The 72,089-nt window shown below is 46.3% G+C and overlaps 1 long non-coding RNA gene across 2 annotated transcripts; it reads right to left on the bottom strand.

Annotated features, from left to right (window-relative positions):
* Positions 1 to 39,763: 39,763 nt before the first annotated feature.
* On the bottom strand, positions 39,764 to 70,438 carry LOC146074197 (uncharacterized). 2 transcript variants are annotated; one of them, XR_014473379.1, is made up of 9 exons: positions 70,120 to 70,438; positions 68,559 to 68,722; positions 66,861 to 67,024; positions 60,830 to 60,993; positions 59,169 to 59,281; positions 54,076 to 54,338; positions 50,491 to 50,556; positions 48,179 to 48,566; positions 39,764 to 39,896 (listed from the first exon to the last, which is right to left on the bottom strand). It is a non-coding gene; the product is annotated as an uncharacterized LOC146074197 (long non-coding RNA). The 2 variants fall into 2 exon arrangements; XR_014473380.1 differs by lacking the exon at positions 54,076 to 54,338.
* Positions 70,439 to 72,089: the final 1,651 nt, after the last annotated feature.

Raw genomic sequence — 72,089 nt, 5'->3', positions numbered from 1 at the left:
GCCGGCTCCAGTATTCAATGAGTTAGGGGCTCGCTGCCCCTGACTGGCGAATTTTAACTCCTGCGGCGATGCCGCAGGGAGCCCGAGGACGGCGGCAGGCAGGGAGATGGAAGTCTCCCTGCCTGCCCCAGAATGTTTGTGGGGGGGGAGGTGGGCTCCCCGGGTGCCAGGCAGCACAGGCTGCCCCCCAGGGGTGCCAGCAGGGGACTGGGTATATTCACTACACCCGATCATGCATATGTAATGATCGGGTGCAGTGAATATATGAATATCTAATGAGCGGCTCGGCTCCGGCCCCCTGCTGGCTGCTCTTGTAAAAAAAATATATATTTTTTAAATTAAATATATATTCATGTGCTTACAGCACATGAATAAAAATAGCATGCTCCTCCTCAGAATAAAATTCCTGATTTTTTTTACACCAAATGTATAAAACAAAACACTTTATTTTAAAAGTTCACATTCCACTTCACCATAAAAAGATAGCCATTGCTACTCAGTGAAGCATGGCGAAAAAACCTTGAAATGTATTCGCCATCTGGTCATTGAATAGGGTGATTCACCGTTTTAGTCAAAAATTCGCCTTACAGCACAAAATCGCCATAAAAACATGGTGAATCAGCCTCATTGAATACTGCCCATATTGTTTTCCTCCCTCAGCAGATGTCTCAGGGAGGAATGCTCTGCAGAAGTCTGCAGTGCTCTGCAGCCTGCCAGTAAGTGCTTCTTCCCAATGACAAAGGAGAGGATGACACTCACAGTGAAAGGAGTCAGACTCAGGACAAGAGCGTAGGACACTCACCAGTACTCTCGAAGGCAGGCAGCCCAGGACAGATCCACGTTATGACTGCTCTTCTCTGTGCCCTGCCATACAGCTTCTCCTGCCCGATGTGGTTGCGCTAAGAGCCGGCACTGCTACCCGCACAGTGGAGTACGGTACAGCAAGGAGAGGAGGCGCCGCCGGACAGGAGAGGCTCCATTCTCCGCTTCGTCCCCTGCATGTTAGCAGCATGAGGCCTGGTACTGTCTATACACACAGCGGGCGGCGTACTTCAGACGTTATGACGTTGCTGCATCGTTGCCGGCCTCTCAGCTCCCCCCAAACAGGCTGCTAAGGAAGGAGGCGGATCAGATGTGCAGCCGTCGTGTCATTAGGTCAATATGCAAATGACAATGCTGCCCGGCGCAGAGCAGCATTTGCCAGAAGTGCCAGATGGCCAGTCCGGCCCTGTTGGCATAGTGTGTATTTTGGCTCAATCCATGTACCAAATTTTGCCTTAATCTGTGTGGCATAATGTGACTTTTGACTCAATCCGTGTACTATAGTGTGAATTTGGCTCAGTCCGGGTGAATTTTGGCTCATTCTATGTGGCATAATGTGTAAGAGCAATAACAACAAGCGTTTGCATTTGACAATTACAGTAGATCTAAAGGAAAGGGTTTAAGGTTAAAGCGAGGAGGAATAGATTAGGAATAAAGACAAATAAGAAAGGTAAAGAATAAAAATAATAATAAAGATAAAAAATAATAAAATAAAAATAATAACAAAAAATTATGTCTTTTATTCACCTTTACTTTTATCTTGATTTGGTATTATTATTTTTATCTTTATATATATATTTTTTTTTATATATATATATTTTATTTTTTATCTTTATTATTATTTTTATTCTCTACCTTTCTCATTTGTCTTTTAATCCTTATCTATTCCTCTTCGCTTTAACCTTAAAACCTCTCCTTCCTATCTACTGTAATTGTCAAATACAAGCGCTTGGTGTTATTGCTTCTAGCAAAACCTTCCAAATTACTAACACTTTCACAGAGCAGCTCACACATAAGCGCAAATTCTTTTTTTGGGAAAATTTCCCATCAATCCCTCCATAATGTGTAAGAGGCAAGTACAGTATAATGGGGGTTACTATTGTGTGGCATGAATTGTATAAGGGGTATATGGTGTGGCAAACTTAGGTGACCACATAAAAGGTGCTAAAATGTTGTCTACCAAGTTTTGGCTTTCAGTATTTTTTTTATGACTGGAATGCCGCCTCACCCCACAAGTATATTAGGACATCGGTGTCCTGTGGTTGCACCATTGGAGGGCACCCACCAATATATCTCCCTGCATTTTTCCTATGCCAGCCCCCTGCCTTTTCCAGGCATATACAATAGGTTGAAAGTATTTACACAAATAGAGACACACCCATGAGAAGACCACCCAACCAGAACACTGGCCACACCCCCACATTATTAGGTGCTGGCCACAACCCCTATTCTTGCGCATAATAGGCCCTTGATCATTTTCAGCTCCAGGCCCATTTAGACCTTAATCTGGCACTGATTATGTGTAGTTTAATGCTGAAAATCATCCACAAAAAAACACAGAGTCCTGAATATTGGATTTAAATGGTGGCAAATCTAACTTAGTCTACTCCTGAATTGTAATGTACTGTATCACGCAAGCTACCTGTACAGTTTGTGCAGCCAAGTAAAGATTCTACCAACAAGGAAACCAATTAAATTGAGTATGTATATATACATATATATATATATATATATATATATATATATATATATATATATATATATATAGCTCGGAAAAAAAGGGGGTTGTGACCTTAACCTGCGCATTTAGGGCAGCAGCACTACTATAGGGCCTCGCTTTTAATTGAGGTCCGATAGGAAGAGATGAAGAAAAAAGGTATAGAGGTGCGCTTAGATGTGTTTCACCAACATCAGACTTTTCTTAAAAGCAGAATATGTTTATTCCAGACAATAAAATTCCATATAAAATACATAAAGTAAAATACAAAATACAACTTTTTTTCAATAAGTATTTTCACATCGGTGTATGGCTTCCTGATTCGACCTCAGATGTCTAATGGTCTGAGAAACCCTACGCGTTTTGTCCCCTAGGGACTTCTTCAGGGGTAATACACCAGGATCTATAAGGTGAAATAATGTTGTGAATGGATAATGTTTTGATATTTAATGAAGAAATAGGATGGGAGGAAGGAACATGCGAAAGACGGAAGAGGGAGGGGAGTAGAACTAGTGATCTTTCCCGTAGAGGATGGACTTAGACGGAAAGAAAAAGCCTTTAGGACCAGTGGTCTGATGCACCCAAGTGTGACTATCATATGTTAGTGGATCATATACCATTTGGTTTAATCGGTTCTCACTCCTAGATATACTGTGAGAGGAACCTTAGTGATGTACATGCTAAGGTGTGTCCAAAGCCGGTGTTCGTGAGTCACGAAACTGACTCTGTATAACGAATAATAGCGTACTCTGAAATAAGTTAACAAGGTGGCAATAAGTATACTCCTCAAATGGACCCTTATTCACGTCATAGTGGGTATACAATATTTACAATGATTATCTCGGTACAATATAATGATATTGAATTTGTTTCAATAAAACTTCCAGTAGTGGTTCAATTTACAAAGAGACATGTTATAACTGGACTAGCATTACCATTCCTAAGATTTAGCTGTAGGGAAGATAACAACATGATAGAACATATAGGGAATTATTCACAATGTGCTACTTTCAATTCATAGTGGTATAGTATGTAACATCAGATGTTTCAGTCATTACGGTACAGAATATAACGTCTAATATTAACCAATTAATATATTTTTGCCTAATCGGATTATTCACAGACTTATGGTGTCGTATCATAATTGGCTACAAATGCACGCTATATTAGAAGCAAAGAAGATTGTACATACCAGAAATGAACAATAACAAAAAAACCTCTCCTGCTGTGTTTTTTCACAATTCTGTAAATTCTAGAAAAATGATGGTAATAAATACTGGTCTATTAGGGTGTACTGTCACTCATTTAACTTATAGTGGGTCACAGTTAATTTTAGCATATAATGTTTAATAAAAATAAATTTCTCAATCAAACTGTTACATAGAGCCCAATATACTACTGAGAGTATAACACTCAGCAGGTGTGGCTCTTTTCCTTGAGGGCACAAAGCTGCTGAGAGTATCTAGTTTCATGGTTACATTGTAATCCATCACCTGAACTTTTCATTTAGTCACATAACGATATTCAGCTATATGGAGACATTTCTCAGGGTTATGGTACATATTAAGGGTAATTACAAAGTGGTATAAAAATGGAATACCTTCCAATATATAAGATCAACCCAGTGCAACCTACCAGTATCTATGTCGAATGTGGTGTCAGCAGTCAAGATGGAGAAATAATCCCCGTCTGATCTGCTGGGTTTAAATACCCTAGAGGGGCTGACATCACTTCCTGTGTAAGGGTAATGTGGATGTGTGGATATCTACCTGTTCCCCTGTGTTAGTGCTTCTATCGTTATCCTGATTAACCGGCTCTGTATAAATTGACTGACCTCATTAATTACCAAGTGTATTATAGTGCAGAGGGGCTAGTAATAACCGTAAACTCGCCGGCGGGGGTGGTTTCCGGGAACGCTATGCGTTCCAAATTGCGTTCCAAGTTTGGAGGCCGGTCATATGATCGGTTTCCTCCAATAGACTCTGCATGTATCATGCACGTATTCGTTTCCCTGAAAAGGGGCAGGGACGTATTACTGAACGTGCCATGCGTGTCAGTCAGGGGTTTCTCCCCTAAGTCTTGTGGCGATCATGTGACTACAGTATCAGAGCGGTCATGTGAAAACGGTGTATATATTTACACGGGTTGTCATAGCAATGTGGTGACGTGGTAAGGACCTCATCCTGCATGTCAGTTAGATCTACAAGTGGTGGAGCGCACATCATCTGTGGGGGGTTGTGATAAAGTGCCTATATTACGATAATGATAATTCTTCTATTAGGTGATCCTGTATAGTGATCCTATATGATGAGATAAACAATATTTACCTTTATAATGCGATAATGCAAAGGGCGTGATATTACTTCTATTAAGTGATCCTATACGGTGATCCTATATGATGAAATATATGCCTATAGGGCTATATACAATTAATGGTGCTAGTCCCAATCAGTTTTAATAATTTTAATAATATTTAGGGGAGGGTTATATGCTCCTCCCATATTATGAGAAAAATGAATATACTATATAGGATATTACTTAATTTTATAGGGGGGTGAGTGTATACTAGTGTTGTGAGGGTGGTGAGGGGTCGAAGTCTAATGTGTAGATAGGACCTATTAATGAGTGGAATTTTGACCCTATATCTAGTGTGTAGATAGAACATGTTTGTGAATATGGTTCTTGGTCTACAATGTGGATGGGGCATAAATCCATATGGGGATACTAATATCCCTACCTGGAGGTTTTTATACACTTAAGGTGAGGATGGGTGCGTGCTAACGTAATGTTCATTAGTGATAGGGCATGTATGTGAAAAAAGTCATTCTCCTACAACCCCGGTATAGAAGGGTACCTCCCATTTGCAGCCTATATAGTAGGGCATGTTTACTCCATTTGGGGGATTTAAGGTATACATAATGCAGGGTGGGTCGGATTTAAAGTGATGACGACATCAATAGGCCTCCTTGTGGGTGAGGTAGATGCTGTTTCCAATTTATGTAGTTTCCAATTTATGCCTTTATACAGGCGAGACCATCAAAATGATATAGCCTTAACTCATCCGGTTTATAGCTGGGTTGATCTTATATGCACATGTTGTTTTATTTCATGATACACATCTATACATTCCTTTGAGTTTTTTAATACAATGATCTTATACACCAATTCTAACCCGTCTCAGAGTGTATGGAGCAGAGACAAAGAGATTATAGTACAAGAGAAGAATTTCAAGAGCAAAGGAGGAGAGCAGCATATATGGGCTTATAAAAAGGAGACTATGTCGACATTCTTGTTGAGTCCATTTGGGGATAGTGAACCCAGCGTGTATATCCAAAAGGACTCGTGTTTGGATAGTAATAGCTCTCTATTACCCCCCCTTGGGTTCAAAAGAATATGTTCAAGGGCCGTAAATTAAAAGTTGTTTTTATCTGGATTTGAACAGTGTTTTTCCTGGAAATGGCGTGGTAAATTGTGAGAGGTAAGTTTATTCTTGATTTTCCTCAAATGTTCTTGTATTCGGATCTTAAGCATTCTTTTTGTCTTTCCTATATAGAATAGTTTCTCCATATATTTGCAACAAATGCACTTGGTGCATGGGGTGCACCTGATAATGTCATTTAAAAAATGTTTGCCCAATTTAGATTTTTCTTTCCCAGGTCGAAATTGGCTTGGAGCAATTAAGCTCTTCAGGTTAGGTGCTCTTCAGAATACTACATTGGGACGGTGAGGTAATGTTGGTCCCAAGATAGGGTCTTTCAATAGCAGATGCCAATGTTTATCAAGGACTTTTTTAATAAGATGATTTTCCTTATTGTATTGAGTTATAAAGGGACGATAGTGTGTTTGGGGTGTTTTCTTTTCCTTAGGGCGGAGCATTTCATTCCTATCTGAATGTTCAGCTTTGGATCTTGCTTCTTCAATTTTTTTCTGGTCATACCCCCGTTCGATATATATAATGCCTTTGTTTAACATTAAACATCTGTGTATTTTCAGCACCCAGAGCTTAAGCTGATTTTGGCTAAATTCATTTTCCACCTGATTGTGATGCTGTTGGCGTCGCTGTCACTTCCTTGGAAGCAGCACTGATATCGCTGTAAGGTAATATAGCAGGATTCATAAATTAATTACAGAAGGCTCCTGCTGCAGTGGGGTTATTCCACAAAAAAATCAACTCAGGTTTTAGACTGACCTTTTAAGATTGTTAAGAAATTTGGTATAATAAATGCTGCCATGGGTGTAAAGAAAGACCCCAAATCCTTAGAAAATATGTCCAATGATTTTGAAGTTACAGTATATGCCTTAAAAGCTTTATATGCCTTTGAATGATCAGTATTATGGTTTCCTTAAATATGTGAAAGGCATAAAATGATCCCAAAAATGTTAAATATATTAGTCTTAACTAGCGATGAGCAGGTTCGGTTCCTAGACAACTGAACCCCCCTGAACTCATCTGATTAAATTCAGGCTCGTGGACGGCTCACTCCTTCGCGCCGTATTCCGGATCCAGAACGACGCCTAACGTCATCATGCTGCTCTCAGATTCTTGTGAGACCCGTACCCTATATAAGTCCCGGCGATCGGCACAGGTTTCATTCTAGCTGAGATTTCTGACAGCATGAATTTGTCCGTGCTGTCTGATGCAGGGGGAGGTTGTAGTGAAGGCTGTGAAGATCAGCGGGGGGCAACTATGGGTGATCTACTATGTGGGACTACTAATGGGGATCACTATGGGGGACTACTGAAGGGGATAATTATGGGGGATAATTATGGGGGACAACAACAGCGGATTACTATGGGAATGATTACCAATGGGGACGTGGATTACTATTGAGGACTACTAAGGGTGCTGCTGTGGGGGATTACTAAGTGGCCTCTTTATAAAAAAAGGGTGTCATCATGTGTGCCATGTATAACTCCGAGGGTGCTGCCTTGTGTGCTTTATAATTCTAGGGGTGCTGCCATGTGTGCTGTTGACTTCCAGGGGTGCTGCCATGTGCCGCATAATTCCAGGGCTGCTGCCATGTATCATGTATAATTCCACGAGTGCTGCCATGTGTACTTAATTGTTCTAGGGGTACCATAACATGTGCTGTATTATTCCAGGGGTGCTGCCATGTGTCATGTATAATTCTAGGGCTTCGCAATATGTGTTGTATAGTTATAGGGATCCTGCCATGTGTGCTGTATAATTCCAGGTGTGCCGCTATTTGTGTTGTAACAGTCCAGGGTTAAGCCATGTGTACCATATAAATCCAGTGGTGTTGCCATGTGTGCTGTATAATTCCAGGGGTGCCGTGATGTGTGCTGTATGATCCCTGGAGTACTGCCATGAGTCGTGTATAATTCCAGGCATGCCGCCATTAATGCATATAATTCTAGGGTTCTGTCATGCATGCCGTATAATTCCAGGGGTACTCCCATGTGTGCCAGATAATCCCAACATGCTTCCATGTGTGCCAGATCAGTCCAGGGGTGCTTTCTGCTGTTCTTCCATCTGCTGAAGCATATAGAGGGTGGAGTTCCACCTTTTCACCACCTCTTGCTTCTGTAGATGGAAGGGCAGATTAAAGTCCTCTTGCAGCTACCACAATCGGCTGCACACTGTTGTGGAATGCTGAAAATGCCTCAAATTTTTTTGGGCAAACACACAGCATCTCTTGCTGTAAGGCTTTCAAGATATTACTGGCGTTATCAGAAATAACAAATCCTGAGGAGAGTCCAAGTGGGGTCACTATGACATCTCTCAATTTTTCCAAGAGGTTCTCAGTGGTATGCCTCTTAGTAAAGCCAGTGATACATAGCGTAGCCTGACTATGAATGAGCTGGTGATGCTTGCTAGATCCAACTGCTGCTGCTGAAGGTGATTCAACCAAGAAGTTGGCTGTCACAGTCATATAATCCTAAATCTGTCCACTGCCGCCTTTCCACATATCCATGGTTAAGTGGACACTGGCTACAATCCCACTTTTCAGGCCATGGATTACTTTTGACTTAATGTACTGGTACAGCTCAGGAATGGCTTTTCAGGAATGGAACCGAGATGGAATCTGGACCTGGGGACACGCAGCCTAGATTAACTGTTTAAAACCTGTACACTACACTGACTGACAGCCTCTGCCATCTGCGCACTACTACTGCACTACTGAGTTACACAGCCCCCCAGGAAACATACACACACTCTAAGTTGCAAATATAATAATAATTGCAGTGCACCAGCAACTGTTATGCCTAGGCCCTTAAAATGAAATGGTGCTAGCATAAGACAAGTGCAGAGTTGTTCGCTGTTCGGAAACGTGGCGAGAAATGAATTTAAAGACTGGGTCTTGTGAGATCCTGACGCAGGTAGATAACATTTGGCCACGCTCGGGTTTCTGAACAGAGTCAAAAACTCGCAGTGTTTGGAGCAGTTTGGATTTCTTGGAATCCAAACAGTTCATCTCTAATTAATATAGTATTTTTAAATGTATCACTGTCTTGAAATTTGCTTAATACAACAATAAACACTATTAAATTACTGTCTTGGCAATGTATAATGCAGCTGGCATACTGTAGGTATTCAGTTCCCTTGTTTAAGATTCACTTTTTAATTATTGTACAGATTTTCTATATGCAAATAGGATAATTGCCAGAAGACAATGAACACACATCCTGGAATATAATCAGAGCAGAATATTATTTTCCCTTTTCATTTATTTATTTAAAAGGTTTGTCACACTTCTATTTCAATGTCTGCTTGTCACTAATATGTAATATATTACATGCATAAATGTCACACGCTCCATTCACTGTGAATAACGGAGAGTATTTCAGTGTAAAATAAAGTTCAATATCCAATTTTCAGCGAAATTAGAGAATTTAACCGTAACTCAAGGGATTGGGCAGTAGTCTAGGAAATTATTAGAGGAATTAAGTAGCCGTTTCAGACCCGTTTGCTTGGGTTAAAATTTGGCCCCGCGCCCAATGTTCAGAGTTTGCGGATGCACGATTATGTGCATGCACAGACCCCAGGAGCGAACAGCTTCGGTGAGTCTCATAAATGCTGAGCTATTTTCTTCGAGAAGCAGAGAAGGGGGCGGGCATGCGGCAGCAGTAGGGGAACACCCACCGTTTTATGGGTGTCCCCAAAAAACGTTGGGCTCTCCTTTGAGAATGCAGTTATGGCAATGTCTGCTCGGGGAGGCAGCAGACGTGACATGAAATCAGCATCCTCCCTGAATTCGGCGGATTATAGCCAGAATGAAAGTCAGTCTAGGCTTTTATTACCAAAGGGGAGAAAAAAAAATCGAAGGTCGGCGATTGGTTAATTCCAAATAGCTGAATGGTCTTGTGCATGTGCATATCTACCATAGGTACATGCAGCTTCTAGGGGGCCTGGAGCTGATAGGGGCTCACCTTACCTGTCAAAGCAACATGTGCTATATACAGTACATGGATGCATGAACAATTTTAGGTTGGGGGAAGCAAGATAAAGGGGCTATTTTGAAAATTGTGCAGGGTTTTTTGTGTCCAAATATTGGCAAATCACATTATTTCTGCAAATGGCATATGTAATAGAGTGGGATTTCTGGAAAAAAAAAATGTCCATTTTGCTGTGACCAAAAAAACTCACTTAAAAATTGCATCACATTGAAAACATACCAAATCGCAAATGTAATAGGGTCCAAATCGCACACTAAACATGACTAAAAGAAAGAACAATAATAGATCTGCTTTTGGCAAGTAAATTTGACAGAAGCCTGCAGTGATCTGTGAAATCTACATGATAATATAATTCAGAGATAATTTAGAGATTCAGAGCCCTGGACAACAAACTTGTGGGTGTTCCTAACAAAAAAAATGTTTAAAACAATAAATAAATAAAACAATTCAGCAATTGTCTGCTCCTGGTGGGCTGGACTAACCCCTGTCTGTGGGTGGAGCTGAGAATGTAAAAACAACATTCTAACTTTGGACAAGGGGTATGAGCAACCAAAGAAACACACCTTTCATCGCCAAAGACGGTGGGTGAGTATAATTTCCATCCACAGGTACCATTTTTGGATTCTATGCAGCTTTTTTATTTTTACTTTAACACATTTTTTTTTTAATAAATTTTTATTGAAATATTTTAATATAGTGATAACACAATTATGCACATAGCGTAAGTTGTACACAATGGGTTACAAGAATAAATGAAAATAATGCAATAAATGACAGGGAAACAAATGAATTCCCAAACAAAGATCTTTGTATGTCTATCCATATTCGGGATCATAGTAGAGTAAGATTTTCTTGGTTTATACTCCTCTGTGTGCAAAGTAATACTATGTTCCCTATTATGTAATAAAAACTCTTCCCACTTACTATTAATTTTCCTGTTTTTACTGAACTTTGTTATAACCCATAATGTGTTAGTAAGACTAACGGACACAGACAAACATAAAGACATAGACTGCATGTAGACTAGGGATGGGGGGGGGGGGGTATAGAGGAGGAATTAGTGGGAGAAAGGTGAAGGGAAGAAGTAGGGGGAAGGGGAATTTAGAAAAGAGAGACATTTCAGTACTTCTTATGCTTATTCTGTTACAAAGAAATCTTGTGACATACATACATGGATCATACCACAAAAATTCATATAGATATACCACTGGTGTTTAGAAGTATGGCTATTCTTCTATTAATAAGGAGATATGGGCCAATGCTTTACAGTATATCAATTATGATCACCTTCTGGGTGACTGGATTTACCATTTTCAAAAGCCTGGACAATATGATCTTTCGTAGGTTTATCTAATGTTCCCATAAATAACATTTATTATTTATTTATTAACAGTTTCATATAGTGCATACAAATTCCGCAGCACTTTACAGAGAATATTTGAACATTCACATCAGTCCCTGCCCCAGTGGAGCTTACAATCTATATTCCCTACCACATTTACATGCACACACAGACATTCTAGGGTTAATTTTTCTTGGAAGCCAATTAACCTACCTGTATATTTTTGGATTGTGGGAGGAAACCGGAGTACCCGGAGTAAACCCACGCAAGCACTGGGAGAATATACAAACTCCGCACAGTTAGGGCCACGGTGGGGATTGAACCCATGACCTCAGTGCTGCGAGGCAGTAATGCTAACCATTACACCATCCGTGCTGCCCATTTCTTATAAAACTTTTCAGCGCCTTTTTCTATATCTAGCCTTGCGTATTTTCTCTCAAAGTATAAAATTTGAAGCATTTTTTGTTGTAGTAATTTTAGTTGTGGAGCCGATCTTTTCGTCTAGTGTATAAGAATACATTTCCGAGCAATCGCTAGTATTGTAACCAGTAAAGTAAATTTGAATTTATTAAATCCATCTAGATTCCAGGTCGAAAAGTTCAGTCCCATTATTGCCGCTGGAGAGGTAGAGAGCTGGGTATCAAAAATGTTGCTAATATACGATATCACCTTGTTCCAAAAGTGCCTCAGTTTATAACAGTCCCACATACAGTGTGAGAAGGTGGCCTCCGTCACACCACACTTAATGCAATGACCTGATTCGTCTGGAACCATAAATTTTCTCCTGTGTGGGGTAATATACGCTTGGTGCAAAGTTCTTATGTATACCTCCTGCAGGTAAGTTGATTTTAGAGATTTGAGCGTTTTATTATGTAGAGCAAGCATACTTTCAGTGTATGTGAGCGAGGGTATATCTCTTTTCCATTTCTCTAGTAACACTTCCATTGTAAAGTTGTGACTGAGGTAACCGACATTAAAAGTGCATATAGGGGGGGGCGTGGTCTAGCTGCGGACAGGACCAGTCGCACAGCCGGGGAGCTCCGCTAAAATAGCCACTAAAAAGGAGCCTTGGCCCTGAATAAAGTGCCCCATCTGCAGGCTCACCCTCCTCCTCCCTTGCCTGACACCTCCGGAGCCGACTGCAGAGACCGGAGACGCGGGGGAGCCGTCCGGCGCTCACCGCCGATCCGCGGCCTAACAGCTGGGTGAAGCCGGGGACTAAATTAGCTGCCTGCACCCGGCCGGGGATCCGGGACTGCCGCGGACGCGCCATTACACCCTCGGCAGACGCTGAAGGCACTCACCCCTTGCCTGGAGTGTCCCCTGTACCCTCCTGAGACCGGGACCTGTGGGGGCTGCCTTGGAGCCGACTCAGGAGCCCACCTGAGATGGCTGGCTGGAAGCTGCGCCCATCTTGGGACTCGCTCCAGCCCTCTGTGGCTGTCACTGTGAAACAGAGTGCCTGGCTGGTCCGGCACCCTGCAGCCCTACTCAGCACCACAGGTACCATACCAACCCTCCTTTCCACCTGCATATCTCCCCCCCCTCTCTGCGGTGAAGTGCTGCATAGCCCCCTGGAAGTGGGAAGGGACTGCAGGGAACAACATAAAAAAATAATAATAATAATATATAAAAAAAAAAATATATAATAATAATTATACACAAGTTTCCTATCCCTGCCGCCCCACAGCCCACGACACAGAGGAGAGACATTTTTGGGTCTTTACCACAATCCAGCAGGCCTCCTAGCCCTAAGGGTTCAACTAAAGATTTAAAGTACACACAGTACTGAGAGCAAGAGACACTTCCTAGGTTGGAGCTCCCTCTAGTGGCTCTACTGAACATATTGAGACACAGGAACAATTCCAGCAATACACTTAACTTCTATTCCCTGGCAGTTTAAATGAGAAGCTGCCAGACATCTGTTATATGCTGGGGGAGTGGTGGTGCCCCGCACAAGGTCAACCGAGACGACGACCTAACATCACTATGAGCTTCTCACTCCTCTACCTGGGCGCTACATGATGGCCTGCTGAAGCTATTCCACTAGGGGCCACTGCACCGGTGCTACCGTATGACTAACATCGCAGTTTCTGGCTATTAAACTACTTGCTCCATGACCTGACCGACTTACTTGTCCTACCCTCAGTATGGTCAAATCTGGAAGGAAAAAAGGAAACACGACACGACCTACCGAGAGCATACCCCAGAAAGGAATGAGATCATTTCTAACTCCTTCCCCCGCTAACACCACCGAAGACCTCTCCCCCTCAAGCCCCTCTTCTAACCAGACCGCATCACCTACCACCTCTGTACTTATGGATCAACCACTACCACTCTCCCAGGGTGACAAAACCCTCCAGGACATTCTTGCTTACATGAAAACTCTACCCACCAACCAGGACATCCAGAACACTATTCGCAAAGAGCTGGCATCTGTTAGACAAGACGTCTCTCAGCTCACTGATCGGGTAAATTCACTGGAAGATCACCGCAACTCCACCGATGTCTTCTCAAGATCCCTATGCGAGGTCATAACAGCCCAGTCACTAGAGATCCGATCACTACGTGCACGTGTACTGGATTTGGACAACAGAGGAAGACGAAATAATATCAGAGTGAGAGGTATCCCTGAAGACGTCCCTCCCACCAGCTTAGTAGACGCTCTGACAAAAATCTTCAATGAGGTTTTGGGAAAAGACCCAGCGAACATCATAACATTCGATAGAGCACATCGAGCCCTCAAACCAAAAGGGCTCTCCGCAGACCGCCCCCGGGATGTCATCTGCCGATTACACTATTATTCCCAAAAGGAAGAGATCATGAGCAAGGCACGCCGACTGGATGGACTAAATTTTAATGGTGAGACGATCTTCATATTCCAGTACCTCTCCTGGCACACCCTCCAACAGAGGAAAGCCCTCAAACCCATCACAGATGAACTCCGCCAACGACAACTGAAATATAGATGGGGTTTCCCCTTCAATCTCCAGGTCTCTTTGTCTGGGAAAATCCACTCCCTACACTCCCCTTCTGATCTCCCCACGTTCTGCTCCGGCCTAGGTCTCCCACCCATTAAGATTCCTGATTGGGACTTCAATCCTCCTGACCTACAACCTCCACGGCCATGTAGCAACGGAACCCCATGGCAGGTAGTGCATACTCCCAGAAGGCAAGACCTTGCCAACTCTGCCACCAACCATGACTCTCCTACCACCTGATCTCACTTCTTCTGGTCGATCTGAAAATGGACTCCCTCCTTTGTGTTTGCTGAGGTATGGACTCCCCAGATATTGAAAATGGGGTTAAAAAGGTACTTTTGCTCAGTAGCTCCGCTACCACTCTGTCCGAAGTACCCCCTCAGGTCTGATATATATGTCTATGCCTTTATATAATACTTTTAGTATTGAAAATTGTTTAGTTACTGTTATTTCTAATGTTATGCAAGTTTACAATTGCCAAAGTGCCGTTTGTAGTGGCCCCTTCACCCCATTCCCGCACACGGCCATAGTGCCCTATGGGACCCCTGGTACATAACACCACAGGTTACCCCATGGCGGGTTTATTTTCATTATTATTGTTAGTATTCTGTGTAATTCACTCTATTCTATTCCCCCCAGTTCTATTCTCGTCCTTCCCCACCCCTCCTGACCAAGCCGAAGAAACAATCGTGTGGTACAGTTATTTGATATGATGTCTGTCCAGGGTAGACTTAAAATTGTTTCATTGAATGCCAAAGGACTTAACATTCCTGAGAAGAGATCCCAATTGCTCAGGTCACTGTGGTCAGACAGGGTAGATATAGCTTTAGTACAAGAAACACACTTCAAAATATCTGCCCGCCCTCCCACTGTTACCAATCACAGATTCCCCTTAGCCTTCTACTCCAACAATCCTGAAGGAAAATCCAAGGGGGTCGCCATACTCTTTTCTAGACTCCTCCAGGTAAACGATATTCAGGTGCATAAACTGGTTCCTGGTAGAATTTTGGTACTGACATGCACAATACTGTCTCAACCGTACACTTTCATAGCTCTCTATGCCCCCAACCAAGCCCAACCATCATTCTTCAACTCTCATTTCCCAAAATTAGACTCCCTTTGTACGGGCATTGTAGTAATGGGAGGCGACTTAAATTGGACCATAGATCCAACCATGGACACTGCCCCTATCACTCCTTACTTTTCCGAACGCAAACATAGACAAGTTAAAAGGGCACTCCATGAACTTCAACTCGCAGATTCCTGGAGAGTTCTGCACCCCCACGGTCGAGATTTTACATTCTATTCCCACCCACACCAGGTCTACTCTCGCTTAGACTACCTGTTTCTCAGCCACAGACATCTCCCACTCTTAGTAGAAGCCTCCATTGGCAGCATCACCTGGACAGATCATGCCCCAGTCTTCATGTCCCTCGCGATCCCTTCATCTTCCCCTAGGCAATGGACATGGCGTTTCAATGAATCCCTTCTCCACGATAAATACTGTAAAAGCGAACTTGATAAGACACTGTGTGACTATTTTGCCATTAATGATACTGATGAGATCTCGAACATAACCCTATGGGAAGCACATAAGTGTGTCATTCGGGGCAAACTGATTCAACTTGGCTCTTTTATGAAAAAAAAATAGACTGGCCTCAATCACCACTCTTTTGAACAAAATCCATAGTTTAGAGACACTCCACAAGTCTTCCTTGTCATCAACTGATCTAACTGAACTTAAAGAAGCCCGAGTACAATTGAAGACATATCTTCACAACAAAACCCAATTATCCCTGCGTAAGTGCAAAAATAAATATTATCAATGGGGCAACAAACCAGGCCGTTTACTGGCGCAAGCCCTTAGATCCCAGAGAGCGGCCTCTTTCATTCCCACTATGAAAAACAATACTAACTCCCTTTGCTTCAAATCCCAAGAAATAGCAGCATGTTTTAGGAAATATTATTCTGCATTATATAATCTTGGAGACCCTTCCTCTACACATGACCCATTCTCTACTCTGTTGAAGTCCAAGTTATACCTAGAAAAAGTGGCATATCCTAAATTGACACCCTCTGCCAGAGACTCTCTAGAAAAACCTTTTTACCTTACTAGAACTTGAACAGGTTATATCCTCCTCACCGGCAGGTAAAAGCCCCGGTCCAGATGGCTTCCCAGCGATCTATTATAAAGTATTTAAAGAAACACTTGCTCTTAGAATGTTAAACGCCTTTAACTCCATATCCGCTAATTCTCACTTCTCCAATCAATCCTTGGAAGCCCAAATTACAGTAATCCCCAAACAGGGGAAAGATCCCTCGGTGTGCTCCAGTTACAGACCCATATCCCTACTCAATGTAGACCTTAAATTTTTTGCAAAATTACTAGCTCTTAGACTAAATGAATTCCTTCCATCACTTATCCATAACGATCAAGTGGGATTTGTCCCAGGCCGCGAGGCGAAGGACAATACCACAAAAATACTTAACCTCATACACTTAGCATCTCAAAATCAAATCCATACCATCTTACTGTCAACCTATGCTGAAAAAGCCTTTGACAGGGTTAACTGGGACTTCATGAGGGCTGTGCTGGTGCACATTGGGCTAGGACCACAAACACTTCATAGAATACTATCTCTCTACACCCGACCCTCTGCAAGAGTGCGAGTCAACGGGATCCTTTCGGATCAATTTCTCATAAGCAACGGTACGAGACAAGGATGCCCCCTATCTCCTCTGATATTCGTACTCTGCATTGAGGCCTTAGCCAGGGCCATTAGGACAAATGACCAGATAACAGGTCTGCAGGTAGGGGATGTCAACTATAAATTAGCCCTATTCGCAGATGATTTGTTAACAATCCTTACACGGCCGGCCAATTCACTCCCCCATTTCATGAGCGAACTGAATCTTTTTAGCTCACTCTCTAACTTCAAGGTTAATACCACTAAATCCTACGCCCTCAATATCTCCACTCCTCCAACGGTAGTAGATAACTTAAAAACCTCTTTCCCGTTCATTTGGAAAAGTTCCCACATAACATACCTTGGGGTGCAGCTTCCCAGCGACCTTTCCCGCCTATTTTCATTAAACTTTTCTCCACTGCTCAAATCAGTTAAAAATGACTACTGTAGATGGCAATATAATAAGATTTCCTGGTTGGGTAGAATTAATGTTGTAAAAATGAACACCCTTCCTAGATTACTTTATCTCCTTCAGACATTACCGATTCATATCCCGGGCTCCTGGTTCCAGTCAATACAGACTCTGATCCAACAATTCATTTGGTCCTGGAAATGACCCAGGATCAGCAGACTTATCCTGTCGCGCTCACCGCAGCAGGGCGGCTTTAATCTCCCAGATATAAAAAATTATTACCATGCCATCCTGCTGAGTAGGGTGTTGGATTGGACGCGGAGTCGGGAGATTAAGCAATGGGTGGCGTTGGAAAGCCTATATGTCCAACAGTACCCTGAGATTTTCCCATGGCTCCCAACTCTGCCCAGACTCCCGCACCCTCACCCAACTATATCCCCAACGCTAGCTTGCTGGAAACTGCTACGCAAGAGACCTGAAGTGTCTTCGGAACTGGGTCCCCTCACCTCATTTCTAGGCAACACTGCATTCCCTCCTGGCCACACTCTCTCCCACTACAAGAATTGGGCCTTAGAGGGCCTCTTCCGGGTGGGCCAGATGACGCAGACATCTGGAGTAAAACAATTCTCAGAAATACAGACAAAATGAGACATACCAAGAACCGATTTCTGGAAGTACCTACAAGTACGACACTTCCTACTCACGGGTAGTATTTTTAGACAGGCCTCCAGAGAAATGTCCACATTTGAAAGACTCTGTGTCTCACCCACACACCCTAGCCATGCAATATCCTCCCTATACAAGATATTACAAGGGACCAACCCCCAAACACACACTCTGTTTGTTCAGAAATGGGAAAGAGATTTGAAAATCTCATTATCGGAGAGAGAGTGGGAGTCTGTTTTTCTCAAGGCACATAAAAGCTCCATCTGTGTACAAGTAAAAGAAACGCAATTTAAAGTGCTGATGAGATGGTATAGATACCCCTCTCTCCTGCACACTATCTACCCATCTATATCCCCCACATGTTGGAGATGCCATAAGGATCTGGGAACCATGTTACATATATGGTGGACCTGCCCCCTCATTACAACTCTTTGGGAAGACGTAATATCAGTCTCGACAGACATTCTTCGTGCTCCTGTCCCCACAGACCCGGCCTTTTGGCTGCTGAATCACTCCTCCATGTCTATATCCGCTTATAAGAAATCACTACTACAGTACGTCACCTAAGTAATGCTGCACGTGCAGTGATTCCCACTTTTTGGAAATCCAGTACCCCCCCACCCGTTATTCATGGTTCTCCAGAATAGATTATTATATGAACATGGAAGACTTGCTCTTGAGTTCAAAAGACAGAATATCTGAGTTTACAATTATGTGGCTCCCGTGGATAGAGTATAAATCCTCCAAAGTATATAAAGATTATATCTCCTTATTAGTACACTGTGATTGAGGACTTACTGACGACACGTATATGCTATTACTCTGGTCTATATATACTCTCGGTTTTTGGTCACCCCCTCTATATCCTTCATTTCCGTTCTTCTCTTCTTCCCCCCTTTTCTACTCATCTATCTTGTTATATACTGATACGGAGCTAAGTGATTTTGGACTCGTTATTTTGATAACGTATGTATGGATATATACTATGATATCTCAGTTTGACTATTATGTTGAATGATGTCCTGCAAATTATCTGTGTTTAAATTTGTATATGTATATTCTTTCAATAAAAACAGAATAAAAAAAAAAAAAAAAGTGCATATAGATGCTTCAACGTATATGGCTTATCAATCAGATAGCTCAAAAGACTATCTATATTCGAAACATTCAATACCGTAGTTACTTTATCTATACTGTGTTGGGGTGTTTCTAATGACTGTAAGTAGTGTCTTACTTGTAAGTACATATATAGGTGTGAATTTTGCAGGTCATACTTCTGCACCAATTCTGCGAATGACATTAAAATCCCACCTGGATCAAAGACTCTAGAAGAGGAGTCCAGTCCCTTCTCTCTCCACATGAGGAAAGCAGGATTGGTTAGGGAGGGGGGGAATGCTGGGTTGCCCCATAAAGGGAGAAACCTTAATACATACAGGTTTCTGTGCATAGTTTTATTAATTCTCACCCAATTGCCGTAAGTATCCTTAAAGAGGATATGTTTCCTAATGTGAAGTGGCATATTGGATTGTTTAGTTTGATTTAATGCCCCTGGTGCATATGGGTGTAGAGCCGCTCTTTCCAAAGAATTATCAGTATATATTGATTTATTTAAGATCCAATCACTGACATATCTAAAAAAGATTGCCTGAGTATAGGTTTTCAGATCCGGGTATCCCAGTCCTCCATCTTTTTTTAACGTTTTTAATTTATTTCTGGCTATTCTGGGCCTTTTGCCCTGCCACAAAAATTTTGAGAAGATAGAATCCAATTTAGACATATCTTTAGTGTTAAGAGCAATAGGGAGCATCTGCATGGTATAATATATTTTGGGGAATACTATATGTTGGATTACTGCTATTCTCCCCATCATTGATAGGGGAAGGTTTTTCCATGCCTCTAGCTTTGTCGATATTTGTGTTATTATGGGAGAAAAATTTAAAGCATAAAGGCGTGAGGTATCAGCTGTAACCTGTACCCCCAGATATTTAAAATGCGATGGAGCAATTGTGAAAGGTACCTGTAATCCCTGAGCTTTTATAGGAGCATTTTTCCCCAACAACAAAACTTCAGATTTTGTGAGGTTAACTTTGTAGCCAGCGGTATCCCCGAACGAGCCAATCAGCTGTAAAAGAACTGTGAAAGACTGACCAGGGTTAGATAAGAAAATGAATGTGTCGTCTGCAAACAGAGCGATTTTTAATTCCTTTCCACCAATTGCAATCCCCCGTATCAGGGTAGAAGATCTAACTGCCACCGCAATCGGTTCTATTGCAATCGCAAAAAGGAGAGGTGACAATGGACACCCCTGTCTTGTTCCTCTCCCCAATTGAAAGGGTGCAGATAATAGGCCATTACATGCAATTAACGACTTAGGGGAGGTATAGAGTGTATTTATGAACTTAATGAATTGAATGGGAAATCCATTTTTTTTTTTATGTTCTAAATAGGTGGGGCCACAGCACCATATCAAATGCCTTCTCCGCATCCAACGTCAACACTAGGTTAAGGTCAGACTCTGAAGCGGAGAAGGCATTTGACTGCTCAATCGCTGCCAGAACCCTACGTACGTTCACCACCAAAAGTCTTCCGGTGATGATCCCCGTCTGGTCCCTGTGAATAATATGCGGTCGTAATGGCTTCAATCTTTCCATCATGATTTTAGTGAGCAATTTATAATCTGAATTAAGCAGGGATATGGGCCTATATGACCCTGGCAATTGTAAATTTCTCCCTGGTTTTGGTAGCACCTTAATAACAGCATCTGAAGGGGGGCGGGGCCACGACGGAGCGGGAGTGAGACACCAGGTGCGTGAGCTCCCCAGCAGGGAAAATATGCGGCATCTACACAGGCTCTGAGAACGGACCCTTTTCCCCGGCAGCAGAACCATAGAGGCTAGATCAGAGTGCCAGAGCGGCGACACGTGATAGCGGCGTCCGGAAGTACCACGCCGGGACCCGCGACTTCACTGCTGGTATCCGGAGATACCGCTCTCTAGACCCGGTGCCGGTGTCCAGCTGCTGCCCGCTTTGCGAATTGGGAGGTTGTGCGGTGGAGGGGAGTGAGGCGCCGCAGCTACAAGCTACAAGGAACACGCAGGAGCTGGGCTTGCGCTCATCCGAGTGCTACACGTACGGCGCCATAAACCCGGGCAGCAGTTCCATTAGAACAAGCAGGCACCACGCTTGCTGCAGGCTCCGGCACACAGGGTCCTGGAACGCACCCCATATAGGTACCGCTGGTTCCTGTGAGAGAGGAACAGGGTACCAGGGTCAAATAAAACAGTGATAATACGGTACCTCAATACCATATAGGGCCAGGTGAGAGCTGTCATTAACAGAACCCCGGATACCGCACATTAACCCTTGGTGGTTAAATTCCAGTAGCAGGACCAACAAGCAGGCCTACTAAAGAGAAATAACCATGGGCAAGATTCGGCTTGAGAAATTTGCCAGATCGCAAGCGGGCAATTCTATCCAGACCCCGTCCTCAACCCCTCACGCCACCCCGACGAAGGCTAAAAGTATAACTCCCCATGCCTCCCCGACGAAAGCCACAGCTCCCGAAGTAACAAATGCTCCAACGATTCAGCAGGTCTTAGATGCCATTACTGATTCTGAACAGAGACTTTCTGGGCAAATTAAAGATCTCCAATCGGAAATTTTGTCCTTAAAATCAGATATAAATATAATCACAGTCCATATGGACGAAGCAGAAAAACAAATATCGAATCTGGAGGACATTAATAATCAATGGCTAAATAAGATGAACTATTGTACTCAACAGACCTCTGAATTAAAATCCAAAATGGTGGAGATGGAGGGTAGGCTTCGGCGCAACAACTTACGGTTTGTGGGCCTACTAGAGCATGCGGAGGGGCCGGACCCTCAAAAATTTGTAGAATAGTGGCTGATGGACACTGTAGGAAAAACTGCATTTACAGCACAATTTGCGGCAGAACGAGCACACAGAGTCCCGCCGAGGCCTCCTCCTCCAGGAGGCCCACCACGCACATTTATTGTGAAATTCTTAAGTTACGTGGACAGAGACATTGTGATGCGTTCAATTAGGACCAACGGCCCCCTGATGTATAACGGTAACAAGATTGCCGTGTACCCGGACTTTGCATTGGAAGTACAAAAGGAGAGAGCCAAGTTTGGAGAGATAAAGAGAAAACTCTGTGACCTTGATATCAGCTACTCCATGATCTTCCCCTCCAAATTAAGGGTGGTCGACAATAACACGACACACTTCTTTGCTACTCCTAGTGAGGCAGCCCAGTGGCTGGAAAAAAAACCTCCGGGACTTAGGCGCCAGGCGCCTGTGTAGAGTTACGTAACAAGATAGAAATAAGACAGATGCACCCTGCTGGGGGGGGGCTCCCCCACCCGTTCAGGGGTGGCCCTTTCTTTTTTCTTTTTCATCAGCCCCCACAGCATGACAACATTTTTTTCTTGGTGGTCTCCATTAAGTAATTTATGTATTTCAAAAATGTTTTTTTTATGTGTTGGTTTACCACCATTCTTTTTTTTGGGGGGGGGGGGGGGGGGTACAGGTATGCCTACTGGGAGCGGGTATACAGGGTGGGGGGTGGGCAGGATCCACTTGGTAATTAATAGAAGAAGAAAGGGCCTTTTCTCTGTGAGGGGTAGATATTCCTGTCCCGGCCTGGGATTGTTCTTTTTCCCTCTTTCTTGGCTACACAGAAAGGAATTTGTCAGATATAAACATGTGGGTGGTGTTAGATCAATATTGGGTACCCATACTTAAAAAAATATATAATAACAAATGATTAAGTTGTTAGCATGGAATGTTAGGGGATTAAATAATAAGATCAAATGCTCCCTGGTGCTGAACCAGCTGCGTTCGTATGGGGTTGACATTGCCTGTGTTTCAGAAACCCATCTGGTGGGTGGTAAGCAGCTCACCCTGAAACAACGCTGGGTAGGCTGGTTATACCAGGCCCCGTTCACGACCTCATCTAGAGGGGTTGCGCTACTTATAAGGAAATCACTGGCCTTTGTGAGTAACCGGGTGGAAATAGATCCAGGAGGCAGGTTTATCTTCTTGGACTGTATTATCAATGCACTTCCCTTGGTATTATTGGCAATATATATCCCCCCTCCTTTCTCGTATGAAATACTGGTGAAGGCGGTGGCCTTTGCGGCACGTAACCCCTTAGCAGAGATGGTATGTGCCAGGGACTTCAATAACATCTTTGAACCTGCACTGGACAGGTGGAGAGGAGGTTCCCCCACTGGTTCAGCGTCGCGTACCCCCTTCGCAGGGTTCATACGGGATATAGGATGGCGGGACATCTGGCGAGAACGTAATCCTACACGTCCTCAATTCTCGTGTTTTTCCTTGACTTATCAGACCTTCTCTAGAATTGATCTAATACTAACATCACAGTCCTTCATTTCCCGTGTTAAAAACATAGAATATAAGCCACGGGGTATATCCGATCACTCCCCCGTAATAATGGAATTTTCGGATAAACTCGCAAGGGGCCAGGGGTTTTGGAAACTCAACCCAGCATGGTTGCACTATTTGGGGCAGGAGGATGAGATGGTCAAGTTATGGAGCGAATTTTGGGAGATGAATCAGGGCTCTGCAGCGGCGGCTACTGAGTGGAATGCGTTCAAAGCGTATATGCGAGGGGTTTATAGGAAGCAAATAACAGAAAGTACGAGGGCTAAGAAACAACACTTGCAGAAATTGGAGGATGTTTGTTTGGAGTTAGAAGCGGAATATTTGCTGAACAAAGATGAAGCAGTAAAACTTAGTTGGCAACAGGCACAAAAATCCTGGCTGGCGGCCATACAGGACGAGAATGTAAAATTGCTGCTGCACCAGTCCTGTCGGGCTTACCAATCAGCGGATAAAACCTGTTGGTACTTGGCCTATTTGGCCAAGGCGGAGGGACTACCTCGCTGTATAGGACCAATAGTAGATACCCAGGGCCAGCAGATATACGATACCCCGCAAATAGTAATAGTAGTAGTACGTTTATTTATAATAAACGTAAGGGGGGATGTTCTGTAAATACTTCAAGGCTTTATACACCTCCGAGCTTAAGAGCACCCCTGAGGAGATTTTGATTCAGTTAGAAAACTGTAAACTACCTAGCCTCTCCCCATTGGAAAGGCAGGAGCTGGAAGAGCCACTATTGCTGAGTGAGGTCTGCCAGGCCATTAAAGAATTACCTTGCAATAAAGCCCCCGGGTTGGATGGGATTCCAGTGGAGGTCTTTAAAAGACACTCGGATATTATTGCCCCCCAATTCCACCAGACATTAATGCGTTGCTTTGAAGAAGGTGAGATCCCAGCGTCCATGGTAGAAGCTAAGATAACAGTTATTTTAAAGCAGGGGAAGGACCCATCACATTTAGACTCATACCGCCCCATTTCCTTATTATCAAACGAGGCAAAAATATTAGCAAAAATCTTGGCAAATATATTAAAAAGACATATTTTTAAAATAATCCATTCTAATCAGTCCGGCTTTATTCCAGGCAAGTCAACTTCAACTAATCTGCGAAGGCTATTTACCCACTTGCAGTTGCCCCTGGAACCAGATAGCCAACCAGTGGTAGTATCCTTGGATGGTACCAAATCATTCGATATGGTGGAATGGCCATATCTATGGTCCACCCTTAAGGCTTTTGGACTAGGGGCAAACTTCATTAAGTGGATACAACTCCTTTACAACCGCCCCACAGCTAGGGTATCCTTAAATGGATGGACCTCACCATCATTTGGGCTCTCAAGAGGTACCAGGCAGGGGTGCCCCCTTTCCCCTTTGTTGTTCGCACTCGCAATCAAACCCCTGGCCTGTAGGTTGAGATCCCAAAATGACATCCGTGGCTTGCGAACCGCCAACGGTACAGATGTGGTATCACTATATGCAGACGATGTCCTGATTTACTTGTATGATTACAGGTTGTCGCTCCCTAGGGTCATAGAGCTGATTGCTGACTTTGGTAAGCTCTCTAGCTTAAAAATAAACTGGAACAAATCCCATATTCTGTACCTTGGTGGCGCGCCGCTTCAGATGCTTCCTATACCGTCCCCATTAGTATGAACATCTAAGTTCAAATACCTTGGGATACAAATAACTCGTAACTCAGAGGACTTCGTCCAGCAGAACATCCTTCCAATGATGAGTAAAATAGAAACCAAATTTAAGTCATAGGGTAAGCTCCCGCTATCAGTGACGGGCAGGATAAACCTAATTAAAATGGTGGTCCTTCCTCAGCTGTTGTACCTGTTGCAACAATCGCCAATTCCTCTTCCAAAAAAGCTCTTTCGCAAACTTAACAGTAAGCTCTCCTCCTTTATATGGCATAACACGTGACCAAAGGTCCAATTGAATAAACTCATGCTGGATAGGAAGGCAGGTGGACTGGGTCTTCCAGACTTTTTTGCGTATTTTCTAGCCGCCCAACTAGCTCTTTTATGGCCCTGGTTTGAGGAGATGGAGGACAGTGACATAGCCCATGCTTTAGTGGAAGTAACCTCTCCAAGAAGCTGCCCCATAAATAGAATTTTACAAACTAACATCATACCCCGGGATCCACCCCTGGTTAAGCAAGCCATAAAAATCTGGCAGGAAGTTAACAGAAGGTGTAAAATTCAGTCCCTCGACCCAATGCACCCAAAAGACGATCCAACGATCACTATAGAGTCAAGTGCGACCCAGGTCAGAGTAGTTTGGACTAGATATTCCGTAACAACTCTGGGCCAAATATACCTTCCCGGCCGAATTAAAACGTTTGCCGAATTAAAGGCTGAATTCTCACTACCCAAAGAATATTTCTATCGTTTTTTATAGTTAAAAACGGCACTGGCGGCCCGCTTTTGAGACGGCCCCTGTGCCTAGTAGAAAACCTGATTAAGAGAATAATAAGAACAGGTGGGGCGAAAAAATTGGTCAGTAGACTTTATAAATATATTAACAAGGATAAGGGTCTAGGCAGTATGGAGCTATTGAGGCTCAAATGGACCCAGGATATTTGGCCAATAGAGGAGGAAGACTGGTGCTTTGCAGTTTCAAATATTGCTAGAGCTACTAACGCTCTGAGGGTGCAGCAGGTGCAATACTTTATCCTGCAAAGAGCCTACATGTCAACAACACGTATGGTAAAATTTAATGGATGTAGAACTCCGCTCTGCCCGAAATGTAAGCAGGAAGAGGGCACCTTTTTCCACCTTCTTTGGCAGTGTCAGGAGCTAACTATGTTCTGGACAGAGGTAATCCAAGTGATGGTGGATACAGGTGTCCTACGGGCAGTGCTTTCGGCCAGAGGTTGTTTGTTGAATATTCTTGATCTTAACCAGCTGGAACCAGGGGATCAACAGTATGTTACAAATCTTTCTGCTCTAGCAAAAGTAATTATTGCTAGAAATTGGATGGCGAAGGATGGCCCTAAGATAGCCTGCTGGAAAGCATTAGTGAACTACACCGCTAAACATGAAAAATCTCTTGCTATAAGTCGTAACTCGATGCATAAATATTTAAAAAATTGTCACCGCTGGGTCAACTGTTTCCCTATAACGTGTAAATACGCAACTAAATCACTATACACAGTGGAGAGAACAATAATAACATTAAGTATATATATATATATATATATATATATATATATATATATATATATATATATATATATATATATTATAAATTAAATAAATAATTGACAACAATGAAGGTAACACAGTAGAGCACTGGGAATGGGTAAAGTTTAATTTTAAAAAATATAAATAATATTTATATAAGTATAATAAATTTATAAATAAATTTAAGTAACACATAGTGGGTAAAAGATACCTCGTAACAATAACACTAAAATGTAACTATTTACCAAAGAAAGCACTAGGTTAAGCACTCTTAAAATTAAACTGCTTAAAAATTGGAATATTGCACAGAAGTTAAGCACGCACTATCAACGAAACTGGGACACACCGTTGCATAAGATAAACTTTGCATCAATTAGCAAAGTAGTGGTGTAGATCATAAGGAGAAAGATCGACCGGGACTAGGTCAATGTAACTAGGCAGATAGCTTAAAGGAGATAGAGATAAATCCATGGTACTCTTTACGGAACTCCTAATATTAGTTCACTGAGTGGGGGAAGGGGGGGGGGACAGGGGGGGGGGGGGCGGGGGGCTGGTAGGTTTTTTTTTGTATATGTTAAGAACACTATCTTGTTTTGGAAATATTATTGTGTATATTAATGTGATATGTGCGCCCTTTTTTGGGCATATTCTATGTTTTAATATGCAAAAAGGCAAATAAAGAAAACAATAAATAATAATAATAATAAAAAAAAAATAACAGCATCTGAAAATAGTCTGGTATTTTTCCTTCCTGAAGTATTATGTTAAAACATGCTGTCAAGGGTTCTATGAGTTGACTGGCCATGAATTTGTAAAATGCTTTCGTGAAGCCGTTTGGGCCTGGCGCCTTAGCTAGTTTAAGCTGTCCAATAGCCCACCTAACCTCTAAGTTCGTAATTAGACTTGCCAAAGCCTTGGAAAGTTCCACTGGGACCTGTGGTAAAGGTATTGTTTCCCAGAATTCTTTAGTAACGATATAGATGTGGCCACTGGGGACACTCAAAAGCGCTGGTTACTACAGTAGATAAATGTAAATAGAATATTATATTTTTTAGTCCTTTAACCAAGCTGCAGCCGCCTATTCAGAGGAATTGTGTACCTCTCAAAGAACAAAATATATAATTAATGGGCAACCAGCGAACTGGTATCCCTAGGTGGCGCTGCTTAGTCAAAGAACACAATTATTCATTCAAATCCAATTGGAATAAGCATAAATTTATTAAAAATACAATTCATCATAAGAAAACATTTACCTAAACACACATGACATACTACACATAACATACAGTGTCCTTAGGCGAAGCTGATGATTAGCTTTCTGAGGCTTTAATTTTTCAAATTGAGTCATAACATAGAGGCAATTTCGAATATTGAGGCTTATATAGTTACCAGTCCCAAGGGCCGTTGGTAGTGAACAGATTTTTCCCAGGTTTATACTGCAATGTCCTATTGGACTTCCTCCCTTTATCTGAGCCAGATGTTAAATTGTAATCCTTTGGATGGTCAACCTTTAATGAAAAAGGGACCGGCTCCAGGTGGTGTCCGTCCAATGGAACTTTAAGCTGTTTACACAGTTAATACCGTGTGTACACTCACTGCGGCGCTGGGCTGGATTGCTTCCGGGCTGCTATATGCGAGGCTCCCAAGTACGCGTTTCTCCGCCTGTTTGTTCGGTCAGCGGCTTCATCAGCTGGGTGCCTCCATAGCGTCTGCCTCTGTCCTTTTATGCGGTGTCCGTTCGCGCGGTTTCCCAGCGCGAACTTCCGCATATGCGTGTCACACCTCGTTTTCGTGACTCTTATTTATCAAGTCCGGCGGCCATCTTTATTTTTACATCCAAGCCTCATTCTGGATGTCCAATACCTTTCAAGTTGGCGGCCATCTTTTTAAATATAGGAAATCATATCTCTCACGTATATATTTGCGTTTCAAGCCTCAGTATATTTTCCAAGCTTCGTATTACAACCCGGATTTTTTATTTATTTATTTTATAGCCTCATTGCCTCATATTCATTTTCGATCTTTATTCATTTCAATAAGCCTCATTCATCATTTATATATATCTCAGCTCGCCAATTTTAACAATTATATTTATTCATGATTTTATACATGATTTTCTACAAACATACATAATACTAAACTATATATAGAAAATATAATATAATATAATTAAAACATATATAATTGCTATATTCATATACATAATACACAATCATTATATTAAATTATGCCAATTCCCATTATTGGGTTAGGTATATTTTGATGAATTTATATATGCTAAAAAATCTTTAAAAAATCTTTAAAAAATATATATGATAATTCATGCACTGCTTCTGGTGTTGTATTTCCTTATATCTCTACAATGGGATATCCCACCCTCCCCCTCCCTCTTAAAGACACCCTCCCCCATCCCCCCTCCCTTCCCCCCCCCCCTTTCTGGTGGTACCCTAGAGCTCATAATCAGTTACAGACAGTATTTTTCTAGATATTATTCATTTCAATAGTATCATTTAAACCCTGGGGTACCAGACTTCTTAGTCTGAATATCCAAAAAGCTTCGCGTCTACATAACTGTACATATCTATCTCCTCCTCTATCTGACCGAAGTACATGTTCAATGCCAATCATGGTCATTCCCCTTATATCTCCTTTTTGACATTTTGCAAAATGTTTATATAAACTATTACCAAGCGTCATTTTGGAGATATTTCTTCTATGCTCCATATATCTTACATGCAGATTGCGAATTGTTCGACCTACATATTGTAGGCCACATTTGCACGTTAATAGGTATATAATATATTCAGTTTTGCAGTTAATAAATTCTTTAATGGGGAATTTTTCCCCAGAGGGATAGGATAGAAACTCAGTGGTTTTCCTTACATTATATTTACAGGGTGTACATTTGTCCCCTCCACATGTGTAATACCCCTTAGGTTTTTCTGGTAACCACGTGGGTTTTTGGACTTGTTTGTCTTTATTCTTAAAGAAACTGGGAGCCAGTCTATTTTTCAGGTTGTTGGATCTTCTAAACACTACAGTATTTTTTATCTTTGTCTCGGTTTTCATAATCTCGTCTAATTCTAAAAGGTGAAGATTTTTCTTAACTATCCTTTTAATTCCCATGGCTTCTGTATTATATTGGGTCACAAACACTACTCCCTTCTCCTTCCTTTGTTCCTCGTCATCTTTTTTGTTCTTAATTTTTGACCTCAGTAGATCCCCTCTATCCATTCTCCTAACTACTTCAAGGGAGTCATCCAAGATTTTCTCAGGGTAACCTTGATCTAGAAAAGACTGGTAGATGTTGCCACTCTGTTTTTCAAAAGCTTCCTGTGTAGAGCAATTCCTTTTGATTCTCATGAACTGACTCTTAGGAATATTGTTTTTCCACTTAACATGATGATTGCTCGTATATTCGAGATATCTATTTTGATCCACAGACTTCACATAAGTCTTGGTCGTTATTTTTCCATTCTCTATCACGAGAGCAATATCCAAGAAATTCACACTTTCCTGGTGAAATGTGCTAGTAAATTTTAAACCATATAAATTATTATTTAACTCTTCAATAAAATTTAATACCGACTCTTGATCCCCCTCCCAAACAAAAATAAGGTCGTCTATGTACCTACCATAGAGGACCAGGTTCCCCCCATATCCGCCGCCCCACACATGGTGTTCCTCGAAACATCCCATGAGCAGGTTGGCGAAGCTAGGGGCGAACCTGGTCCCCATGGCGGTACCCTTAGACTGTAAATAAAAACTTGAATCAAAAACAAAATAATTATGTGTAAGTATAAATTGAATTGACTGTAAAATAAATTGACAAAGTTCTTGTGATATCTCTGGATCTTTAACCAGGTAATTTTCTACTGCTTTGACCCCTAAATTGTGCTCTATATTGGAATATAGTGATTCCACATCACTAGTGATGAAATAATAACTGTCCTTCCATTGAATTCCATTAATTTTTTGTAAAAAGTGTGTCGTGTCCTTTATATATGAATCTAACTGTAAAACATATTTTTGAAGATAATTGTCAACAAAAAAAGATAAATTATTAGTCATTGATCCAATACCGGCTATGATAGGCCTGCCCGGAGGGCAGGAAAGTGTCTTATGTATTTTTGGTAAAAAATAATAAGTGGGTGTAATTGGTTGTGGGGTGAAAAGAAAAGTGCGAACCTCTTTGGATATTGCTCCCGTGTATAGGCCTTCTTCCAATAGATCTTTAAATTCATTCTGAAATTTCAGAGTGGGATCACTCACCAGTTTAACATAATATTCTGTATTGTCCACAGAATGATTGTGTATTATGTATATAAATATAGCAATTATATATGTTTTAATTATATTATATTATATTTTCTATATATAGTTTAGTATTATGTATGTTTGTAGAAAATCATGTATAAAATCATGAATAAATATAATTGTTAAAATTGGCGAGCTGAGATATATATAAATGATGAATGAGGCTTATTGAAATGAATAAAGATCGAAAATGAATATGAGGCAATGAGGCTATAAAATAAATAAATAAAAAATCCGGGTTGTAATACGAGGCTTGGAAAATATACTGAGGCTTGAAACGCAAATATATACGTGAGAGATATGATTTCCTATATTTAAAAAGATGGCCGCCAACTTGAAAGGTATTGGACATCCAGAATGAGGCTTGGATGTAAAAATAAAGATGGCCGCTGGACTTGATAAATAAGAGTCACGAAAACGAGGTGTGACACGCATATGCGGAAGTTCGCGCTGGGAAACCGCGCGAACGGACACCGCATAAAAGGACAGAGGCAGACGCTATGGAGGCACCCAGCTGATGAAGCCGCTGACCGAACAAACAGGCGGAGAAACGCGTACTTGGGAGCCTCGCATATAGCAGCCCGGAAGCAATCCAGCCCAGCGCCGCAGTGAGTGTACACACGGTATTAACTGTGTAAACAGCTTAAAGTTCCATTGGACGGACACCACCTGGAGCCGGTCCCTTTTTCATTAAAGGTTGACCATCCAAAGGATTACAATTTAACATCTGGCTCAGATAAAGGGAGGAAGTCCAATAGGACATTGCAGTATAAACCTGGGAAAAATCTGTTCACTACCAACGGCCCTTGGGACTGGTAACTATATAAGCCTCAATATTCGAAATTGCCTCTATGTTATGACTCAATTTGAAAAATTAAAGCCTCAGAAAGCTAATCATCAGCTTCGCCTAAGGACACTGTATGTTATGTGTAGTATGTCATGTGTGTTTAGGTAAATGTTTTCTTATGATGAATTGTATTTTTAATAAATTTATGCTTATTCCAATTGGATTTGAATGAATAATTGTGTTCTTTGACTAAGCAGCGCCACCTAGGGATACCAGTTCGCTGGTTGCCCATTAATTATATATTTTGTTCTTTAGTAACGGATCTATTCGTATGAATAGGGAGTCGGGTATCGCTATTTTGCTCATCCGGGGTCGCACTAGGTGGGGTGTAAAGTTTTTCATAATTATCTTTTAGCACTTTCGCTATCTGTGCATCTGATGTGGTTAATGTATTGTCTTGTTGTATCAAGGGTGGATTACTATTTGTTGTCTAGAACCTTGCATTAAGTTGGATAATACTTTCCCAACTTTATTTCCAAAGGTGTAAAATTTTTAATTCACATTAAATAAATATTTATCTCCCTGTTTTTGTAAATGTTCATTATATAATGATTTTTCTGCTTGATATATTGCTTTATTTTCTAAAGTTGGGTCCATTTTAAATTTCTGAAAGGATTCTGTTCATTTATGTTGCAGTTCTGGCTGTCTGCCAGAAGAGAAGGGGATTTGAATGTAAAAATTCCTTATTCTCAGAACAGTAATAGTCCCAAGATTTCTGAATGGTTTCTTGCATACCTCAGGTCTAGGACAAATGAGATGGAAATCTCCACTGTGACTTAGTCTTCTTATCATCTTGAAAAATTATGGATGCAGTTATTAACCCATGATCTGATAGTACTGGGGCCAAAATATCAGCTGAAGCAAGTTTTGGAAAGAGCGGCTCTGCAATAAGTATGTAGTCTATTCTAGACCAAGTATTGTGTGCCATTGAGAGGCAAGTATACTCTCTTTCTTCTGGGTTTAAAGCCCTCCATGCAGGGCCGGCGCTACCCACTCAGCAGCTCCTGCAATGCAGGGAGGCGCCATGCTGAAAAGGCGCTGTCTCCCTCCCTGCTCTGCTAAAGCTGCCTCAGCCCTCACTGTCACTGCCTCCTGCACGCTGCCCGCAGCGCCTGTCTGACAGCGGGCGGCAGTATGGAGAGGCTGAGCAGCTCCCTGCACTGCGCACACTGTCCTCCTCCTGCGACCTGCCCCCTCTTCCTCACGGACACTTGCGCTGAGGGATATAGCGCTGTCTGTGAATGCCTGGATGACATGTCATGTCCAGATCCACCCCATACCCATTGCTCCCTGCGCCTGTCAGCTGTCAGTCAAATGACGAACAGGCAGCAGCGCCGCCTCCCCTTCCTTCCCTTTTCTCAGTGTGCTGTGCCAGTGCCATTGCCAGTCCTCAACACTCCTTCCCTCTATCTCCTCCCCTCTTCTTCATCTCCCCCTTCTCTCCCCTCCTTTCCCCCTCAGTCACGAGTGCTGCACATACTTTTTGTACTGCTTTTGGATCGAATCGCACACACATTGCACGCATGCCATGTGATGCGATCTAGCCCATAACGTATGCGATTCTCGCAGTGTGCATGGGCACCTTTAGTGCCTGCAACATTTTGCGGACACAGCACTGAGATTGTCTATGCATACTTGTACATGCGCCCGAGATCCTCCATAGGATCGCATGTTGCATACACTCCCACAATCGGGCTGCAGCTTGTTGCAATGGCAATGTGAAAGGGCGTAAAATGTATGGTTTGCAGGAGGGCGCCGGACACCCTAGCACCGGCCCTGCCTCCATGAATCTATCATATTGTCAAGACTGTCTGACAGACGTTTATTTTCTTTCTGCAAACTTTAGACTGACTTCTGTAGAGATAGAATCTGGTCTGTGTTCTTCCCAATCCTATCCTCTGTCTCTGAGACCCGGGTTGTGAGTGAGTGTAACTGCGTAGCTATATCATTCACAGCTTTCTGCAATAATGGTGCCATAGTAGATTGAATTGCTGCCACCAGATCATTATATGTGAGTGTGGATATACTTGCATTATCCTGGGCAGAATCCGGGTGGCATTCTGGCTCAGTAATTGCCTTTTTTTGACGCGGGAGTCCCCTGGGCGTTGTCCTGTCCCGACGCCATGTTGTGGTCACCTCTCTGCTTCTCCAGTCGTTGAGGCTGCTCACTCCATGACGCCGGAAGCGGAAGTCACTTTGACACATTTTTTAGGGACAAAACCACATTCTAACTTCAGACAAGGGGTATGTGCACCCGGAGAAGCACACCTTTCATCGCCGAAGATGGTGGGTGAGTATAATTTCCATCCACAGGTACCCCTATTGGATTCTATGTAGCTTTCTTATTTTTACTTTAACATATTTTTAGGGACAGAACCATGCACATATCTCACTGATGCATGGTTTAGTCAATTTCGCCAGTCAGAGCCTGGTCTTTTTAAGTTGCAATTTTTAGTAAGGTTTACTAAAGATTGCACACTATTACATTTGCGAATTGTATATTTTTTAATGGCAAAACATATGGATGTGAATTTATGGGTCTTTTGAAATCTCTACACCTCCCACCACTGGCAATCCTATACTGCCACCAAAGCCAACACCCCACAATGCAGACACTGTCAGCACTCCTACACTGATTACACTATTATTTTCTTGGTACTTGTGTAGTACCAGGGCACCAAATTAACATACGTATGCAAGCGTAAGTAAATTGCATCGCACGGCCCATTTTAGTGGCGTGCGATGCAATCTCAGTATTTAATATGGTATGGACGTTTGGTGGTTAGCGTAGCTGTGCTTTCTGAATAAGAGTAGGCTGTGCAAACAGCGTAGTCAGTCAAAACTTGCGTAAGTGTTCCCGGTCCCTGTCAGATTCAGTCTTAGGTGAATAACTGAGAGTGATGGCTGTATTAGGGAGAGCTGAGAATGCGATGGAGGTGACAGTGATTGCTGGTGAACCAATCACCAAGTTGACCTTGCCAAACACAGAGGAGGAGGCTGTTATGTTTTTCCAGCGCCACCAGTTGCTTCCGGTCATGCAAAATTGTGTGAACGGCCACCCGATGCAGCTATCTCTGAAGGAAAGCATGTGGCGCTGCCACATTAAGGCCTGTCCGAAAAAGGTGAGCCTCAGAGCGGCGCACTGGTTCCCGGGGTGACGATTACCCTTCTTCACCCTTGTCCGCTTTATCTACTCATGGGCGGAGGAGATGACAAGTATGGCGTATTGTGACCGGGAGCTGCACATGTCAAATAAAACCGCTGTGCAGTACAATGGCTTGATGCGGGAGGCATGCACTATGGACTTAATTTCCCAGCCCCATAGTCAAATTGGCGGTCCTGGCATGGTGGTCAAAGTGGACAAAAGTCTATTTGTCAATCGCAAAAGTCATGTGGGAAGGATGCTGCCTCAGCAGTGGATTTTTGGAGGGATCTGCAGGGAGACTGGTGCCTGCTTTGTCAGTGCAGTGGAGAAGCGAGATGCCACTATGTTGATGGCCACCATCAACGAATTTGTAGCTCCTGGATCGATGATCTATTCGGATTGTTGGAAGGCCTACAACACGGACCAGCTTCAGCAGGCCGGATATGAGCAAGCGCGTGTGAACCATCGATATAACTTTGTTGACCCGGACTCAGGGGTTCACACGCAGAATATAGAGCGGCTGTGGAGGACATGTAAATGGCGAAACAAGCGTCAAAGAGGCACCTCCTGCAAACATTTGGATTCATACCTGGAGGAATTTATGTGGAGAAAGACTCTGGGTGCTAGTAATCCATTTTTTCGCAATCTACATGCTCTGACGCTGCTGCCGAAGGCAAATGCACTGTCTTCATAGTGACTCTATTTTTCTTAATTAATTGTTGTTTAATTTGATTTCTCTTTATAAATGTTATTAATTAATATGTTATATTTATCATTCATTATTAAGTAAATTTAAAGTTAATCATTAACACATGTTGTCATTACTGTGTTAGATGTATGATATGGCCGGTGTGAATGTGCTCCTAAAACACCCCCACTATCCACTCCACCCTGAAGCGTGGTGAGTGCAGCGAGCCCCACGAGGGACGGCGGTACGCGTCCTCCTGACCTTTTCATACCCCCACTATCCATGTCGGGGTCAAGTTGATTTGATATAGTGTGGCTAGCACAGAGAGCCACTGAGCCCGAAGCGTGGCGAGCGTAGTGAGCCCCATGAGGGGACACTGAATACTGTACATGTAACGTAATCAGCGTCCCCTCGTGGGGCTCGCTGCGCTCACTACGCTTCGGGCTTCACACTATGTAACATCGACTCCACGCCGACGTGGATAGTGGGGGTTTGAAAAGGTCGGGAGGACGCGTTCCGCCGCCGATCGCCACGCTTCTGGGTGGGGAGAATAGTGGGGGATACCTAAAAATCTCATTGCATGTCATTGCAGTGCATTGCGATTTTGCATGAGGTGCGATAAGCCCGTGGTCAGAGAGCAGTGAATAAATTACTTAGGAACATCGCATCGCACAGCACTAAAACGGGACATGCCCTGGTACTACACAAGTACCATTTTCTTAACCATCACCATTGAATTGAGCACACCACAAGCACATCTGTACTGATGTCACAGCCAGAACTCTTGTTTTGCCATCACCCCGTTCTGAGGACAACACCAGCACCCATGCACTGCCAACACCATCCAACCTGCACTGTATCCATCTCACAATATATTATGCACTGACGTCACGAGTGTTCTTAGCCCCTCCTACCGTATGGATCGCTCACACCGTCCGAATGCTGTAAGATGCAGAGCAAATAGACCACGAGTGGATGTTTCATGCAAACACCTCCCCCATCTGTGGGAACCTCCCCCATTCTCCGATGGTCGCCGACCATCGAATAATCGAATGATGGACCAAGCGGCAGCACCGAGTGCTCCAGACCATTCGGACATTTTTCCATATGAAAGCAGGGATATGGCCGGATTACCATACGTACGCATATGGTAATGAGCCCCAACATCCCTTCATGCCCCTCTCCACCCCCTGCTTTGATGGTTCTGACCTATCATTTTCTGCACAGAACACACGCCATGTTCAGACGTGCGAGGCGTTCGCACATGTACAGAAACGCCTATGCACAAGCGCAAACATCGGATGTCCGACCGCACAAGCAGCCATCTGACTCAATCAGAATAAGGGCCTATATCCAACCCACTCCGTATCCAGCACTGTTTCTAATCCACACTATTTCCATTTTGTATACAAACTGCACTGTATCCAACACACAGTATGGGGGTCATTCTGGTTCTATAGCTCCCACATGTGAATGATGTTATGTTTCTGCACATGTGCATAATTATTTATGCGAATGTGCAGGCTCTCTTGGCAAATGGACTCAGCAACTTGCATAGTTTCCAGTCTTTCGCAAGGAGCAGTGCAGGTGGGAACGAGTTGCACCCATGGGAACGCACAGAGTTTCATGGGCATCCCCCATGAAAACTCTAGGTGTTGCCATTGGATTGCAGGTGGGAGGAGGTGTGCCATGGATGGGCAGCTGAACATAACATAATGTCTGCTGCCTGCCCTGTCTTTGGCCGAAAGCCCACAAATACAGATGGAGCCTGCTCCATCTTTGCAGGGGCTGGCGATTCTATGCACTGCCAACACTGCCAGCGGCCGGCTCTTACCAGGGGCGCACGCGACAAGATGCTAGCGCGTGCCCCGTGGCTATGGAGCTGGATCCGCTGCCCGCCGCCTCCCCCACCATTGCCCCCTGTGCCCTTCGCCGCCTCGCCATCCCCCTATCCTTGCCCATCTCCCTGAAGATTAGACGTGCAGGATGCTGCCGTGTAGCCATCCTGAAACTGGGACACATGTGCGTATGAGACGCACATGCATCCCAGTCACATGGAGTGCCTCTGCGCTGGCGAACGTGACAGGGCACCTCTTGACTTATACAGCAGATGGACAACCTCACTGGACTTATCCTGCAGACAGGGTAGATCTCCTTGATGTATATGGCAGACTGGGAAGCACTACTGGATTTATACTGCACCAATAGACTTATATGACAGGGCACCCCTGGTATGGTAGAGAGGGCACCCCTTTACGAATATGGAAGACTGTGAAGCACCACTCGACTTATATGGCATACAGGGCAGAACCCCTTGACTTATAAAAAAAACAGGGCACCCCTTGATTTATATAGTAAATAAGGCACCTTTGACTCAGACAGGGCAGCACCACAGTACTTATGTGGCAGAAAGGGCAGCACCACTGGACTAATAAAGCTCACAGGGCACCCCATGACTTATATGGAAGACAGGGCACCCCTTGATTAATACAGCAGGTAGGGAAGCACCACTGGACATATACAGCAGACAGGTTAACCCTTGACTGATACGGTAGACAAGGAAGCACCATTGAACTTATAAAATATGTCAGACAGGGCAGCACACCTTGACTTTTACAGCAGACAGGGCAGCAACTGACTTATACAGCAGACAGGGTAGAACCACTGGATTTATACCTCAGACGGGTTAGCTCTCCTTGACTTATAAGGCAGACAGGGCACCCTTGACTTATATGGCAGGTGGGGCAGCAACACTGGCTTAAACATCATACAGGTGCAGCCAGTGCTCGAAGTGGAATTTTAGAAGTTGGGGTATGGAAATTTAACCCCTCCAGGACCCTCACTCACCAAACACCCCCCCCCCCCCCCGGAGCCTCACTTTCCTATCCCTCCTGGGACATTCACTTCCCTATCACTCCTGGAACCCTCACTTCCCTAACCCTCCTGGGACCCTCACTTCCCTATCCCTCCCAAGGCCAGATAGCATCTCACCTGATCCCTACTTCTCCCAAGCCATACAGTAGCAGCTCACTTGCTGTGAATGCAGTTCCTTGGCAGCTGGGCTTAGGCTATGGAATGTTGTAGTGTGGATCTGTGATGGGTGCAGCTGCTGGAGGATCCAGCAGATTCCTGATCTTCTGTGTGGCCACTGAGTATATATTACAGACTGGGGGCCAGACTGCGCTGCGCTCGCCACCAGCAGCAGTATATGGCAGACTAGGCAGCACTGGACTTTTCACATATCTGGCAACAACATTGAACTTATACCACAGACAAGGCAGCACCAATGGATAGATACAGCAGACAGGGCACCCTTGTCCTATTCGGCACATACAGTAGGCCACCCTTTGAGTTATACAGCAGAAAATGCAGCACCACTTGACTCATATGACAACAGCCATTTCAAATGCTCAGTGCAGATTTCCTCATGCGCGCCGAGGAAAACTGCACTGAGCAGTTGAAACGGCTGTTTGGTCGTGCTTGTGTTTCACTACATGTCCTGATAAAACTATGCTGGACCATTCAATTTAAGTGCCGGTTCTAAATAACTTTTTGCAGGATAACAATAGTAGACGGCCACTATACCACAAAGTTCCCAGAGTACTGGGCAACACAAAACGACATACACTTCCCAATAGTGGTTCAGCACCTTTAACTTATTCCATAGTCCATATGTGTTCATCCAACTTGAAATGAAGCAAAGATTTTTCCAAGTTAAAAGTTGATTTTGATTTTCAATGAATAGTGATTGATGTTACAGCAGTACCAAATCATTTTGTCTAAATCGACTTCATCAGGGGAGTGAATAACATTAAATATTTATTGATTACCAATCAAGATGATTGATAAATATAGTTCCGGTGGATAAATATTAAAACCAGAGTCAGCCTCCGTGCTGAATGATGTAGTGTCTCTCAGATCGCTCAGCACACATCGGTCAGCACACAGCGATGCACCAGTGATATGTGCTGAGAGATCTGTCACTAGGCATCAGTTTGAGAGACTCTTGCCTAGAATTTTACAATAATTTGGGAAACACTAGAAAAGTTTTGCTTAGAATAAAATTTATTAAGAAAAAGAAAGTCTCAAAATCAAATACAGAAGTTACATTTCCTCTACATATTATTATATGATTCAAAGACATTATTTTGATTAATATGATAGATAAGCAGGTTCCCTTGTATGACCATAAATCATAATTCTGCCATGAAACAGGATTTCACTGGGGTTCAGCACCTAAAAAAGAATATAAAAACCGTAGTATTAGCATTTGAATATTGCAATATTACAGACATTTTTACAGATATATGACCAGATTCAGGCATAATCGCTCATCTGCAAATTTACAGATGTTTGTGAGTACATAGCGCACCCCAGACTGCGTAAATCTCACAATCCACTCCCCCATCTCAGATCCATATGCAATTCACTCCCCACTAAATGATTTTCTCAGTCTGTGCAAATGAGATAGAATGGCACTGGCACTGACATCACACACCCTTCCTTAAAACACCTGAGCACACCTGTGCTTTTCAGACACTCCAAGAACATTGCAGATTTACGCCCCTAAAAGCTGACTTTCTGTCTGTAAAATTGCCATGGGGTTTGTGAATAGATATTTTTGCTAGATAGACTTTGAATCTCGCATACACGCACTGATCCATACATATGGCGCAGTCATTTGATAATCAAACAGATTTTGAATTTGCACATCAGCAATCAGGTCTAAATAACCCACAGATTGTGTTTCTTGTAATGATGGAACAGCCAGCACCTGTGATATGGAGGATAATGTCATATTAACCACTTCAGTGGTATGCACAGAAATTTTCCAGATTGAGATGCGCTGCCAGAGTGGGTTCTCCTGGAAATTTTGAGGCATGCCATTGATATTTAGGGGTGTGGCAGTGGTATCACCAGCGGCACAACACTGGTGCACTACAATCTGGCACCAACGCTCCACCCCCCATTGCCTTACCCCCCCTGCCATATGTCATTCACCTTCAATCCTTTCTGTAGCACCTCACAGATGTTTGGGGCCGTTCAAGCACCTGTTTGTTTGGGTACCCTAACACACGAATGACTGAATGCTATGAGCGGTGGCTACAAGTAATAAGCGACAGGAGCAGCCCCAGGGGAGAAGGGGCTGCTGCAGAAGAACAGTTGACAGCCCTTTCACTGGTGAATATTTCTGGGGCAGAACAACCCTGCCCTGGTAGGCTTGTCCTCCCCCAGGAAAACCCACCACTTAAGGGATTAATCTTGACAACTTTGTGTTAGAGCAACATGGTTTGGAGCTAACACAATTACAGTCTTCCAATACTTTTGTTTATCCAAAGTGAAACAAAAAGCTCTATTGGTATTTTCAAGTATATTACACACTTATATGTACATTTTAGATAAGAATATAAATGTTATTCTGCTGATTTAGTTGTGATTTTGTTTGTCATCACAGATCTAAAATGAATACAATTTCAGAAGCGAGCTTTATTATAGTATTTAAGCCATGTACCCCAAAAACTTTTACATTGTTATTTCAGACACAAAGCAAATGAATAGACTTTGTGGATATTAGACTTATACTGTATTTTATACATACTCAGATGAGTTTTATTTCATAAATAGTATTATATTGTAGTTCTGCCTTCAACTACCATCTAGGACAAGTCTTTATTTTGGTGTCCTATATTTAGGGCATTCTCAGTTGCAATGGTTATAACAAAGCAGTTTTGGAATCAATCCAATAGAATAAATATTTTTTCTAATCCATTTTATTTTCCAGCGGTAAGCTAATTTATGTCACTACCCTAAGCTGGCTATTTTACCTTCATCAATTCAAAGGAGTAAATTTACTATGATGGGAGTTCTATTGAAGATGGAATGTTGCCCATAGTAACCAAACAGATTATATCTATTATCTTATAGAAGGTGCTAAATAAATAAGAAGTAGAATCTGATTGGTGGCTATGGGCTCCATCCCTTCTTCAATGGTAATCTTAGTAAATGTTACCATATAGGCATATAGATATTGTTTTATACCATCATTAATGTAATGTGATTTTAACCATAGTATATATTATGTATGTGTATATAAAAATAGGAATAGCTTAATAATTAGGACATCAGAGTTTAATGTTTAGACATCATAGTATAGCTTTTGGGTTTACTAAATAATATGAATGACCACTTTGTAACATATCAAATGCAACAATTAATTTAGGAGACAAAATGTCTAAGGCATACTATTAAGCAGATATAGTGTTGTTACCCTCCCCAGATATATCTATATTTATTAAGTAAGCAATGTATACACTATGGGCCAGACTCCAGCCATCTGGTTTCCTTTCTGGAGAATGTAGCTGCTAGTACATCATCCAAGTTACTTTGCAGGACAGACAAGACACTATTGTATTTTGACAACAGGAGTGTAAAATAGATTGATGCACAGGAAGAGCCCAGAAACAGGCAATGGAGATTACCACTAGCGTCCAGACAAGCAGGAGACCCTGTCACCATTAACATCCATAAATTCAATAACGTCATGAGAACAGGGAACTTCAATTCATGTATTTGTGATATAAGGAGAGAGATAGAGTAGACATTCACTCACATTCGCACACAGACACACACGGACAGTCAGCAAGAAACCCATTCAGTGAGTCAGGAGGAGAGATGTGAGCCACGAGCAGGAGAGAGGAACGGAACCTAGAAGCGATGGGCTGGAGTGAGTGAGTAATCATGGTAGATATAAATGTTCAGTTGTTGATAAAGTTATGGAATACTGAAGTCTACAATTTATCAATAACGTCATGAGAACAGGGAACTTCAATTCATGTATTTGTGATATAAGGAGAGAGATAGAGTAGACATTCACTCACATTCGCACACAGACACACACGGACAGTCAGCAAGAAACCCATTCAGTGAGTCAGGAGGAGAGATGTGAGCCACGAGCAGGAGAGAGGAACGGAACCTAGAAGCGATGGGCTGGAGTGAGTGAGTAATCATGGTAGATATAAATGTTCAGTTGTTGATAAAGTTATGGAATACTGAAGTCTACAATTTATGTTAGTTTTATAGCAGTCTTAAGTCTGTCAATTGTTTAATGTTGTTTTAGGTAATATAAGCAAGGAGGCGTATATAAATATATATATAATAGCATATACATTAATTACTGTGTTACAATTATTCTGTATGGTTTGTTTGCCTATAAATAAAATCCTCCAATTGGAGCTAAAATTACAAGTCTCGAACTCTCATATTTGGGGAATCAAATTATGACAAGTACTCTGCATATTGTATTGTAAGGTCTATTAGAATATAATTGCAGATGTCAAATATATATGTTATTATATCAATACCAGATATAATAAATATATTTTATATAATATTTCAATCTCAATAACCCTTATTGGGATAAGAGAGATATATGATCCCTAAAATAAAACTCTACAATGGCGACCGCAGCAGGACTTGTGAATTTTGGTATCTGATTGTATGATTATAATATTTATAAGGAGTAGCAGATGCGTGAAGCTGGCTACCTAACCTACAGAATCACAGTGAGGATGTATCTAGGAAAACGTAATACTATTGTGTATTTTTATCTTGCATTGTTTGTAGACCTAGAATAACGTATTGGTGAAACAGAACTGATATTCCATTGTTACCATTATCTGGGAGTGCACGCTTAGATATTGATAATATGGCATTATTCAGAAACATTTTTAACTAATACTACATTTACTAGGCTCAGCACAAGGGCTGGTTAGCCTGCTGACACATTGCAAGATCACAATGGGGTATGTTACTAAATAGGCACTTGATAATTGTAAAGGCCTAGAATAAATAAACAGTGGAAATGAGCATTTCCAAATAAATTAAAATTAGTACCAGATATTAGAGTTAACTTTGAGAATCCGGACACTCTCATTGGGAGGATATCTTGTGTACAAAAGTATAAATACAGCATTGTAAAATAAGTGCAATGTTGAAAATGAAAAGAGTTGCTGTAGCATTTAGGAAACTGCACAGAGCAGCGACTTTAGAAGTTAAGCAGGAATGTAAAGAGAAATCAGGTTCACATCTTAAGAGCTCATGCCTCAAAATGAATGCAAAGGTGCATTGCTTCTTAAAATCCCTAAAGGTTAAGAAGTGTACTCAGAAGAATTCTGAGACAAAAGTAAATTTTCTGGTAGATTGTGAACAAACTGCCCAGATCTCTCATGAAGGGATCACAGAAGCACCCAGCAAAGTTGTTAGGAGCAGGGATGAGACCACAGAGGGGCTCATTCACAAACAGACTACAAAGTCTGAAATGGTCACAGATGCTAATCAGGGCTCTGTAATAGAGAGAGAACGTAATATTACTACAAATAAGGCAGGAGCAATGAGAGATGTCCCCTGTACTGTTTTGATTAAGGGGGGAGATCAGTACAATAAGGAGAGTGATTCTGCAAAATCCACACTCATAGTCCCTATTGTGACAAAAGAAATTGTGTTGCCCTCAGGGGAAGGGGAACAGACAATAACCTTGTATGAACACACTCCAATTGTAGGTAAAGTTGTCACAGAATTAAATGAGCAAATGTATTCAGCCACAAATATGTCTGAGCTGAGCAATGGCATGAATTTGAGCATGCATGATCACACAAAAGGTTCCACCATCTCTGTAACCCCCACACAGCAGTTAGAGACATCTAGTGGTGGAGCAAATGTCCACAGTCTCTTAGAGAGACCACATGCAGAGTGTCAATCTGTGAACACCACACAGAAGTACAGGAATGCTAAAAAGCATCACCAGGATGAGAATGTTTATATGTCCTGGAGTCCTAACCATTTTATTTTAGGTTTGGTCAAACATGAAGCTCCGAGTCATACCAAGCATATATGGCACAGACTAACCAGTTTTTCGCCCCACAAGTATATTTTTCAGAAGCTCCAAGTTTCCAGACTGAAGAGACTCGCAGGACCACCAAAAGCAAATCAAGATAGGATGCATCATGGCAATGACAACAGGGAGTATTGTTCATTTACTTTATAGATTAAATCTAGTTATTGGGTGGTGTAAGGAACTGCCACATGTTTAAATGGATACAAGATCCAGATTAAATGTAACCTGCATCATACCTGCAGCAAAGTTTATGTTGTCAGTGACATATACTATTACATAGAGGAGAGAAATGGTACAAACCAGAAAACATGGCCAGCAATGTTGGACCAGCAGATAGCACAAAAGATATAGCTAGCAATGTCACACCACTAGCAATAATAGTAATTGTATTTCTTTTTGTTTCAATTTTAGGTTACAAGTTCTGCACAAGCAGCTTTAATACAAATGGATGCAAAACCCCAAACAAAGCTCCAATTTACACCAAAGTTCTACTAACCCTTTTATTGCTGCAATTATGCAAAGAGCCAGTACCTCGCACAGCTTGTATTTGTCACCTAAGGAGGATCCAAAACCTGTCACATGGACAAAAATCAAAGGACTTTTTTTTTATTAGTTTATTTTTCTTTCTTCAGTCCTTCAGAGAAGGAAAAGGTTTAAATACAGCAACTACTATTTGTTTTCTGGACACATGGACAAAATCCCCTTTTCTCTTCTTCAGGAGAAGTTCATTAACCCCCTCACTACAGCAATCATTGTTTGTTTGTTTGTCAGGACACTGTGACACATGGACATTCCATTTACAGTGTGCTTTATTCTAACCACCAAGCATGCAGAATCCGTTTGTACATACATTTTTAATTGCCGATCAATTCACACATATGATCTTCATTCTTATGTAACTGTATATACCTTGTAAATATTTTATTTTTTCTTCATATTCTTCATATGAGTATATGCTGATTATATATACGCTTCCTTCTTAAAAAGCTTCAAACTAATTTAAATATCAGACAAAGAATGGTATGCCTTACATCAAATTGTAAAAGAGAAACGTTTTGTTAGTTGTTGAGATGGACCAATCTCTTAATACAGACATAACCAAGTCTAAGAGAATGAACAATAGCATAGATGGGATATTGTAGTTATTTTATATGCACATGGCTGCATATCACACACACTGGATGGAATCAGATATAGTCAAACCCATTCTTAACAGATATCTAATATTTGTTTGAAGCAAAATCATAGTCATTTATTGTATTGATAGGATGTTGTCATAGATACGTCAAATCAAAATATCATTGTTAGTTATAGGATTTAGCTGGTGTATGGTTATTTTAGTTTAAGATAAGATAGCATATAGGAAGGTAGGTAAGAGATCAGAGACTGAATGGTAAATTATTATTCAGTGAGGAAATTTAGTATAAATGGAGTGGATCCTTTAGAATCTACCCCAGACATTTACCTGCCAATGCCTGAAGATAAATGTTCTTACCAACCAGTAAAGCAAAAATACTTGGTTAAAGTTTCAACTGCTGTATTCAACATCACAAACTGTTTTGTTCAACACAACGAGGTTGGGGTTAAAGAGAGACATGGACACTTATCATGATTGCAGCGCGATAATCTTAAAGGACGCACAAGGACACTTGTCACGATCACAGCGATAATCTTAAAGGACGCACAAGGACACTTGTCACGATCACAGCGATAATCGTAAAGGATCGTAAAGGACATACAAAGCAAACTCGCTAAGGACTGCATTAATGAGGCTTATCAAAGGCACTGTGTTTTGCAAAACTGTGGTGAAGAAATTTATCAAGACCACAGCACTCCAAGGGCCACACAAGTAAAGCAACATTTCAAGCAAGTAAACAGCCTCTATACATGTAAAGCAACATTTCAAGCAAGTCAACAGCCTCTATGAAGAATTCTACTTCTACGTGCATTATACTGCAAATGTAAAGTGTCTCCAAGAACTACAACCCACACAGGTGACAGCCCTCAGCCAGGAAATCACTGTGAGCAACAGTACAAGGAAAGTGTCCTCACACATCGACCAAACAAGATCTACAAGGCAAGCCGTGGCGTGGCATATAACTGTCTGTAGCAATGAAAATATTTTCCTCATGAATGCTGAATATAAATAACCTCTGTCCCTGGTCAAATTTAGTTATTATAGGGTAAATCAGGTTAATTAAATGAAGGATATTTCATACCAATGGTTAATTTATGTTTAGGATAGTTTGAAAAAGAAAGTTTGGAAATATATATGAAGCAAGTATGGTATTTTTCTGTGTGACCAATCAAAATAATTTCTCATGGTCACAAGCGGGGGACTGTTACCATATAGGCATATAGATATTGTTTTATACCATCATTAATGTAATGTGATTTTAACCATAGTATATATTATGTATGTGTATATAAAAATAGGAATAGCTTAATAATTAGGACATCAGAGTTTAATGTTTAGACATCATAGTATAGCTTTTGGGTTTACTAAATAATATGAATGACCACTTTGTAACATATCAAATGCAACAATTAATTTAGGAGACAAAATGTCTAAGGCATACTATTAAGCAGATATAGTGTTGTTACCCTCCCCAGATATATCTATATTTATTAAGTAAGCAATGTATACACTATGGGCCAGACTCCAGCCATCTGGTTTCCTTTCTGGAGAATGTAGCTGCTAGTACATCATCCAAGTTACTTTGCAGGACAGACAAGACACTATTGTATTTTGACAACAGGAGTGTAAAAAAGATTGATGCACAGGAAGAGCCCAGAAACAGGCAATGGAGATTACCACTAGCGTCCAGACAAGCAGGAGACCCTGTCACCATTAGCATCCATAAATTCAATAACGTCATGAGAACAGGGAACTTCAATTCATGTATTTGTGATATAAGGAGAGAGATAGAGTAGACATTCACTCACATTCGCACACAGACACACACGGACAGTCAGCAAGAAACCCATTCAGTGAGTCAGGAGGAGAGATGTGAGCCACGAGCAGGAGAGAGGAACGGAACCTAGAAGCGATGGGCTGGAGTGAGTGAGTAATCATGGTAGATATAAATGTTCAGTTGTTGATAAAGTTATGGAATACTGAAGTCTACAATTTATGTTAGTTTTATAGCAGTCTTAAGTCTGTCAATTGTTTAATGTTGTTTTAGGTAATATAAGCAAGGAGGCGTATATAAATATATATATAATAGCATATACATTAATTACTGTGTTACAATTATTCTGTATGGTTTGTTTGCCTATAAATAAAATCCTCCAATTGGAGCTAAAATTACAAGTCTCGAACTCTCATATTTGGGGAATCAAATTATGACAAGTACTCTGCATATTGTATTGTAAGGTCTATTAGAATATAATTGCAGATGTCAAATATATATGTTATTATATCAATACCAGATATAATAAATATATTTTATATAATATTTCAATCTCAATAACCCTTATTGGGATAAGAGAGATATATGATCCCTGAAATAAAACTCTACATAAATGTATCACATATTGATTATATGAAATGATAAAGCAGGTCTTTCTCATAGAAAACATTAGATGTGCATTTTTATAATGTGCATTTTTATAGATTAGTTACCTCAATTTGCCAGGCCTCCAACCACCGGGAGATTTTGTACCAGACCTCCAACCACTGGGAGATTTTGTACCAGACCTCCAACCACTGGGAGATTTTTTAATAGGCCTCCACTCAACAGGCCTCCACCGGATCCACCCAACACACCACCCAAAAGGCCTCCACCGGATCCACCCAACACACCACCCAAAAGGCCTCCACCGGATTTTCCACCCAATATGCCATCCAACAGGCCTCCACTGGATTTTCCACCCAACAGTCCAGTGACTAGGTTTAATACAACATCAACAAGATTCAGTACAGGTCCCAATGCAGTTTTTCCGATTACTTCAATTACTTGATTGATAGTATCATGTACAAAACTTAAGGAATCCAAATTAAGAGTAGAGCCCTAAAAAAGAAACATGTGTTAAAGAATAAATACATTAGAATGTAATCAGATATTATACAAATTATTTTTTCAGTGATGGAAATCCTCCTGTCAACCTCTTTGTGGCTGATAGCTCAGTGGGACAGATGCATTAAGCCAAGAGAAGAGATAAACTGGAGATAAAGTATAGATAAAGTGAAGGAGATAAAACACCAGCCAATGAACTATGGTTGAAAATGACAGTTGGGAGATGATTGGCTGGTGCTTTAACTCCTTTCACCTTATCTCCACTTTATTTTCAGTTTATCTCTTCTCCAGGCTTAATACACCTGCCCAAGTCTGAATGGTATTACAAAGGTACCTTGGTGCGGCAGCATGCACACTGCGGTTACAATGCATGCAAAGTCAACTGATAATCACTCAGTTGTGACACCATAAAAGTTCTGACTGCACCAGAATCCGGCCCATTGTAATCAACAATTGTTACAATAACAAATATTACATGGTTAGTCTTGCATTATTTATTACAGTCTTTGGTCTTGAATTTTTGTTCTTTTGCCTAATTATTAGACCAAATGTTAATATTATTTTAATGTAAACTAAATGAAATTATTTTATCTTAGATTCCCTATTTCCCTTCTCACATTTACTGAAGTATTCAGTTCATTACTTCAATTTCTGTGTTTCATATCGTATCGTATTATTGCAGCCTTGTTTGAATTTGTTTTTTTTCCAATGTTCATCATTTCTTCTATTTCTCTCATGTTGTTGCTTAAGGTGCCTACACACGGGGGGAGATATATTGCTAGCAATCTATTGCTTGCAATAGATTGCTGAGCAATATATTGCTCAGTGTCTCCTTTTCATCAGCGACCAGAGATGGTCACTGATGAAAAAGAACCTTTGCTGGGGGAGCCGCAGAGGTAATTAGCTGGTTGCAGGAGCAAGCTCCTGCGACCAGCGATTACAATGGTGCATAAAACGGGAGCGCGCACCCGGCTATTTATCGCCGGGGCACACTTCCATCACTGGCAATATGGTCGCCTGCGACATTTCCCAGCGATTATAGCCCCTATCGCGCCCGTGTGTACACAACATTATTGTTACATTGGTAAGGTTTTTTTAATAGAGATTATCTGTTCGTATAACCTGACATCCGATTGTGCCCAAATTTCAATCCGATATGCGGCTAATTTTTTTCTTGACTAGCTCGGATGCCATATTGAGGCAAAACATAATCCCAGCATTAAATTCTCATGGGTTTTGGATTGCATGGAAAGATTCCATGGTGGCGCCACTTCACTCCAGTTGAGGCATACTGCACTGTGCTCTGCTGTCTATCCACAACTTAGTGGCTGCGCTGTGAGGAAGTGGCACATTTATAATGGGTACAATGTGCACATGTATCTTAATACAAATAAATCTACTTAGAGTTTGTAATGTTCTATATAATCACAATAACAGAAAGGAAAAATAAAATAAGTTTGACCGTTTGAAGAAACATACTGCATAAAATTCTGTAAATGGAATAAAAAAAATCAATATATGAAGCTTCTCATCACACATGGGTTATGTGTACAGCATATAGTACAGCATATCAGCACATACCACATTGATGTACTGTAGCATTGCTTTGTCCTCAAGCCACTGCTCATTCTGTGCTCTAACCACCATCATCACACCATATGGTGCTCACTAATAGATCTGGTAAATACAGTTATTCTGTGGCTATTAAATTACATTTTTAAAAGGGGGTTGTAGCATATACATGTGAGGTTTTGATGGTAGACAATACCTGTAATATACTGTACTCTCCCATTGCATAGTGTGAATAGTAAAAAAAAAGGAAGTAATTAAAAAATATATATATTGTTTTTATCTTATAAATAACACACACATACACTTTCATATACACAAGAGCACAAACAAATCCTTTTTTTTTTACCAGAAGTTTGCTAGTTTTTCCTAGCAGTGTCTTAAGAAGTAGCCCAAGTTGTGCAAGAAGTCCTTCCTGCAAGTAAAACAAGCATAACAATTAGGAAATAGAAGTACATATAGTTATTATTATTATTAGTATTAGTAGTAGTAGTAGTAGTAGTAGTATTAGTAGTAGTAGTAGCTGTAGTAGTAGTAGTAGTAGTAGTAGTATTAGTAGCTGTAGTAGTAGTTGTAGTAGTAGTAGTAGTAGTAGTAGTAGTAGTAGTATTAGCAGCTGTAGTAGTAGTAGTAGTTGTAGTAGTAGTAGTAGTAGTAGTAGTAGTAGTAGTAGCTGTAGTAGTAGTAGTAGTAGCTGCAGTAGTAGTAGTTGTAATAGTAGTAGTAGTAGTATTAGTAGCTGTAGTAGTAGTTGTAGTAGTAGTAGTAGTAGTAGTAGTAGTAGTAGTAGCTGTAGTAGTAGTTGTAGTAGTAGTAGTATTAGTAGCTGTAGTAGTAGTAGTAGTAGTAGTAGTAGTAGTAGTAGTAGAAGACATTGCTGTGTAAATTAACTAAGATGGCAGTTCCATTGAAGATGGGATATTGCTCATAGCAACCAATAAGATTCTACTTATTTATTTAATACCTTCAAGAAGATAATACAGGTTGAGTATCCCGTATCCAAAATGCTCGGGACCAGGAGAATTTTGGATAACGGATTATTCCGTATTTCGGAATATTTTAATATTTCAATGATGTATTTTGAAGTATCTTGCATTTATGCTGTATAAACACATAATATACACACAAATATATTTTATTACCACATAAAATGCACACAAACATATTTTAATTGTTCAAAAAACAAGGTTTCAAAACGTGAAACAAAATGTGTGTACTATCTCAGCACTGAATTTGAATGCCAAGCAATCATTGTCTTGCACATATATAGTGCCAGTTACATATCATGTCCCCAGTGATGCTGTTACATATGTCCCCAGTGAGTTTTTAGCAAAAAAACTCACTGTCCGAATGTTCGTATTTCGGAATAATTCGGATAACGGATATTCGGATACGGGATACTCGACCTGTAAATACAATATGATTTTCTGCTTTGGGTAACATCCCATCTTCAAAAGAACTCCCATCTTAGTAAATTTACCCAGCAATGTCTACTACTACTGCAACTGCAGGAACAATTTTGAATATTGAATGGGCATTTCTTCATACTTATTCAATCCCATTCTTGGCCGGGACTCACAGATTGTCAAATTTATGAATGGACAAATTTAGATGAGTGCCACTTTTTCAGATGAAAATTACGGCTGCAGCCAAATGTATGAATTAAAAGACCATTGATAGAACTCAGCCTCATTTCTCCATAGACTTCATTAGGATTGGCAAATTTATGACCATTCGTATCTGGCAATTAGACCGCCTTGTGCCATTCATGTTTGCTGAAGCATGCACTTATCAGTTACATCCATGCATGCTTATACTGTATGTGTAAAAATAAAAGAAGGTGTTTATATATATATATTCCATAGACAAAAAACCTTACGGTTTTACATGTCCCATTAAGGCTTCTAACACATGATCTGGCATTTCAGAAACCTGCTGTAACTCTTCCACTCAAACGCCAAAAAGCAATGAAATTCCGATCATTAAGGCTGGCGCCTTAATGGACGTGTTCCTTGCGCAGTACAGATATGGTACGCCATCACAGCCTGTGGGTAAGTGCAGATTCAGCACTCTCACAGAGTGAGATTGCTGTCACTCACACAATGGTGGAGCTGCTAATTCACAGATTTGTGTGCTCATTGGAATACACACATGCAGTCTATGCAACTGAAGGTCTGAGCAGTAAACAGAGCCGAGAGGATGGGGTAAAAGTGGTGTTGATTGGGGGAGGAGACAGTGTGGTGCAGTTGAGGAATAGAAATGCGTAGATGGTGGAAAGGCTAAGCAGCATTGATGGGAGACTAACAAATGCGGATGGGTGGAAAACAGTGGCACAGATTGGGGGAGGTAAGACAGAGTGATGCGATTGGGTGGGAAACAGTGAAGCAGTTGGAGAAAAGACAGTTTACCAGATAGGAGAGAGATAGCAGTATAGATGGAAGGAAACTGTGGCATGGATGAGAAGGGCAGAGCAGCATGGATGGAGGGGGTACAGAGTATCACTAATAGACTGGGATGCATTGGCACAGATAGAAAGAAAAAGAGTGGCATCGGTGTGGAAAGACAGGGCAGCGCAGATGGGGAAAGACACATTGGTGCAGATGAGGCAATACACACAGCAGTAGGTATCAGGGAAGACAGAACAGCATGAAGGCGTATAGGAGAAGAAAGTGTAGATGCACAGTAGTTGGGAGTATTATACTTTTTGCAATTATGAAAGATGTTTCTGGTAACTGCATGTGAATACTAAATGAAATGGATATATGTAGTGAGTGTGAAAGATGTTGGACCCTCAGTGGGATAGTTCTAGTAATAGTGTTTATTCTACCACCTGCCATCTTTGAAAACCCATGCAGTTCCTCTACCCTGTCTGGGGTATTGCTGTCTGCTGAAGTGTTTCTAGCACAGGTCTGGTTTGCAGTGCTGATATACAGACCACACTGTTCTCGAAGCACTACAGCAGACAGCTACACCCCAGGCAGGGAAGAGGCACTGCATAGGTTTTCAAAGATGGCAGGTGCTAGAATGAACACTATAGTAATTCAGTGGGCTAGACAGTTTTAGATGATTGCGGGTACTTACAGTATTAGGATGAGTGCGCCACATAACTGCTCAGACCTTCAGTTGCATAGACTGCATGTGTGTATTCCAATGAGCACACAAATCTGTGAATTAGCAGCTCCACCATTGTGTGAGTGACAGCAATCTCACTCTGTGAGAGTGCTGAATCTGCACTTACCCACAGGCTGTGATGGCGTACCATATCTGTACTGCGCAAGGAACACGTCCATTAAGGCGCCAGCCTTAATGATCGGAATTTCATTGCTTTTTGGCGTTTGAGTGGAAGAGTTACAGCAGGTTTCTGAAATGCCAGATCATGTGTTAGAAGCCTTAATGGGACATGTAAAACCGTAAGGTTTTTTGTCTATGGAATTTCACCCGCTTTTTTTCAATTTATTTTTTTAATTCAGAAATGTAAAATTTTACTGTAAGAATAACAATTGGATTTTTAAAAATGTTTAATAATAACACTGGCAACGAACATTACCCCTGGCTACAAGCATTACAAACCCCTGGCAACGAGTATGACACCTGTCCCAGAGCATGAAAGCCCTGGCAATGAAGACACCCATACCATGAGACCCCTGACGATGAGCATGACACCCAGTGTGTAGAAGGTTCACTGTAGGGCACTGAGGGGAACCGCAGACATGGGGGCACTGAGGGGGGACCGCGCACACATGGAGGCACAGTGCACACATGGGGACAGTGAGGGGGGACAGCGCACACATGGGGACAGTGTGTGGGGGGGAGCAATGCACACATGGGGACAATTAGGGGGGACAGCGCACACATGGGGATAATGAGAACAGTGTGACAGTGATGGACACCAGTATGAGCAGATGAAGCGCTAGGCCCTGGGTATATATGTCACCTTCCTCCTCTTGCTGCGGCTGCTCCGTCATTCTCCCAGGGCCCTGCTCCATCCTTCAGCTCCTTCTCAGAGACCTCCTGCCGTCTGAGTCCCGACACACTACACATTCACGGGTTTGTCCAGGTCTCCAGCTAAGGGGGATTCACTGTGGAGTCATGAGTAGAGAGAGAGCAGGTGTCCTCCGCGGTTCATGCATGAGTCATCAACAGCCGGGCTGCCCTCTGCTCTCGCCCGGCTGTTCCGAATCCCGACTCCTGGGGTTCCTGCAAGCGGCAGATTTTGATTTGGGGCACTGAGGGGGGCACAGCGCACAATGCACACATGGGGGGGACCGAGGGGGGACGGGGCACACACGTGGGGAGAGGGGGAGACAGGGCACACACATAGGGGTACTGAATATTACAATAGTGTTCATACGGAATGTTCCGCTAATAGATAATATAGCGTCATAAGTAGTAAAGATAGTACACTACTGAACTTACCCAGGCCAGCCCGACTGAGGTCAGATTCAAAAAGACGGGCAGGGAGAGAGACGGCAGTTATCTGAATAAGGGCTGAGAGCCCTGCCGCATATTGAATATAGTTGTAATAGCGGTAAATCAGTGGTAATAATATACTTGCAGAAATACTTGAAGTCTGTTTAATACTGTAAACTTATAAACGTGATGGGGAACATTGACATATGAATAGTGACACTTAAATACGCTATTCACTTACAAATAAACAGTTACTTGCCCCTGGAGACAATGGGTGACATTTAATAGAATGCGATTTTATTGCACTTTTTGAAATCGCACCATATCGGCGCAAATCACACTTTTAGAACTCGCATTTTTCCCTTTTTATCCGCATATTTAACTAAATGCGAATTCGTCGGGAAAAATTGGGATATGGTGCGATTTTAAGTCATGGAAATGTGCGCATTTTCAGTCATGAAAATGTGCGCATTTCATAACATGCGATTTTTGGTATTAAAAAAACAACGGCGTGAGGTCCCCCCTCCTGAGCGTAACCAGCCCCGGGCTCAAGGAGCCGGTCCTGGTTTCATAAAATCACGGGGCAAACCAAATAGGGGTCCCCTGGATTTCATAAAACCAGCACCAGGCTCAAGGGCCGGTCCTGGTTCCCAAAATACGGGGGACAAAATGAGTAGAGGTCCCCCGTATTTCAAGAACCAGCACCGGGCCCAACCAGCCAGCAGGGTAATGCCACAGCCGGGGGGGAAACTTTTTATACAAGTTCCCCCTGCCAAATCATTCATCCCCCTGACCGGTCAGCAGGGGTCCTGGGGAAGTGGGGACCCCCCAAAGCAGGGGTCCCCCCCTCCAGAATTTACCTGCCCATGATAAAGCCCGCGGCTGTCCTCGATACCCCTGGGCTGTGGGCATCGAGCTAATATTTGGTGTAAAAAATAGAAAAACTATTGTGTATTGCTGTGGCACTATAAGTCCCAGCAAGCCTGCACCACATGCAGGGACTTAAGAGTCCCAGCATGCGGGGCAATAAAGGGCCCGCTGGGACTAGTAGTGCCCCAGCAGTACAAATAGTACTATTTACTATTACTATTTATAGTACTATGAGTGCTATACAATCTTTGCTATCTCTGTACTTTTTACATACAATCAGCTTTAGATTTGCACTATATAGTCCTTGCTGCCCTGTCTATCTGGATTTCGATATGTGCTCTCACGGGAGTGCGCATCAGTATTGCAAGGTAAAAAACCTGTGCGATCTGCATACAATCTCCATATGATTTTGACTATATAGTCAAAATCTCATGCTGGTTTGTCCCGTGTGTACACAGCATTAAACTCAGCTTGAAAACCTGCTGTGTTCTCAATACATAAAGGGTATCTACTGTGTCATTGAACATTGGTTATAAATAAAGTGCACTATTTGTATCCTCATTCAAATTACATAAAATCCAGTTTGGAAACCGGCTGTGCATATAACATGTAAATGGATAATTACTGTGATATTAAACATCTATACCCATTTGCACAAAGTACTGCTTCCATATGACTTATATGCAGTAATTACTTAAATTAGAAGATAGCCCTATAGTACCCCTTCAGTTGTAATTCTGAACCGGGTGTAGGTACTAAGGAGGAAATACAATATTTCCACAATTACATGTAACATACAGACGAACTTACACATATAAAACCCACACAGAGAGTCTTGTTAAACCCAATAATAATTAGAGGAGAAGTCTTCAATACAAAGATTCCTTCAAATTGTGCTCAATGGCTTGCAATTATAGGTGAAAGTGTTAATTATTAATGACAGAAACACTTATTTTCAGCTACTTTGCTGAGTTCCTATATAACACTTAATTTTTGTGCTCCGGCTAGCAGGAGGCTGTCTAACGCGCACAGTATTTATATGGTTGTCCCCTTGATTTTTCTAGAGGGAGTGGTCTACAGTGATAAGGTCTATTACCGTTGATCCCACTTGCTCAAGTGCAGTGGGTAACGGAAATAAGGTTTTAGTTTAGTAGGTAATACAATTTTACAACATAGTTATTTCTGCTTGGTACCCTGTGCAATAATTGCTTTTATGAGAAACCAAAAAGAGACAGATATTTGCGGGCTAACAGAGAGCCATCAGCAAGGTAATCTGCCTATCCTCCTACTCTCACCATCGTGTTTCAGAGGATAGTGGGATGGGGACTAGGCAGAGAAGCTTTCTGCTCAGAAAGTGACACAGGAAGTGATCAAGCCCTCAACGGGCAAAACGCGTCTTTCCACGCCACCACACAGAGAACTACCCAGAGGCAATCCGCTCCTGCTGACCGGAGCTTGTCTGACGCTGCCGCAGGTCACATATGGGACATTGATTCAAGACCGGGCACACAGCGCAAACGGACCAACCGGTCACCCTCACCTATCAGAGGGATCAGTATACATATCTGAGGTACGAGGGCACAGGAGCCCTACCCAGGGATAGCCTGCTCCAAGAACTGCAGCCCGCTTTACGCTACTCCAAATAGGACTATTAATGAATACCTGATGCTTGTTGCATCAAGCGGCACGGCTTTCCCCTTCTCTCCCTTCTCCCTGACAGCCGGATCTGTAGACCTGTCTGCCACGTATGGGACGTCGGGAGAATACAACACCAGATAAGTAACCGGGTGTTTAAACTATACTAAACATCCTATATCTAATAGACCCCGCTGGTGTGTATCATATGTAAATGTATACTACTCTACCTATTCATACCTTGAGCTGATATATAGCGCAGCCCACATTGCTTAATATACCTTAGCATCGACTTTATAACTCCTGTATGCTAATTGGATTATACAATATTAATTGAATAAATACTCACTATAGTTTAAGGCTATTAGAAATATTAAGGTTTTTTAATAACTCTGTTTAAACCTAACTGTGTAGCGGCTAACTGGTACTGCTATAAACTCTTCTCACTCTCGGGACCGGTAGTTCAAGTCCTGCTATGCGTAATAGTATCAGGATTGGTCCTACATGTTAAACGCAGAGCAGCAGAGAGTTTACTTTATCTTTCTTCCAAATTGACAGATATCCTATCAGATCTCTCATCCCTCATCCTCTTATCTAAGATGAGGTGACAGCAGAATCTATACAGGAACTAATATCCTGTCAATCTCTAACCTTGAACTTTTTCTCTGTACAAACGGGTGGATACATTGTAACAGATTTCTCCTATGCACACAGCTAGTGTGTATCCAATGTATCAATCGCACGGCAGATCTCTGTCTATTTGTTGGTAAACTCATTTACACACAGAAACTGTGTCGTTTCTCTATTTATCTAAATTTTCTATTCATTCCTCTCTCACTTGGCTGGTATCTGGGCGACGGCACTGCAAGGTTATATAACATCAGTGTCGCCATACAGATATAGGCAAGCAGTAGAAGGAAATAAAACTGTCACTTTCTGAGCAGAAAGCTTCTCTGCCTAGTCCCCATCCCACTATCCTCTGAAACACGATGGTGAGAGTAGGAGGATAGGCAGATTACCTTGCTGATGGCTCTCTGTTAGCCCGCAAATATCTGTCTCTTTTTGGTTTCTCATAAAAGCAATTATTGCACAGGGTACCAAGCAGAAATAACTATGTTGTCAGGATCACCCTGACACTGCCCCCACCTCGGAGTTTCTCTCTGAAGAGTGGTACCACTATTCATACCATTTTCAAGCTTGCGTCACAACTTCTATTATACAACTTACCATTGATACTCAAATAGACATTCCTATTGATGTCTTTACAGATTACAGCTTGTAATCACACACAAAAAGAGTGCCCCAAAAAAAGAGAGAGTCTTTTTCTTCTCGCATTTCCAGATAACTCTTATTATTCTAGATCCAGGATTATCTAGTACATATCAATCAATGTTTCCCCAAATTATTACGTAACGGATATAAGCAATAATAACACACAAATACAACACGTGCGATTAAAAATTTTTTTTTTATTGTTTATGTGGTGAAAATTTCACCTAAACTGTCTTACTATAAATAAATTAAAAGGTATATTTCATCTTGTATTTATTTTCTGCAATATTTTCCTCTTATCAGTGCGCCAGCAAAAGAGACAATCCTTTTCCCCTCTTCTTCTATCATACACATGGGTGGAACAGGGCGCACACATGGGGGACAGCGAGGGGGGAGGCAGCGCACACATGGTCACAGGGGGGAGAGCGAAGAGGGAGGGAGCGTACACACGGGGGCAATGGGGGCGCAGCGTACACACGGGGGCACTGGGGGGACAGGGTACACACGGGGACAGTGGGGGGACACGGTACACACAGGTATAGTGGGGGGGGAGAGGGTACACACAGGGACAGTAGGGGGACAGTGTACACACAGAGACAGTGGGGGGACAGCATACACACAGGGATAGTGGGGTGGGGGACAGCGTACACACAGGGACAGTGGGGGGACGGATTCACCTGGTTGCAGCTGCAGTACAGGGGGGGGGGGGCACAGGGTATATACAGGGACAGTGGGGGGGGCAGGGTGTGCACAGGGATAGTGGTGTGGGGGACAGTGGGGGGGGACAGGGTACACACAGGGATAGTGGGGATGGGGGGACAGTAGGGGGGACGGATTTACCTGGGTGCAGCTGCTCCTCTGATTGCCCGGGTGGCTTGTTTCTGTCTTCCGGGTGGCGGAGGCAACTCAAGGCTGGGGCTTCACCAGACTGTTAGGCATCGGGAGGACATAGTCTGGGCAGGAAATATTATTATAATAACAACAACAACAACAAAGGGCTCAGCTTTAGGAGCTGCTGGCGGGCGGCCAGGCAAGCACGTCACTGGCCTGGATGGTAGGGGATGTAGGATGCCAGGGATAGGAGCTGCTGGCTGGCGGACAGCCATGTCCCATGGCTGGATGGTAGGGAATGTAGGATACCAGGGGGGACAGCGTACACACACGCGGGCACTGGGGGGACGACGACAACAGCGTACACACACGGGGGCACTGGGGGGACGACGACAACAGCGTACACACACGGGGGCACTGGGGGACGACGACAACAGCGTACACACACGGGGGCACTGGGGGTGGGGTGACAGCGTACACACACGGGGGCACTGGGGGTGGGGCGACAGCGTACACACGGCGGGGTAATGGGGGGGGGGGAGACAGTGTACACACGGGGGGCACCGGAAGGGGGGGGGGGGAGAGACAGCCTATACACGTGGGGCACAGGGGGGGAGCAGCGTACACAAGGAGGCACTTGGGGGGGACAGGGTGCACGGGGGGGGGCACGTACAAACGGAGGGCACAGCGTACACACGGGGTGCTCTGGGGAGGGACAGCATACACACAGGGGGCACACCGTACACATGGGGGGGACAGCGTATGCACGGGGGGGCAGCGTACACAGGGAGGGCACGGGGGGGGGCAGCGTACACACGGAGGGCACTGGGGTGGGCAGCGTACACACGGAGGGCACTGGGGGGGGGAACAGCGTACACACGGGGGGCACAGCGTACACACAGGGGCACTGGGGGGGACAGCGTACACACGGGGGGCCCAGCGTACACATGAGAGGCACTGGGGGGGACAGCGTACACACGGGGGGGGGGGGGACAGCGTACACACGGGGGCACAGCGTACACAAGGGGGGCACTGGGTGGGACAGCGTACACACGGGGGCTGCAGCGTACACACGGGGGCACTGGGGGGGGGGACGCGTACACACGTGGGCACTGGGGAGTGACAGCGTACACAAGGGGGGCACTGGGGGGGGGGACAGCATACACACGGGGGGCACTGGGGGGGGGGAACCGCGTACTCACGGGGGGCAGCGTACACACAGGGGGAACTGGGGGGGACACAGCGTAAACACGGGGGTACTGGGGGGGGGCAGCGTACACACGGGGGGCACTGGGGGGGGACAATGCACAAACGGGGGGCACTGGGGGGGCAGCGTACACACGGGGGCAGGGTACACACGGGTATAGTGGGGTGGGGGACAGGGTACACACAGGGACAGTGGGGGGAAGGATTTACCTGGGTGCAGCTGCAGTACAGGGGGGGCAGTGTACACAAGGGGGGGGGGGGACTTGGGGGGGACAGTGTACACACGGCGGACAATGGGGGGGGACAGTGTACACACGGCGGGCACTGGGGGGAGGACAGCGTACATACAGGACAGAGGGGGACAGGGTATGCACATGGATAGTGGTGTGAGGGACAGGGTGCACACAGGGATAGTGGGGATGGGGGACATGGTACACACAGGGACAGTGGAGGGACGAATTTACCTGGGTGCAGCTGCTCCTCTGATGGCCCGGGTGGCTGCTTTCTGTCTTCCGGGTAGCGGAGGCAACTTAAGGCTGGGGCTTCACCAGACTGTTAGGCCGCAGGCTGTGGAAGCGCCTGAACCTGGTCCCGACGAGTCCCGGCGGCAGCATGGGGAGGACAGAGTCTGGGCAGGAGATATAATAATAATAATAATGACAACAACAATAATAAAGGGCTTAGCTTTAGGAGCTGTGGGTGGGCGGCCGGGGATGTAGGATGCCGGGGATAGGAGCTGCTGGCTGGCGGGCGGCCATGTCCCCTGGCTGGATGGTAGGGAATGTAGGATGCCAGGGGGGACAGCGTACACACGGAGGGGGGGGGGCACTGGGAGCGTACACACATGGGGGGCAAACAGCATACACACGCGGGGCACTGGGGGGTGGCACAGCATACACACACAGGGGCACTGGGGGGACAGCGTACACACACGGAGGGCACTGGGGGGGGAGCGTACACACATGGGGGGGCACAGCGCACACACACGGGAGCACGAGGGGGGCACAGCGCACACGGGCACTGGGGGGGACAGCGTACACGCACGGGGGCACTGGGGGGGGGGGACAGCGTACACACACGGGGGCACTGGTGGGGGACAGCGTACACACACGGGGGCACTGGTGGGGGACAGCGTACACACACGGGGGCACTGGTGGGGGACAGCGTACACACACGGGGGCACTGGTGGGGGACAGCGTACACACACGGGGGCACTGGTGGGGGACAGCGTACACACACGGGGGCACTGGTGGGGGACAGCGTACACACACGGGGGCACTGGTGGGGGACAGCGTACACACACGGGGGCACTGGTGGGGGACAGCGTACACACACGGGGGCACTGGTGGGGGACAGCGTACACACACGGGGGCACTGGTGGGGGACAGCGTACACACACGGGGGCACTGGTGGGGGACAGCGTACACACACGGGGGCACTGGTGGGGGACAGCGTACACACACGGGGGACAGCGTACACACACGGGGGCACTGGTGGGGGACAGCGTACACACACGGGGGCACTGGTGGGGGACAGCGTACACACACGGGGGCACTGGTGGGGGACAGCGTACACACACGGGGGCACTGGTGGGGGACAGCGTACACACACGGGGGCACTGGTGGGGGACAGCGTACACACACGGGGGCACTGGTGGGGGACAGCGTACACACACGGGGGCACTGGTGGGGGACAGCGTACACACACGGGGGCACTGGTGGGGGACAGCGTACACACACGGGGGCACTGGTGGGGGACAGCGTACACACACGGGGGCACTGGTGGGGGACAGCGTAAACACACCGGGGCACTGGTGGGGGACAGCGTACACACACCGGGGCACTGGTGGGGGGCAGCGTACACACACCGGGGCACGGACATCGTACACACGGGGGCACTAGGGGGGACGGACAGCGTACACACGGGGGCACTGGGGGGGACGGACAGCGTACACACATGGGGACACTGGGGGAAACGGACAGCGTACACACACGGGGACACTGGGGGGGATGGACAGCGTACACACACGGAGACACTGGGGGGCGACAGCGTACACACGGGGGGCGACAGCGTACACACGGGGGGCGACAGCGTACACACGGGGGGCGACAGCGTACACACGGGGGGCGACAGCGTACACACGGGGGGCGACAGCGTACACACAGGAGCACTGCGTCGGGGACAGCGTACACACACGGGGGGCATTGGGGCGGGGACAGCGGGGTGGGGACAGCGTACACACACGGGGGGCACTGGGGCGGGGATGGCGTCCACACACGGGGGGCACTAGGACGGGGACGGCGTACACACACGGGGGCACTGGGGGGGAAGCTTACACACACGGGGGCACTGGGGGGTGCAGCATACACACACGGGGGCACTGGGGGGTGCAGCATACACACACGGGGGCACTGGGGGGTGCAGCATACACACACGAGGGCACTGGGGGGGGGGGGGGCAGCGTACAAACGGGTATTATGTGCCGGAGGGGCAGTGTGGGGGTATTATGTGCAGGGGGGGGCAGTGTGTACAGGAGTGAACAGCGTACACACAGGGGCACTGGGGGGGGACAGCGTACACACACGGGGGCACTGGTGGGGGACAGCGTACACACACGGGGCACTGGTGGGGGACAGCGTACACACACGGGGGCACTGGTGGGGGACAGCGTACACACACGGGGGCACTGGTGGGGGACAGCGTACACACACGGGGGCACTGGTGGGGGACAGCGTACACACACGGGGGCACTGGTGGGGGACAGCGTACACACACGGGGGCACTGGTGGGGGACAGCGTACACACACGGGGGCACTGGTGGGGGACAGCGTACACACACGGGGGCACTGGTGGGGGACAGCGTACACACACGGGGGCACTGGTGGGGGACAGCGTACACACACGGGGGCACTGGTGGGGGACAGCGTACACACACGGGGGCACTGGTGGGGGACAGCGTACACACACGGGGGCACTGGTGGGGGACAGCGTACACACACGGGGGCACTGGTGGGGGACAGCGTACACACACGGGGGCACTGGTGGGGGACAGCGTACACACACCGGGGCACGGACATCGTACACACGGGGGCACTGGGGGGGACGGACATCGTACACACGGGGGCACTGGGGGGACGGACAGCGTACACACATGGGGACACTGGGGGAAACGGACAGCGTACACACACGGGGACACTGGGGGGGATGGACAGCGTACACACACGGAGACACTGGGGGGGACGGACAGCGTACACGGGGGGCGACAGCGTACACACGGGGGGCGACAGCGTACACACGGGGGGCGACAGCGTACACACGGGGGGCGACAGCGTACACACGGGGGGCGACAGCGTACACACGGGGGGCGACAGCGTACACACGGGGGGCGACAGCGTACACACAGGAGCACTGCGTCGGGGACAGCGTACACACACGGGGGGCATTGGGGCGGGGACAGCGGGGTGGGGACAGCGTACACACACGGGGGGCACTGGGGCGGGGATGGCGTCCACACACGGGGGGCACTAGGACGGGGACGGCGTACACACACGGGGGCACTGGGGGGGAAGCTTACACACACGGGGGCACTGGGGGGTGCAGCATACACACACGGGGGCACTGGGGGGTGCAGCATACACACACGGGGGCACTGGGGGGTGCAGCATACACACACAGGGGCACTGGGGGGTGCAGCATACACACACGAGGGCACTGGGGGGTGCAGCATACACACACGAGGGCACTGGGGGGGGGGGCAGCGTACAAACGGGTATTATGTGCCGGAGGGGCAGTGTGGGGGTATTATGTGCAGGGGGGGGCAGTGTGTACAGGAGTGAACAGCGTACACACGGGGGGGGGGGGGCGCAGCGTACACACAGGGGCACTGGGGGGGGAGACAGTGTACACACGGGGGGCACTGGGGGGGAGAGACAGCGTATACACGTGGGCACTGGGGGGGGAGCAGCGTACACAAGGAGGCACTTGGGGAGGGACAGGGTGCACGGGGGGGGAACGTACACACGGAGGGCACAGCGTACACACGCAGGGCACAGCGTACACACGGGGTGCTCTGGGGAGGGACAGCGTACACACGGGGGGCACACCGTACACATGGGGGGACAGCGTATGCACAGGGGGCAGCGTACACACGGGGGGCACTGGGGGGGCAGCGTACACACGGAGGGCACTGGGGTGGGCAGCGTACACACGGAGGGCACTGGGGGGGGGGGAAACAGCGTACACATGGGGGGCAAGGGGGGGAGACAGCGTACACATGGAGGGCACGGGGACAGCGTACACACAGGGGGCACAGCGTGCACACGGGGGCACTGGTGAGGGACAGCGTACACACGGGGGGCCCAGCGTACACATGAGAGGCACTGGGGGGGGCAGCGTACACACGGGGGGCACAGCATACACACGGGGGGCACTGGGGGGGACAGCGTACACACGGGGGCTGCAGCGTACACATGGGGGGCACTGGGGGGGACGCGTACACACGGGGGGCACAGCGCACACACGTGGGCACTGTGGAGTGACAGCGTACACACGGGGGGCACGGGGGGGCAGCATACACATGGGGGGCACTGGGGGGGGGACAGCATACACACGGGGGGCACTGGGGGAGACAGCATACACACGGGGGGCACTGGGGGGGGGGAAACAGCGTACACACGGGGGGCGACAGCGTACACACAGGAGCACTGCGTCGGGGACAGCGTACACACACGGGGGGCATTGGGGCGGGGACAGCGGGGTGGGGACAGCGTACACACACGGGGGGCACTGGGGCGGGGATGGCGTCCACACACGGGGGGCACTAGGACGGGGACGGCGTACACACACGGGGGCACTGGGGGGAAGCTTACACACACGGGGGCACTGGGGGGTGCAGCATACACACACGGGGGCACTGGGGGGTGCAGCATACACACACGGGGGCACTGGGGGGTGCAGCATACACACACGGGGGCACTGGGGGGTGCAGCATACACACACGGGGGCACTGGGGGTGCAGCATACACACACGAGGGCACTGGGGGGGGGGGGCAGCGTACAAACGGGTATTATGTGCCGGAGGGGCAGTGTGGGGGTATTATGTGCAGGGGGGGCAGTGTGTACAGGAGTGAACAGCGTACACACGGGGGGGGGGGGGGGCGCAGCGTACACACAGGGGCACTGGGGAGGGAGACAGTGTACACACGGGGGGCACCGGAGGGGGGGGGGGGAGAGACAGCGTATACACGTGGGGCACTGGGGGGGAGCAGCGTACACAAGGAGGCACTTGGGGGGGACAGGGTGCACGGGGGGGGAGCGTACACACGCAGGGCACAGCGTACACACGGGGTGCTCTGGGGAGGGACAGCGTACACACGGGGGGCACACCGTACACATGGGGGGACAGCGTATGCACGGGGGGCAGCGTACACACGGGGGGCAGCGTACACACGGGGGGCGACAGCGTACACACGGAGGGCACTGGGGGGGCAGCGTACACACGGAGGGCACTGGGGTGGGCAGCGTACACACGGAGGGCACAGGGGGGGGAGAAACAGCGTACACATGGGGGGCAAGGGGGGGAGACAGCGTACACATGGAGGGCACGGGGACAGCGTACACACAGGGGGCACAGCGTGCACACGGGGGCACTGGTGAGGGACAGCGTACACACGGGGGGCCCAGCGTACACATGAGAGGCACTGGGGGAGGCAGCGTACACACGGGGGGCACAGCATACACACGGGGGGCACTGGGGGGGACAGTGTACACACGGGGGCTGCAGCGTACACATGGGGGGCACTGGGGGGGACGCGTACACACGGGGGGCACAGCGCACACACGTGGGCACTGTGGAGTGACAGCGTACACACGGGGGGGGGCAGCATACACATGGGGGGCACTGGGGGGGGACAGCATACACACGGGGGGCACTGGGGGGGACAGCATACACACGGGGGGCACTGGGGGGGGGGAAACAGCGTACACACGGGGGGCAGCGTACACACAGGGGGCACTGGGGGGGACAAAGTGTAAACACGGGGGTACTGGGGGGGCAGCGTACACACGGGGGCACTGGGGGGGACAATGCACAAACGGGGGGCACTGGGGGGGCAGCGAACACACGGGGGCACTGGGGGGGACAATGCACAAACGGGGGGCACTGGGGGGGCAGCGAACACACGGAGGGACAGGGTACACACGGGTATAGTGGGGTGGGGGACAGGGTACACACAGGGACAGTGGGGGGAAGGATTTACCTGGGTGCAGCTGCAGTACAGGGGGGGCAGTGTACACATGGGGGGGGCAGCGTACACACGGCGGACAATGGGGGGGACAGCGTACACACGGCGGGCACTGGGGGGAGGACAGCGTACATACAGGACAGTGGGGGGACAGGGTATGCACATGGATAGTGGTGTGAGGGACAGGGTACACACAGGGATAGTGGGGATGGGGGACATGGTACACACAGGGACAGTGGAGGGACGAATTTACCTGGGTGCAGCTGCTCCTCTGATGGCCCGGGTGGCTGCTTTCTGTCTTCCGGGTGGCGGAGGCAACTTAAGGCTGGGGCTTCAACAGACTGTTAGGCCGCAGGCTGTGGAAGCGCCTGAACCAGGTCCCGACGAGTCCCGGCGGCAGCATGGGGAGGACAGAGTCTGGGCAGGAGATATAATAATAACAATAATAATAAAGGGCTTAGCTTTAGGAGCTGTGGGCGGGCGGCCAGGGATGTAGGATGCCGGGGATAGGAGCTGCTGGCTGGCGGGCGGCCATGTCCCCTGGCTGGATAGTAGGGAATGTAGGATAGTAGGGGGGACAGCGTACACACGGGGGGGGGGCACTGGGAGCGTACACACATGGGGGGCAAACAGCGTAAAAGCGCGGGGCACTGGGGGGGCACAGCGTACACACGCAGGGCACAGCGTACACACGGGGTGCTCTGGGGAGGGACAGCGTACACACGGGGGGCACACCGTACACATGGGGGGACAGCGTATGCACGGGGGGCAGCGTACACACGGAGGGCACTGGGGGGGCAGCGTACACACGGAGGGCACTGGGGTGGGCAGCGTACACACGGAGGGCACTGGGGGGGGGGAAACAGCGTACACATGGGGGTCAAGGGGGGGGAGACAGCGTACACACGGAGGGCACGGGGACAGCGTACACACAGGGGGCACAGCGTGCACACGGGGGCACTGGTGACGGACAGCGTACACACGGGGGGCCCAGCGTACACATGAGAGGCACTGGGGGGGCAGCGTACACACGGAGGGCACTGGGGTGGGCAGCGTACACACGGAGGGCACTGGGGGGGGGAAACAGCGTACACATGGGGGGCAAGGGGGGGGAGACAGCGTACACACGGAGGGCACGGGGACAGCGTACACACAGGGGGCACAGCGTGCACACGGGGGCACTGGTGACGGACAGCGTACACACGGGGGGGCCCAGCGTACACATGAGAGGCACTGGGGGGGGGGGCAGCGTACACACGGGGGGCACAGCATACACACGGGGGGCACTGGGTGGACAGCGTACACACGGGGGCTGCAGCGTACACATGGGGGGCACTGGGGGGGACGCGTACACACGAGGGGCACAGCGCACACACGTGGGCACTGTGGAGTGACAGCGTACACACGGGGGGCAGCATACACATGGGGGGCACTGGGGGGGGGGGACAGCATACACATGGGGGGCACTGGGGGGGGGGGAAACAGCGTACACACGGGGGGCAGCGTACACACAGGGGGCACTGGGGGGACACAGTGTAAACACGGGGGTACTGGGGGGGCAGCGTACACACGGGGGCACTGGGGGGGACAATGCACAAACGGGGGGCACTGGGGGGGCAGCGAACACACTGGGGCACTGGGGGGACAGGGTACACACGGGTATAGTGGGGTGGGGGACAGGGTACACACAGGGACAGTGGGGGGAAGGATTTACCTGGGTGCAGCTGCAGTACAGGGGGGGCAGTGTACACATGGGGGGGGCAGCGTACACACGGCGGACAATGGGGGGGACAGCGTACACACGGCGGGCACTGGGGGAGGACAGCGTACATACAGGACAGTGGGGGGACAGGGTATGCACATGGATAGTGGTGTGAGGGACAGGGTACACACAGGCATAGTGGGGATGGGGGACATGGTACACACAGGGACAGTGGAGGGACGAATTTACCTGGGTGCAGCTGCTCCTCTGATGGCCCGGGTGGCTGCTTTCTGTCTTCCGGGTGGCGGAGGCAACTTAAGGCTGGGGCTTCAACAGACTGTTAGGCCGCAGGCTGTGGAAGCGCCTGAACCTGGTCCCGACGAGTCCCGGCGGCAGCATGGGGAGGACAGAGTCTGGGCAGGAGATATAATAATAATAATAATAATAATAATAATAATAATAATAATAATAATAATAATAATAATAATAATGACAACAACAATAATAAAGGGCTTAGCTTTAGGAGCTGTGGGCGGGCGGCCAGGGATGTAGGATGCCGGGGATAGGAGCTGCTGGCTGGCGGGCGGCCATGTCCCCTGGCTGGATGGTAGGGAATGTAGGATAGCAGGGGGGACAGCATACACACGGGGGGGGGGGCACTGGGAGCGTACACACATGGGGGGCAAACAGCGTAAAAACGCGGGGCACGGGGGGGGCAGCGTACACACACAGGGCACTGGGGGGACAGCGTACACACACGGGGGGGCACAGCGTACACATGGGGTGCTCTGGGGAGGGACAGCGTACACACGGGGGGCACACCGTACACATGGGGGGACAGCGTATGCACGGGGGGCAGCGTACACACGGGGCGACAGCGTAAACACGGAGGGCACTGAGGGGGCAGCGTACACACGGAGGGCACTGGGGGGGGGAAACAGCGTACACATGGGGGGCAAGGGGGGGGAGACAGCGTACACACGGAGGGCACGAGGACAGCGTACACACAGGGGGCACAGCGTGCACACGGGGGCACTGGTGAGGGACAGCGTACACACGGGGGGCCCAGCGTACACATGAGAGGCACTGGGGGGGGCAGCGTACACACGGGGGGCACAGCATACACACGGGGGGCACTGGGGGGGACAGCGTACACACGGGGGCTGCAGCGTACACATGGGGGGCACTGGGGGGACGCGTACACACGGGGGGCACAGCACATACACGTGGGCACTGTGGAGTGACAGCGTACACACGGGGGGCACGGGGGGGGGCAGCATACACATGGAGGGCACTGGGGGGGGGGGACAGCATACACTCGGGGGGCACTGGGGGGGACAGCATACACACGGGGGGCACGGGGGGGGGGGAAACAGCGTACACACGGGGGGCAGCGTACACACAGGGGGCACTGGGGGGACACAGTGTAAACACGGGGGTACTGGGGGGGCAGCGTACACACGGGGGCACTGGGGGGGACAATGCACAAACGGGGGGCACTGGGGGGGCAGCGAACACACGGGGGCACTGGGGGGACAGGGTACACACGGGTATAGTGGGGTGGGGGACAGGGTACACACAGGGACAGTGGGGGGAAGGATTTACCTGGGTGCAGCTGCAGTACAGGGGGGGCAGTGTACACATGGGGGGGCAGCGTTCACACGGCGGACAATGGGGGGGACAGCGTACACACGGCGGGCACTGGGGGGAGGACAGCGTACATACAGGACAGTGGGGGGACAGGGTACACACAGGGATAGTGGGGATGGGGGACATGGTACACACAGGGACAGTGGAGGGACGAATTTACCTGGGTGCAGCTGCTCCTCTGATGGCCCGGGTGGCTGCTTTCTGTGTTCCGGGTGGCGGAGGCAACTTAAGGCTGGGGCTTCAACAGACTGTTAGGCCGCAGGCTGTGGAAGCGCCTGAACCTGGTCCCGACGAGTCCCGGCGGCAGCATGGGGAGGACAGAGTCTGGGCAGGAGATATGGTACTCTTTACCTAGAACGGCGCCCGCGATCAGAATCGCGGGCGTCGGGGGTAAAAAATCGCGGTAATCGCGGGCATCGCGGGTAAATCGCGGGTACATCAAAATCGGGTACCCGCGATTACCGCGATTTTCCCATAGGGAACAATGTTAAAAAGCCTGATTGACCGCGATTTTACTGTAAAATGCCTCAATGCCCGCGATTTTCCCATAGGAATCAATGTTAAATGGGCTACAGAGCCCAAATAGCCCCAATTAACCCTTAAATGTCCCCCCCAATTTTTGTACGCCACCCCACGATCCACGCCAACCCGAAGCGTGGCGAGCGCAGCGAGCCCGCGAGGGGCGGCGGTACGCGTCCTCCGACCTTTTCATGCCCTACTATCCACGTCGGCGTGGAGTTGAGAATAGAATAGTGTGGCGAGCGTAGCGAGCCACCGAGCCCGAAGCGTGGCGAGCGCAGCGAGCCCCGCGAGGGGACGCGGATACCTTCACAGGTAAACGCGTCCCTTCGCGGGCTTCACAGGTGTCCGCGTCGCCACGGACACCTGTGGAAGTCCGCGAGGGGACGCGTATAACTGTGAAGGTATCCGCGTCCCCTCGCGGGGCTCGCTGCGCTCGCAACGCTTCGGGCTCGGTGGCTCGCTGCGCTCGCCACACTATTCTATTCTCAACTCCACGCCGACGTGGATAGTAGGGCATGAAAAGGTCGGAGGACGCGTACCGCCGCCCCTCGCGGGCTCGCTGCGCTCGCCACGCTTCGGGTTGGCGTGGATCGTGGGGTGGCGTACAAAAATTTGGGGGACATTTAAGGGTTAATTGGGGCTATTTGGGCTCTGTAGCCCATTTAACATTGATTCCTATGGGAAAATCGCGGGCATTGAGGCATTGAATGCAAAATCGCGGTCAATTAGGCTTTTTAACATTGTTCCCTATGGGAAAATCGCGGTGATCGCGGGCATCGCGTCGCGGCCGTTTATGTGCTGCCCGCGATGTCGCGATCACCGCGATGGGCGCCGTTCTAGGTAAAGAGTACCGGAGATATAATAATAATAATAATAATGACAACAACAATAATAAAGGGCTTAGCTTTAGGAGCTGTGGGCGGGCGGCCAGGGATGTAGGATGCCGGGGATAGGAGCTGCTGGCTGGCGGGCGGCCATGTCCCCTGGCTGGATGGTAGGGAATGTAGGATAGCAGGGGGGACAGCGTACACACGGAGGGGGGGGGGGCACTGGGAGCGTACACACATGGGGGGCAAACAGCGTAAAAACGCGGGGGCACTGGGGGGGGGGGGCACAGCGCACACACACAGGGGCACTGGGGGGACAGCGTACACACACGGGGGGCACAGCGTACACACGGGGTGCTCTGGGGAGGGACAGCGTACACACGGGGGTAACACCGTACACATGGGGGGGACAGCGTACACACGGGGGGGGGGCGACAGCGTACACACGGGGGGGGCGACAGCGTACACACGGGGGGGCGACAGCGTACACACGGGGGGGCGACAGCGTACACACGGGGGGGCGACAGCGTACACACGGGGGGGCGACAGCGTACACACGGGGGGGGCGACAGCGTACACACGGGGGGGCGACAGCGTACACACGGGGGGGCGACAGCGTACACACGGGGGGGCGACAGCGTACACACGGGGGGGCGACAGCGTACACACGGGGGGGCGACAGCGTACACACGGGGGGGCGACAGCGTACACACGGGGGGCGACAGCGTACACACGGGGGGCGACAGCGTACACACGGGGGGGGCGACAGCGTACACACGGG

This window comes from Crinia signifera, chromosome 4, assembly GCF_055691185.1.
Source record: "Crinia signifera chromosome 4, ASM5569118v1, whole genome shotgun sequence".
In the NCBI taxonomy this organism is placed as follows: Eukaryota; Metazoa; Chordata; class Amphibia; order Anura; family Myobatrachidae; genus Crinia; species Crinia signifera.
This window is presented reverse-complemented; position numbering and strand designations above follow the sequence as displayed.